At 31.0% G+C, this 60,948-nt stretch overlaps 6 protein-coding genes across 6 annotated transcripts; 3 read left to right on the plus strand and 3 right to left on the minus strand.

Moving 5' to 3' along the window:
* Positions 1–17,664: 17,664 nt before the first annotated feature.
* On the plus strand, positions 17,665–18,782 carry LOC108463294 (transcription factor bHLH149-like). Its single transcript, XM_017763242.2, has one exon. It carries the CDS (start codon positions 18,123–18,125, stop codon positions 18,612–18,614), a length of 492 nt encoding a protein of 163 aa, XP_017618731.1. The 5' UTR covers positions 17,665–18,122; the 3' UTR covers positions 18,615–18,782.
* A 6,507-nt stretch (positions 18,783–25,289) lies between these two features.
* On the minus strand, positions 25,290–27,398 carry LOC108461848 (uncharacterized). Its single transcript, XM_017761815.2, has 3 exons — positions 27,214–27,398; positions 26,511–26,659; positions 25,290–25,631 (listed from the first exon to the last, which is right to left on the minus strand). Exons 1-3 carry the CDS (start codon positions 27,308–27,310, stop codon positions 25,554–25,556), a joined length of 324 nt encoding a protein of 107 aa, XP_017617304.1. The 5' UTR covers positions 27,311–27,398; the 3' UTR covers positions 25,290–25,553.
* A 2,991-nt stretch (positions 27,399–30,389) lies between these two features.
* Positions 30,390–32,491, minus strand: LOC108463239 (probable glycerol-3-phosphate acyltransferase 3). Its single transcript, XM_017763180.2, has 2 exons — positions 31,614–32,491; positions 30,390–31,529 (listed from the first exon to the last, which is right to left on the minus strand). Exons 1-2 carry the CDS (start codon positions 32,334–32,336, stop codon positions 30,636–30,638), a joined length of 1,617 nt encoding a protein of 538 aa, XP_017618669.2. The 5' UTR covers positions 32,337–32,491; the 3' UTR covers positions 30,390–30,635.
* A 7,994-nt stretch (positions 32,492–40,485) lies between these two features.
* Positions 40,486–45,120, plus strand: LOC108464228 (importin subunit alpha-4). The gene is made up of 10 exons (XM_017764394.2): positions 40,486–40,901; positions 41,732–41,828; positions 41,921–42,012; positions 42,102–42,233; positions 42,477–42,662; positions 42,795–42,958; positions 43,180–43,258; positions 43,515–43,643; positions 43,921–44,048; positions 44,479–45,120. The coding sequence occupies exons 1-10, from the start codon at positions 40,680–40,682 to the stop codon at positions 44,861–44,863; spliced, it is 1,614 nt and encodes a 537-aa protein (XP_017619883.1). The 5' UTR covers positions 40,486–40,679; the 3' UTR covers positions 44,864–45,120.
* A 3,460-nt stretch (positions 45,121–48,580) lies between these two features.
* Positions 48,581–49,495, plus strand: LOC108461436 (uncharacterized). Its single transcript, XM_017761276.2, has one exon. The coding sequence runs from the start codon at positions 48,722–48,724 to the stop codon at positions 49,229–49,231; it is 510 nt and encodes a 169-aa protein (XP_017616765.1). The 5' UTR covers positions 48,581–48,721; the 3' UTR covers positions 49,232–49,495.
* A 1,980-nt stretch (positions 49,496–51,475) lies between these two features.
* Positions 51,476–52,244, minus strand: LOC108463552 (brefeldin A-inhibited guanine nucleotide-exchange protein 1-like). Its single transcript, XM_053031513.1, has 2 exons — positions 51,988–52,244; positions 51,476–51,765 (listed from the first exon to the last, which is right to left on the minus strand). The coding sequence occupies exons 1-2, from the start codon at positions 52,051–52,053 to the stop codon at positions 51,562–51,564; spliced, it is 270 nt and encodes an 89-aa protein (XP_052887473.1). The 5' UTR covers positions 52,054–52,244; the 3' UTR covers positions 51,476–51,561.
* Between the last annotated feature and the right edge of the window lie 8,704 nt (positions 52,245–60,948).

A 60,948-nucleotide genomic window follows, 5' to 3' on the forward strand; every position in this document is an offset into this window, starting at 1 on the left:
TTTTAAAAGATATGAGTGATATTTTGAAGTGATATTCGATTATTTTGAGCAAACACGAAATTGCAACCCAACACGTTAGGGCACGATTCCGCGAATTGCCAAATATCAAATCTCACCTTCATTTTAAAGAATTTTTGAATGAATGATTATAAAGCTAGCTTAAGACGTATTAATTCGATTTGAAATAAGACAAAATTAATCATAAAATTTGAGTTTTATAGAACCACATTTCACAAACCAATTGAAAAATGATGATATGCGGTAATAGGCACATAGGAGATACAATCAATTAACAAACTAATAATTAAATATAACTATCCTAAAAATGCAACCCAATTACAATAATACATGGAGAATAGTTGATATAATAATACCATGACGAAAATGATAACATAACAATCACACAAGCAAAACAATGCATATAATAATATGCCCCAGTAATGTACATAGCATGATATAGAGTAACCAATGCAAGATATAAAAACAACATAGCAGTTAGAAGCCAATGTGCTATAAAACGGTTTTAAAATAATAATGAATAAATGGACTCATATATATAGGTTGACAAATTTGTATGAAAACTAGGGATAGCTATAGGATTTTGAATAGATATTATAGAATAAAAATTTGAATCAAATTGCGTGTAAAATATTTTAGACACAAGTGCATTTAAAATTTGACAATGTACATGATAATTTAAATAATGTATATAATATGAAAGAATATAGAGATATATGACAAGATATAATGCACTAAATAGATTCACAAAATATATATGCATAAATAACTAAAATAATAATAATAATAATAATTTGTAAAAACATAGAAATACCTACAAGCTTAAATTAATTTTATAACAAATTGTATAATGGATTTAAAAACATGCTTATATATATAAAGAAGACTATATGCATGATGAATAAGAAATAAAATAATATATATATAAAATAGTCTTAAATAACAAGGAAATAATAAAACATATTTTCTAAAGAATAAACTATATATATGATAAATTTGAAAGGAAATACAAATAAATAGATTAAAATATATATATATATATATATATATATATGTGTGTGTGTAAAATAACATGGAACTAATAATGTGTATAAAGTAAAACTAATTTTGTCATAACTCATATATGTATTAATATAAGATTAATTTAAATATTATACAAAGTTTTAGAAACAATATGATATACAAGGTAATTTTAAAATAATAGCTTTATAATTAAATAATAATAACAAATCATTAAAGTAATTTAAAAATATAAAAAAAAAAAGATGAATGCCAAACGAAAAGAAAAGAAAAAGAATGAACTATGCCAAAAATAAAAAACTTAATTGAGATAAAAGCAAATTAAAAGAGATAATTAACAAATAGAATAAACCGTTGAAAGGACCAAAGCGTAAGGCGCTCAAATGGCCAAGGATTAAAAATGAAAATAGTCCCAATTCCAAAACGAAATGCTTAAGCGCTGACTAAATTGAAGTGGCGCGCAAAGTTCTGGGCAAAGATGAAAGACATGGGATAGGATTAAATTAAAAGTGGTACAAATGGGAGGGACTGTCCGCATAAATTACCCCTTTTAGATGGAAATGTGCAATTCCAGCTAATGAGCAGGTCAACACGCGGTTTCCAACTTCTTAATTGCACCACTTTAAAATTAATAGCTTTTATTATACATTTATATTTTAAAAGCTTATAAAACCATTTTCTTAAGCACAGACCTCCCAAATTCCTAACCCTCAACTAGGTTTCAGTCCATAAACTTACAGTAGCCGAACCACCACCAGATCCGGTGGCCGACAGCGCTGACGACGGCCTGAACCTACCAATGGTGGAGAACTTTTCAGCCTTGAGATCTCTTTTCAACTTCGATTTCAACGAAGCGAGAGGAACCTTTGGCATATCTGCAAGATAAGGCTCTCCTCGCTTTTTCTTTAAACAAAATTGATTTCTTTATATTTGATTCGCCCTCTCTTTTATTCGTTTTTCATGCGATAGATCAATCAAAAAAACATAAACTAAATCGGAAGAAAAAACCGAGAATCACCTTGTGGAGACCTTTTTTAGAAAAGCTTTTTTGTATTGATTTTCCTTTTGTGTTTGTGTTTGCTCTTTTTTATTGCCTGTTGTGTATTCGTGAAAAAAAATGCTTTCCTCTTCTTCTCCTCTCTTCCTTTACAAAGATTAAAAGCTGGGCTTTTATAGTCGAAAAAGGAAATAAATCGAAAAAATACAATATACTTGTTTCCATTCGCTGCTGTTTTTGTTTCCTTCTTGCAGGTACAGAGTCTGTTGGCATGCGTACGGGGTGCAGGCGTGGCGTACGAGGGCTGTGGAGGTATGGGACTGCTTCTTGGTTGTGGCACAAAACGAAAAGAGGGGGGGACCTAAGGTTTCTGGAGCTGTTAAGGGAATGGGCCTATTGGGCTTGTTTCGATTTGGGCTCATGATTGGTATCGGGCTAGGGTTAATGTATTTGGGCTGCTTTGTACCAAAGACCTGGATTGTGGTATACATATTTTTTTTTGTGATATTGTTTTTTGTATTTTCGTTTTGTTTCTTGTCTTTATATGGGCCGGGCAAATTTGGCCCATTACAATTATTATTTATTTACTTATAAATTTAAATATATACATATATATTACATTTTTATTTCTAAATAATTCTATACTACAATATAAGCATCTAAATAAAATTAATTTAAAAAAAAAATCTTGTAGTACTTACAACAAAAAGATTGAGATGATGTCTTCCTTCACTCCTTAGCCTTCTCTTTTCCTTTTTCTTCAATTAGGTCCTCTCCTTTCTTTTCTTTCTCTTCAATTTCATATAAAACATATAACATTTATATGTTAGAGAAAATAATTAAATGACTTTCCGATGCTATTAAAAAATAAACATGTATGATATAATAAATTCATATTTCTTACATTAACTTACATTTCAATTTATTCCATAACTAAATTATTTCCATTTCTATTACAATCTATACTTTATTTTTATTTAAATTCTACTTATAACTTAGTTTAACTCCCAAATTTTCACTAATAAACCCCAATTTCAAACTTCTTATAATTTATTCCTTATTGCAATCTATTTCACAATTCAATCTTTTTCTCAATTCTAATTTGAATTTTTCATAAGTTCAGTCTCTAATTTATCCATAAATTCAACATAAACTATAATCTACTAACTCTCAAAATTTCAATATATACCTAATAGTATTTTGTTCTATGACCATAAAAACTCAATAATTACAAGAAAATGAATTAAATTGACTTACCAAATTAAATTTGAATCCTTGAAATCCCAAATTTTCTTTTTCTTTCTCCCTTTTTCTCTATTTCGTCCCTGCTTTTCTGTTGTGTTTCTTCTTTTTATTCTGTTTCTTTACTTTACTTTACTTTATGTTTTATATATTATATTATATATAATATAATAATATAATATATTATATATCAAAAATATCTTAGATTTTTTTCTTTTAACATTAAGCCACCTCATTTTATAATAATGGCATATTTACCTATTTAGTCCTTTTATTTTCTTTAATCTATAATTAAACTTTCACACTTATTTCAATCTAATCCTTTTCATAATTACTTCTAATTAAGTCGAATTCACCTAATCAAAACCTAATTAGACACACAACTAACTTACTAAATATTTATAATAAATATTTACGAATCCAATTTATCGGAACGGAGTCCCGAGAATGCATTTTTTTCTTTCTTTTCTCTTTTTATCAATTTAACTATATAATCAATAAAATTTTCCTATCAAAATTTTCATGCAGTATTCCTATAGTAATATAGACTATGCCACAATATTAAAATAAATTTTCTTCTAGATTGGATTTGTGGTCACGAAACCATTATTCCGATCTTACTGAAAATGGGTCATTACAACTCTTCCCCCCTTAAGGATTTTCGTCCTCGAAAATCTTACCAGTAAAGAGATTTGGGTATTGTTTCCTCATTGCCTCCTTCGGTTCCCAGGTAGCCTCTTCAATTTCGTGTCGTTACGAAAGAACTTTCACCAGATCTATCTTTTTGTTTCTTAATTCTTTTGTCTCCCGTGCCAAAATTTTGACCGATTCTTCACCGTAAGTCATATCAGGTTGAATCTCAATCTCTTTCGGAGAAATAACATGTGAAGGATCTGACCGATATCGCCGTAACATAGACACATGGAAAACATTATGAATTCCATCAAGTTCCGGAGGCAAAGCTAACCGGTATGCAACAGGTCCGATTCATTTAGTAACCTCATATGTAACGCCCCCTTTACCCGAGACCATCGCCGGATTCGAGCACGAGGCATTACTAAACTTATTTGAGCACTTAAACAAATTCAAACAATTTATATCACACTTTCTAGACAAGCTGTCCAAATGCGTTATAGACGCAAAAAAAATCATATCTCGATTTACAAAACTCGAAATCTAAATCCGTAAATTTTCCATGAATCTAGGCTCATATATATACTTACTAGTTTTTTTCTAGAATTTTTGGTTGGGCCAATTAGTACAGTTCATTAGTTGAAGTCTCCCCTGTTTCAGGGTTTGGCTGCTCTAACCCACATGCACTCTGAACCAAATTTCTCCATGTACAGAATTCAAATAACCAAGCCGTTTGTTTCTCTTAAAATAGACTCAATAAGGAATCCATAAATATATAGTATGACTCATAATTAATTTTTTTACAATTTTTAATGATTTTTACAAATCAGAACAGGGGAGTTCAAAATCACTCGACCTTGTCTCACAAAAATTCAAATATCTCCGATATGAAAGCCTTTTGCTTACACTGTTTCTTCTATGTGAAACTAGATTCAATAAGATTTTATTTCATATTTTATTCAACCTCTAATTAGATTTTCATGATTTATGGTAAATTTTCAAACTCAAACTACTGCTACTAACCAAAAACTATTTTAGTACAAAATGTTGTTAACTAGTTTATAACATATTTACTTCATTTCATTTAAACTCTATACATGCCATATAAATCTTCAAACATAAAAAAAAAATCTACCGGAATTGATCTAGATTGTGTGCTTTGTTGTGTTGATCCGATCTACCCACTTCACTTCAAGTCAATCTACATAAAAATATTAAACACACACAAGTAAGCTTATTGAAGCTTAGTAAGTTCATAGGTTTAAAAGTAATGCTTACCAAACATAATATTTCCAAACAATACCAAAACATTTACTAAAGTTTCCTGCGATTCACAACCATTGTTATAATAATTCACATAATTGAGCTCAACAGTAACAACTACTCAATTTCTTTCATTTGGATCACTTCTCTTTTATTTCTTATAATCAAATTAGGAAACGGCTTACGAAATTGAGTACGTCGTTGCTCAATGCCACGATTCACAACTCAGTATGGTTTTCCTCATTGAAATACCATACCTACATTTTTCAACTCGGTATGGGAAATGCCATATCTACATTTCTTAACTCAGTATGGATTTGATAATACCATACCTACATTTCACAGCTCAGTATGGATAATACCATACCTACATTTCACAACTCAGTATGGATGATACCATACCTACATTTCACACTTTGTCATGGAACAACCATGGTCTTATCCGTCAATTCATCACACGTCACGATACTGAACGTACTCAATCTGTGTTTTCCTAATTTGCATTTCCACATTTATTCTTTCATTAACAAAATCTACACAATCCCACAACAAATTCGTATATAATAACACATTATATACTTCAATCATTCACAAATAAACATCTAAATTCAACCATATGAACTTACCGGCTAATTTGTAGAAGATATTGAAATTTAGGGACTATTCGCAACTTTTTCTTTTCCTCGTTCTTCTTTGGATTCTTGATCTATAATATAAAATATTTCTACTCATTAGCATTTATTTGATTTCTATTTCACTTCACAATTTATGCTGTTCAAATTTCGAAATTTCACTTTTACCCCAAAATTTCAGTTTTCACAATTTAGTCCTGCTCAATTCACCCATCAATTGAACTAATTTTTCTCAATTAACACTTTATTTTATCATTATAAACTATTTCAAAACCTTTTATATTCTTAATTTCAACAGCAACCTTCAATTCACAACTTTTTCACAATTAGGTCCTAAATATCATTTCCTATCAAAATCACTTAATAAAACCACCTTAATATGAAATTAGAACTTAAATTTCATAATAATTCAACATAAAATTCCTTATCCATCTAGGGTAACTTCCAATTTCACCCATAAAATCAAAAACTAATGAATTCTATAAGGGACCTAATTGTAAAAGTCATAAAACTATAAAATTATCAAGAAAAAGCAAGAATTAAACTCACATGATGTAAAAATATGAAAACCAGCTTTCTCCAGACCTTCTATGGTGTTTTGGCTGAGAAAATATGAAGAAATGTCTAGATTTTTCAATTACATCATTATTTAACTATTAACTTTTATGCTATTTCCAATTTTGCCCTTGTTCACATTGTTTTCTTGCTTATTTCATACCCAAACCGTCCAGCCAGTAACCTTTGGGTCTAATTGCTCTTTAAATCCATCTTTTAAATACTTAAGCTATTTACTCACAATTTAACAAATTTTGTGCTATTTTCAATTTAGTCCTTTTAATTAATTAGCCATCCAAACGTTAAAATTTTCTAACGAAACTTTAATACTAACTCAATGACACTCCATAAATATTTATAAAAATATTTATAGCTCGATTTTCAATTTTGAGGTCTCGATACCTCGTTTTTGACCCGTTGACCTAATAAATTCTTTTAATTCACTAATTTCACCATTTCACAAATTCTTCTAAATTCTTACTTGACTCATAAATATTAAATTACTATCTTGTTCAATCTTATTTGTCAAATTTAGTGATCTCAAATCACCATTTAAACACCACCGAAAATTAGTAGTTACATCATATGGCCCAATAAAACGTGGACTCAATTTACCTTCTGTTGAATCATTGACTCTTTTCCAAGGTGATACTTTCAAGAATACCTTGTCGCCGACCTGAAATTCTATCTCCTTCCTTTTAAGATCGGCATATGACTTTTGTCGATCAGAAGCTGCTTTCAACCTATCTCGGATCACCTTTACTTTCTCTTCGGTTTCCCGAATCAAATCAACTCCATGTATCTTTTTCTCACTCAGTTCAGTCCAACATAATGGTGTTTTACATTTTCGACCATACAAAGCTTCATACGGTGCCATTTTAATACTAAACTGATAACTATTGTTGTAGGCAAACTCAATCAAAGGTAAATACCTTTCCCAACTACCTTCAAACTCTAGTACACAACATCGAAGCATGTCTTCTAATACCTGAATTACACGTTCGGATTGGCCATCTGTCTGAGGATGAAAAGCAGTACTGAAATGGAACTGAGTCCCCAATGCTTCTTGCAACTTGTCCGAGAAACGAGACGTGAACCGAGGATCTCTATCCAAAATAATAGAGACTGGTACCCCATGTAACCTGACAATCTCATATACATATAATTCAGCCAACTTATCTAAAGAAAAATCCATATGTACCAGTATAAAGTGTGCCGACTTTGTCAACCGGTCAACAATTACCCAAATAGCATCTTTCTTATTCGGAGACAAAGGTAATCCCGACACAAAGTCCATTGTGATCCTTTCCCATTTCCATTCCGGTATCGTAATTGGCTGTAGTAATCTCGAAGGTACCTGATGTTCAGCTTTAACCTGTTGACATATCAAACATCTCGATACAAACTCAGAAATATCACGTTTCATCCCTGGCCACCAATACATCCTTTTTAGATCATTATACATTTTATTACTCCCCGGATGTATAGACATAATACCACTGTGAGCTTCGTGCAAAATCTTCTGTGTAAGCTCTAAATTCTTTGGTACACATACCCTGCCTCTAAACAGTAAACAACCATCAAATCTGATCTGAAATTTCGAATCAGTACCCGATTCACACTGCACCCGTTTAGCTTGTAATTCATTATCACTTTTTTAAGCTTCACAAATTTGCTGTAGAAACATTGGTTTAGCTTTCAGTTCAGCTATAAGTGTACCATCATCAGACAATGGCAACTGAGTATTCATAGCTCGTAAAGCAAATAGAGATTTTCAGCTCAAAGCATCAGCAACAATATTAGCCTTACCCGAATGATAGTCAATAACCAAATCATAATCCTTTAGCAACTCAAGCCACCTACGCTGTCGCAAATTCAAATCTTTCTGTGTCATCAAATACTTTAAACTTTTATGATCGGTATAGATATGATATTTTTTACCATACAAGTAATGGCGCCATATTTTCAATGCAAACACAATGGCTGCTAATTCAAGATCATGTACCGGGTAATTCTTTTCATGTGGTTTTAGTTGTCTTGAAGCATAGGCTATTACTTTACCTTCTTGCATTAAAACGCAACCTAAACCATTTAATGAAGCATCACTATAAATAATAAATTCCTTACCCGGTTCAGGTTGTACTAAAACATGTGCTTTCATCAATAGATCTTTCAATCTATCAAAACTCTGCTGACATTCATTAGTCCATTCGAACTTTACATCTTTCTGCAATAGACGTGTCGTCGGAGAAGCTATCATAGAAAATCCCTGTACAAATCTCCTATAATATCCAACTAATCCCAGGAAACTTCTAACTTCGGACACATTCTTCGGCGGATTCCAATTGACAATAGCTGAAATCTTACTTGGGTCTACCCTGATGCCTTCAGCAGATACAATATGTCCAAGAAACCCAATTTCCCGAAGCCAAAACTCACATTTACTAAATTTAGCATACAACCACTTTTCACGCAAAGTTTGCAGTACAATTCTTAAATGATCTGCATGCTCATTTTCATCTCAAGAATAAACCAGAATATCATCAATAAATACTACCACAAACCTGTCTAAGTACGGTCTGAATATTCTATTCATCAGGTCCATGAATACAGCAGGTGCATTTGTCAATCCAAACGGCATCACGAGGAACTCATAGTGCCCATACCTGGTTCTAAAAGCTGTCTTCGGTACATCAGACTCCTTTCCTCGTAACTGATAGTAACCCGATCGAAGATCAATCTTTGAAAATACAGTGGTACCCTTTAGTTGATCAAACAAGTCGTCAATCCGAGGCAATGGATACTTATTCTTTACTGTAACTTTATTGAGCTACCTGTAATCGATACATAGTCTCAAAGACTCGTCTTTCTTTTTCACAAACAAAACCGGAGCACCCCAAGGTGAATGACTAGGTTGAGCAAAACCCTTGCAACTGTGCTTTCAACTCTTTCAACTCGGTAGGAGCCATTCTATAAGGTGCTATAGAGATCGGAGTTGTTCCTGGAACTAAATCTATAGAAAATTCTACCTCTCTTTCCGGTGGTAACCCAAGTAATTCTTCTGGAAACACATCAGGAAATTCACATACAACCGGCACTGATTGAACTTTTGACTTAGATACTTTAGTGTCCAATACATAAGCAAGATATGCATTACACCCTTTTCTGACATACCTCAATGCTGTCATGACTGAAATCACATCAGGCAACTCATTTAATTCATCAGATTCAACCTGGAGCAATTCACAATTCTGACATTTTATTACAATGTACTTCTGTTTACAATTCACTACTACATAATGTTGAGTTAGCCAATCCATTCCCAAAATCACATCAAATTCATCAAAAGGCAATAGCATCAAGTCAGCTAGAAAACGATAACCCTTTACCATCAATGGACAATTTTTACAAATTTTATCCACTATAACATGTTGGCCAAGGGGATTTGAAACTTTAACCGCAAATCCAGTGATTTCAACAGGTAAATTTTTAATAGATGCTAACTTGGTACATATGTATGAATGTGTAGAACCAGGATCAATCAAAGTAATAATATTAGTATCAAGTAAAGAAAATGTACTAGTAATGACGTCTGGAGCAAAAGCATCTTCTCTGGCTCGAATGGCATACATCCTGGTAGGTGCCTGTACTTCAGATCTAACTGTTTCTCTCACCGATCTTGTACCACTATTAGTGCCACCAGCAATTCCAGGTCGTTTACCTCTTTGTGAAACCGAGCTACCTTTTTCAGACTGTTCTGCAACACTTTTTGACATTTTTGGACAATCTCTGATTAAATGATCTTTTGATCCACATCGAAAACAAGCTCGGGAATTTAGTCGACATTCTCCCCAATGATATCTCCCACAATACTCACATGATGAAAACATTGGTTTTCTTCTAAAACTCCCAGTATTAACCTTAGAGGTCGCATGCTGAATTTGTTTTGTCTGACTTCTGGATCTTTGCCCAACAGTAGTAGAAGTGTATTTAAAATCTTTAGAATCCCTCACTCTTTTTGAAGATGGTGGTGGTGCAGAACTAGTTGCTAATCTCTTTCCAAAACTCTTCTCTTTCGAACGAGCTAACCCTTCTTCCAGTCGCTGTGCTCTATCAACCAACATAGGAAATTCTTGTAGATGTAATGGTATGAGAGGAACATAAATTTCTTCATTTAATCCCCACTTAAATCTCCTGCACATATCTGCTTCACTTGTTACTAGTTCCTTAGCATATTTGCTTAATCTGATAAATTCACGTTCGTACTCAGCAATAGACATGTTATTGTGCTTCAAATCCAGAAATTCTCTTTTCTTCTTCTCAAGATAAAGTTGACTCATATATTTCTTTCTGAATTCAGACACAAAGAAATTCCAATTAATTTTCTCTGCAGGATGAATGTTCACGAAAGTGGTCCACCATTGGTAAGCCTCACCATTTAGTAAAGATACTGCACACTTCAACTTTTCATCCCCGGTACACTGCAATTCTTCAAATATTCTTTGACTATTCTCTAACCATTCTTCGGCCTCAGCTGGGTCATCATCTTTCTTTCCTTTAAACTCTTCAACTCTATATTTTCTTATTCTTTCCAAGGGAGATCGATGACTAGTTACAGATGGTTGTGGATGTGGAACAGCAAAAAGAGAAGATGGTGGTGCAACAAGTGGAGCATTATTAGTTCTTACAACTTGCTGCAACAACTGATTCATTGTCTGTAACAAGGCTACAATTGGAATTTCTTCTCTAAGCGGTATCGGCTCAGTTTCAGATTGAGTTCTTTCTTCAAATTCAAGCTCCCTATCATCTCATAAGTTTATCGATTCACTTCGAGCTTGGGTTCTATGTTGATCTCTTTCCCTATCAAAGTTTGGCGCCCTACTCTCCACTTCATTTTCCGACTCTTCATGAGATCTATTTGACATCTTTAAATTTCTACAATATTCACAAATTATACAATTAAATAATTAAATAAATAAACCTCATCTCATCTCATCACATCAATATATAAAATGGCATGTACGAATAGACTCATTCTTGGCCCAAGAATTCAGAAAACCTAGGCTCTGACACCAATAAATGTAACACCCTTTAACCCTAAATTGTCGTCGGATCAGGGTTACGGAGCATTATCGGACATATTGAACAACTTAGAAATAATTCATAAATAAATAACATTCATAGCATAGTTTAACTTTTAAGTCTTTATAAAAGACCCTCGAGACCCAAAATACGTATTAGGAGTGGAACAAAATTTTTTTTATTATATAAATGTAACATCCTTTAACCCTAAACCGTCGCCAGATCAGGGTTACGGAGCATTATCGGACATATTGAACAACTTAGAAATAATTCATAAATAAATAACATTCATAGCATAGTTTAACTTTTAAGTCTTTATAAAATACCCTCGAGGCCCAAAATACGTATTAAGAGTGGAACGTATTTTTTTTATCAATTTAACTAAATAATCAATAGAATTTTCCTATCAAAATTTTTATACAGTATTCCTATCGTAATATAGACTGTGCCACAATATTAAAATAAATTTTCTTCTAGATTGAATTTGTGGTCACGAAACCACTATTCCGATTTTACTGAAAATGGGCCATTACACTTTCAATTTAGTCCATGTTTCCATAAAATTTTATATTTTTCCATAATTTCACTTATTCAGTACTTTGTGTATTTTTCACTATCACATAACTCAACTATTATGCTTTTATAATAAATTCCTACTTCACATACTAAATTATTCCACTCTATATTTTACCTAATTACCACTTAGTTTATAAATTTCACATTTTTAATTCTTAAATAACAAGGAAGTTCATTGGTACTTGCCTCTTTTCTATCAAAATTTCTTGTTTTTCTCTTCTCCTACCCCTTGATTCACTTTCTCAACTTCTCTCTTCACCAACATGTCAAAAACACAATATTTTCTCATGAGAAATCTTTACTTTAACACCATATTTATGCTTTTCTATCACTACTAAACTTGAAAATAACATAAACCCTTAACATCCATACCTTGTTACCTTGAAACCAAACTTTAACTTGATTTTCTCTCTCCTCCAACTTCTATTTTCTTGAATCTAATTTGATATTCTAGCTCCTCATAGTTTCATTATCATTTTTTTCTCTGAGCGGTTATGGAAATTCTTTTAATTTTTAAGTGAAAATGATAGATTTTTGATAAAATAAACAAATTGTAAAGAAAATAAAATTTCTTTCTTTTTTCTTCTTCTCACGTTGGAAGAATGGAAAGATGAAGAAGAATCCTTCAATTTTCCTTCCTTTTATATTAATAATTTAATAATAAAATATTACTAAAATCTTAATAAAATATTATTTAAATAACATTTATCTAATTAATTAATTAAAATATCACCAACATCATCATTACTTTTCAAAATTATTTTTCTTACTAATGACCATTTTACCCTTATGATCCTCCAAATTTTTTTCATTGAATCATCACTCATTTTTGTAAAATTGCAATTTAACCCCTCATACTTTTTTTACTTATTTAATTTGGTCCTAATTTATCCATTTGCCTTAGTTTCTATATCCTTACACCCTTAAAATATTTAAACTATTCTCCCTTCAAATTTTTTATATTTACACTTTAACCCCTCAAATTATAAGTATTTACTCTTGAGCCACAAAATCTTTCTCGCATTTAAGATTTAGTCCTTACTTAAATCAATACATCATAATATGCTTCTTAATCAAATTTTTAATTGATAAGTTAATTTCTCCCCTTTGTTTTATCACTTTTATTTCATTATTTTTCCTTTATTTCACTTTATCGAGGGTAGGATCTCAATTTTTCACTTTGGGATGTTACATTAATGGTAAAATTTGATTAATAAAGTGAATTTAGCTATTATTTGAGCCAAATTTTGTGTTAAATTGTTGAAGTATGTTGATAATTTATGTGAAAAACCTTCACAACCATATTAATCAATCTTGGATAGTTCTCGGGTGTAGTTGGCACATTCTAGGATATGTAGAGTTTTTAAAGATTTTATTTATATGGGTTACCCTAATGCATCTATAATTTTTTTTTTCTAGCGCTTTGCACATTCTGTGGAACTATTAATTAAATCTTGTTTTACAAGCATTGGAGATTTGTTATTATGAACCTTAATGTTGCGCTTTATGCACTTCTCGAGGACTTGGATGGATATTCATGTATCTAGTTATGATTTCATATTTGGTTAATTGGGACAAATATACAAAATGATCTTTATTATGTATATTGATTTATCAAATCATTAATTTTAATTGTACGAGCCTATGTGGTATATGAAATGAATAAATATGTGTACATTTTTTGGTATGGAAGGTTTAAGATCATAAAATTATGATAAAAGCATGTTGATTTGATCTATTATGTGTTGTCATTGATTAAGTTAAATGTTTTTGAATTGTTTATATGAATGTTTATTGTCTTGTTGTTGGAACCTAAAGTTGTATCTAAATACCAGAACATTCACCTCTAAATTCTCCCTTTAAGAATTTAGACCGTAAACACAATATTGTTTACACTTAATTGCACTTACACAATAAATTTCTCAATGAACAAATAAAGTGCTCTCAACATACTCTCATGAATAACCTACACAATCTTCGCAATATATATGTTTCTAGACTTACTAACTTACTGGTGATTGAATACAATGCAACCCCTTAAAATCAGCAACTATAAAATAGTAAAATTAATATACTAATAAAATCTAGTAAAATGTTATCTGATGAAAATTCAAATTTCAAAGTAATACTCAATGCAATTTCAAAGGATCTTTCATAATCATGGGTTGTAATTATTCAATTCAATATACTCTTCACAACTAAACGAATTGATTTCCAACATTTAATTTATTTAACAATAGACTTCATCATTTATATTGTTCCAACAACAATTAGGTATAAATATAGTCAAATTTAAACATGCATAAAAAGATATATTTTCCTCAATAAAAACCATTTTCATTTAAAAATTTAAAGAAATCCTTACATATAGCATTACTGCAGATAATTTTTATAAAGTTTATATAATAAATCAATCAATTGATAGTTCAGGATAAATTTTCTTAATTTTTAACAAATTATTATATAAATAAGTCTACAGGAATGAATTGATTCTATAAACTACATTTAAATTACACAAAATTATTAAATACCAATTCAATGTTCATTAAAAGTAAAGCACAACTATGGCGTTTTCTTTTTAGAGTACTAATGATTTTGTTTTTTATATTATATAAAAAAAGAGCATGTTTATTCATTTTCTTTTCAACAAACGTTCATTATTTTTTTTTTCAAAATAGATCTTTAAATTTCTGAAGGACAGAAAAAGAAAGAAGTTCTCATCAATTTTGTTATTGTATGTTGAATACAAAAAACGTTTTACGTTGAAAAATGTTAGAAAATGAAACTTTTTTAAGAAAAAATAGGTTTTTTTTTTTTTTAAGTTTGTAAAATGTGGAATTAGGTAAATTATAAATTTTTGGGTGAGTCTTTGAATGATTTGAAGATGGATAGAAAATAAAAGAAACGTTGGGGTTGGTTGCCCTGAGAGCCAAGAGCCATATTGTTGCACACCTCCTACCTTCGTTGCCCTTCTGCATTCAGTCTCATTCCATTTTCCACACTACTCGACTCTTATTTTCTGCAGATAGCGTAGGCATGTGGTATCCCATTGCTAGCCCATAGATTCTAATCCATGGACCGCCATTATGTTGTCTTTTACTGATGCAAACTTAAAAAGGAAGAAATTAATTGTTGTTAACCTCCCTCTTTAGCCTCCATAGATCTTCAAAAGTCAATATCATTATACAGCCTCCGTATTAAACTTCCTTTCTGTGTGCCTACCACTCCTCTATCCTTGTTTCTCTGCCTCCGCCTTTCTCGTATTATATGTAAACGTAAATCTAATGGGGCACATCAAGTTGAATGCAGGGGCGAAGCCGGCTGCCATGGCCCTGGCCCCCTAAAATGTAAATTTATTCTTTTGGCCCTTAAAATGTTTTAAAAAATTTAAATTAGTAAAAGTAAAATTGTACTTTAGCCTCCCTAAAATTATAAAAATTTAATTTAATTTTTTACAAATTATAAAGATATAATCTATAAAAAATTAAAATTAATTTTATCCGTCCCTAAATATTTATTCTGACTTCGCTCCTGGTTGAATGGAAGATATTTTGTTTTGTTTTTTTTTTTTTAATTTCCTTTAAGCCTAACATTTTTCTTGCAAATAAAACCAGTTTTTGCATCAACTTAAATATTTAGAATACTTTAGTCATGCATTATCATCTGTTTGGTTTTGGAAAATATTTTCTATTTTCATTTTTAACTTTTAAAATTGAAAAGCTTGTTTAGTATATGTTTTTTTTAATAACAACATGAGATAAAATCTACAATTATATGAACTCAAATCAGGATATCGATTCATATTAGAAAAAACTGCTGAAAAAAAATTACTTTTGTGTTTACATGTATTTGAACTAAAGTCAATTCATTTAAAATTAAGTTTAAATATGCTAGAGGTCTATGTATTCTTTTAAAATTTAAAATTTAGACTTTATATTTTAATTTTGAAGTATTGAGTCATTGTACTTTTTTAGCTAAAAATCTTGATCTCTTCATCTAATTTTGTCGTTGAAGTTAATAGTGTCAAAGGTAAAACAACATTTCCAGCCTTCAAAATTTGACTTTGTCAATTTGATTCTTACCCTTTAAAAGTATATTAATTTTTTTGAAATTGTTTAAAATTATTTTTTTTATAATTTAAATAAAAACATAAAAAATTATAAGTTAAATAATTAAAAATTATGAAAAAAAACTTAAAAAACAAATGTTTTTAAAATTATAAAAAAATTTCAAAATTCATTGTTTTCTAAATCAAAGTAGTTGGATTGAGAATCGGCTGAGGTCTCATGGTGGGGGAGCGCAGTGCCGATTTGTGTTACCACTTGCCCATGACACTTAGATTCATTAAAGGGTTTTATCTCCAACTTGAACTTTGTAAACATTTCTGCAATTTTCGAAATTGGTATCTTCTTATCAGATTATAAAGGTAGATTACTAAAAAACTTGAGATTCATCAACATTAAACTAACATGCAAACGATGGATGAAAATACATGAAGGGATTGGTTGACTATCAACATGGATTATCATGGGACATTATGATGATTTAGATGTTGAGAATGTAAATATGAGATGGTTCAATGAACGAATGGTGCAATGGGATAATCATTTGGATTTGAGGCCTTCAACTTTGAATAACATTTCCTTGTTTCTATTGTGGTGTCTACACATAGTGAAGGATAATAATAAATTTTGGATTTTTTGTTTAAATTTAAAGAGTTTTAATTTTTTCATAAATTTTTTATATTTTAAAAATATAAATTTTATGTTTTTAATTAAAATATACAAAATTAATTTTTAAGAATTAAAAATTATGTTAAGGACCAAATCGATAAAAATTATAAATGTTTAGGGCTAAAAAATATTTTACCTTTGATATTATTAATTTTAATGAAAAATTAAAACAGAACGGATCAAGATTTTAAATAAAAAATATAGAGACTTAATGTCTCAAAATTTTGAATTTTAAAAGAGTATATTTAAATTAAATTAAAACCCTTATTTTGTTGGAATTTAAAAAAAAAAAAAAAAAGAGAAAAGAAAGAAAAGTCGTATATTTCAACCAAACATTTGACCACTTCAATGGTAAAAAGAATTGAGTCAAGATTGGTATTATTACAAGTCAACAGCTACGTAAAGAGGAAAGGAATGAAGAAAAAATACAATGCACCAACAATCTCATGTTTTTCGAATTAGTGTTGAGGGGTATGATATTTAATAAGTTGTCTTATGAATAGAATAAAAACAATATAGAGAGAGAGATTTAAGATTTAACTTTGAAAAAATTTCAAGGTAAAAGAAATAGAGAAGAGGGGAAAAAGTTTGGTAAGTCAATAATATGAAGTACGATAAATGGCTGCCAAAATCTAATCGGTACAAATATATAGTGGTAGGATTTGCTTTTATTTCAGATGAGGGAAATCCAAAAGATCTTGGTCTGGTTCATGAATTTGTCGTCCACTTGCGTTCGTAAATTCTCCACGGATCAATGTAATGTCCTTTTTTATTTCTTGACTCAGCTGGTGTCTTGAGATTATCATCCGACTTGTCTGAATAGCAACCGAAGGGTAAGACACGTGAGTAATGTGATGGAATATTTGTATTAGGTATAACATGAACATAAAAGAAGTTACAATAGATTGACATTTTAATTTTACAATTATGACTTTTTCTAAAATAGGATTACATTAATCTCCTAATATCTTTTATATGCTTTTTTTTATAATTAGTTTCACTAATTTATTTATAAAATAAATTTTATATTATTCGAAAATTATAAATTAAAAACTAATTAAGTTGGATTCAAAGACTTATTATTATTGTATGAATGGAATAAATGTGATTAAGGCATGCCGCGTGTTGATTCCCGTGAATCGCTTTTATTTATTTATTTAGGACAAAAAAGGTTTTTATTTATAATTATAAGAATCAGCCACCAAACCAAGAAAATTAGTATTGAAAGTTCTTTCTTTCTTTTCTCCCATTCCCTTTTCTGCAATTACTTTGCTTCTTTGATACCAAACCTCGAACCCAAGCCCTGTGTTTAAACGGAGGAAAACGGAAGGAGACCCAGTTTCTGTCCATCGAATCCAATCCAACCAAACAATGAAGCGATGGACAACAAAACGAGAGCATCAGATCTACTCCTCCAAGCTCTTCCAAGCTCTCTGTCGTTCTCGTCGGACCTCCTCATCCACTTCCGCCAAGGAACTCCATCAAACGGCCGACAGAGTTCTTGCCATAACAGCCAAGGGAACCACGCGTTGGAGCAGAGCGATTCTCGCCGCTCCACTCACTGCTGGTACCAATATGAAGAAACATAAGAAAGCCAAGGTCACCGTCCATACAAGGTTGAGGAAGCCGGTGGTTAACAGAGAGAAGAGAAAACTGCCGGTCGTTGAGAGGAAGTTGAGGGCTTTGAGACGTCTTGTTCCAGGTTGCCGGAAACTATCTTGCAACAACCTTCTAGAAGAAACGAGCGATTACATAGCGGCTTTAGAGATGCAAGTTCGAGCCATGACGGCTATCACCGAGTTTCTCTCCCGCGGTGAGGCTCAGGCGCCAACTGATCGACTCGGCTCTATTGGTAACATGTGAAAAGGTGTTTATTACAACAAATCTATTATGATTTTTAGTGGTGTAATTTTCTTCTTTTTATTTTGCTTTTGTCAAGCATCATTTATTTAATTGATTAAATCAATTAATTAAATATATGTAACAAAATTATAACAAGTATTTTTATATCACATTACAATTGAAATTCAACTGGATCGAATTTTCTATTATTTTTGTCACACAAAATTTTAATTTAATTCATACTATTTTTATACAACAATAAAAAAATTGTAAGTTCAAATATATTTAAAATTTTAATTTAAAAGTTTGAGAGTTTACCATGTAAATAAATATTAATAGTAATTGATATTAGATTTGTTTTGTTTTTGGATTTTAAGTATAATTATCAAATACGACTTTAATTTAATCTGTAATTTTAAATTTTCAATTAAATTTTGGATTTTATCAAATTCATGTTTTAATGCATTGAGATTTTTTAAAATTGTTTTTATTCTACTAAAATATTTTTCAATCTCTCTTAATTTTGATATTAATTAAATTAATTTTTTATAAATAAAGTAATTTAGTCTTTATACTTGAGAGTAAGTAAAGACAATTAATATTTTCTATCCATTGTATATAATTTTGATTGATGTAATAACAAATTAAATATGTTGTCATGTGTATAAAAAAACTAAACTTTAAAAATACATATAAAAATAGATAAAATGAGAACTTTAAAGGTTAAATTTTTCGTTATACCAATCATATTATGTAAAATTGATGAAAAATATTAATACTTGTGATTAATTATTTTAGATAACCACTTTCGAAATTTATAAAAATTAAATTACTTTGATTAAAAATTGAGAAATTTTAACCTTTTAATTCCGCATTTAGCTAATTCGTTTGGTTTTGCAAATTCATAACCATCGTAAGTTTATCAATATTTTAGCATGCAGTCTGAGGTGTGCGGATTTGTTTGGTTTTGTAAACCAGAGAAAGAATCAAGTAATTTTGAGGATATTCGATAATTTAAAATTTAAAATTTTAAGAGTTAAAAATTATGTTAAATTTTATAAACGTCAAATTTATATTAAAAATTGTTTGATAAATTAGTAGATTTAAGTATTGAATGTAATTATGTTATTTGATAAAAATAAATATTAATTTTAAAAGGTTATTTATTTTTAATTTTAATATTATTAATATAATATTTTATATTAAGTAATTTGAATATTTTCTACATGAAGTGAAAAGTAGCTACCTACTTACTATCTTATTCAATATATATATTTTTAAATATTTATATTAAAAAAATTAAAACTATTATCATACACACTCTAAGCCTTCCTAATTTAACTAATTAATTACATCTTTCATCAATTGTTTTTATTTGAAATTGAAAGAAACTAAAATATAATCAACTTGTCTCGCACAAGTATGATAAGGAAAATGTAAGAGAATGTATATCTTGATAATTTAATATTGTTTCAATAAATGTTAAGTGTAATAGTAATATACATTACATTTCAAGGGGAGAATATTGTTTTGAATTATGAAGATAATATTGTTGAGAATCATAAATCTTAAAAAATTAGTTTTCATAGACCGTAAAATAAGTATGAAAATTTGAAAAAATAAAACAGGAAAGGATTGAATTGAGGGGTGTTTATGAGCAAAACAGAGTCACAGAAGGTGCCCTCGATGAAGCAGCCCTTCTCACCACCATGTGCCTCCATGGCCCTACATTTTTCAAGTGCACCCACCTCTCAAATGCCTTGCATGTGCCCTCACACCAAAAAAAAAAAAAGAAAAAAAGTTTAAAACAAAATCTAGAAATAAACCCCTTGAAATTTAACTTTTCCCATTCTTTCCCAAAAGCTAGAAAAAAAGAAAGAAAGGAAAGGTTTGGCTTTTAGAATTGAAATTGAATTACATCCACAAACCACAATTAACGAGGTTTGAATTGAATGAAATAAAAAAGGGTTACCATACCCACCAATGGGGAAGAAGAAACAAAGATCAATCTTAGGAATCAATCACTTTTGTCCAAATCTAACTCTTACGGGCTAACACGTGTACTCACATGAACCAAGTTGTCTGATTTAGGGATTTGAGAAGTGGGATACCCAGGTGGCATCCCTATCATCAACACAAGTATTTGGCCTTTTGGAGGGTAGTCTCTCTATTTTTTTGCAATTTGGTCATATAGTAAGGTGACTAAAATTCAAGGACCACCATGCCTCTGTTCTTTTCTCAGATTTTTTGTCCTTCTATTTATATGCTTTCAGTTGGCTCTTGCTTTTTGCCTAATCACCATTGTTTTCAAATCCATCCATATGCCTTCATTAAACAACAATGTGAATTTTGAATGCAATCATGCCCCAATTTCATCAATCTTGTTTGGAAATAAACAAATAAGTTATACATTTTATGTTTGAATGTCAATTCTAAGACTATCTTATAGTTACAATTTTATTTTTATTTTTTTCCAACTTTCGCCATATCTTAATTAAACAATATAAAAATAAAACATAGATAGAATGTAGATACATATTTTTGTCTAGTAATATTTTATCTATTCTTAAATATAAAAATAGTTATTAGACTCAGAATAATTATCAATGTAATTATCTCTTTTGTTAATTATTCAAAACAACCTCTACTAAAAATACCGTAAAATGTACATTATTGAAAAACGAATTCAATAAGTGCTTTATATTGATATATTCTATTTTTCTTATTTACAATTCTCTCTCTATAAAAAAATCCTCTACATGAAGTAATAAGTTTATTATTCCTTGTGAATTCTTGTTGGGGTTGGACGTGGGACTGGGGAGTGCATGATTTCCAACTCTCTATTAACATCAAAATGGTCATATTTCAGTTTTAGTTCCTTTATCATACTTACATTTGAGATTATTCTGTACTTTAATTCATTCCTATATTTTTATAATATTGTTAGTTAATACAAATAATTAATATAGTTAACTATTTAAATTAAAAACTCAACATAATTTCTTTTTGATAAAAATACTATTCTAACAAAAAAATTCTATTTCAACATTATGAATTGAATTAAGTGTTTCAAAAGATTCATGTTAACTATCGAGTCATTTAAAATGTTAATTATTAAGATTAACTAATGGGATTATAATAATAAAGGAGCAAATTAGATCAAATAAAAATATATAAGTTAAATCATAAATTTAAGCATAATAGAGTGGTCAACACTATAATATGACTTCAGACAATCTATACCTAATAAAATAATTTTTATGTATGTAGTCATTGACTGTTTAATAGAAAATTAAATATTCAACACTTTTCTGTCTATTTTTTTACAGATATATATATATATATATATATATATTACATATTTGAATATTAGATTTATTATTTGGTAACATGAGGCAAAGAATATTTATTTAATTTCCTTTTAGTTCATTACTTATATTATTAACATATTCCTTAATTTTTAAAAGAAGAATATAAATTAATTTAAATCTTTTTATTATTAAATATAATAAACTATAAATTAAATATAAATATTTTTATTAGTACATACGTACAATCAATCCATGTATTGCACGGATAAAAAACTAATTTAATAATAAATTAATATTTTTTCTTAAAATTGTTTTAATTAACCTTTTAATAATTTAAAACTCTTTGAATGAAGTTGTATGATGACTATACTATAAATTGAGTTTAATTAATTGATACATAAAATTCATCTTCAAAAATAGCATGTATTCATCTTCAAAAATAGCATGTACATATATTAAATTTAAATTCTGATATTTTTAATTTTTTTTTTTTAATTAAAAAAAGTAAAACTCGAGTTTGTTGCTTATATATAATTTTCTGATATGACTTGTATAGTTGAAGGGTCATAAGTAAAATATAAATGTTAATGTTTATGGGGTCAAAATGAAATTTTACTATTGTACTAATTTGTATTTTTACAACAAAGGGGCTCTAAAGCAACTCTACCATTATTTTTTTTTGCAGCCTCCCCGTCCCCCTCTAGCTTTGCCACTGCTCAAAAATCCTCATCTTCTTAATTGAATCGCCAATGAGGCGTCACAGGATTTGTCTAATGGTGATCTCTATATAGTTGAAGCTGAAGCTGGTGAGAAGTTGGCAACGAAGTGGGGTTTTTCTTCTATAATGAATAATAATATTTTATTTGCGTACCTTGAGGATCCTGATAAATCCTTTGGATTACTAGTGAAAGACGTAGTATGAGAGAAATTATACGAGTTAGCTACTGAATTTGTGGGAGATGATGGTTGGGGACTTTGACACAGGCAAATTTTCCTTCTCAAATAAGGATATACAATGTGCAAAGAATCTCATTAAGTGCATCCATAAATGTGATCCAGTTAAAATACCGACAAAGAGACCGTATTACACATGGACAACCACTAGCCAAGCCTCTATTTGTTTCGACGGATAGTAATCACTCACCCTCAATACAAGGATGTTATCAATGAAGCTTGGAGTGCTCAGAATTAAGGCTCACCAACATTTGGGATCGTCACTTCCTAAACACCAACTTGAAGCAATATATGAAGACAGAGGACTATAATAGAGAAAAACTTACAACAGAGGAATTGAGAACCCTTGAGTAGTAAAAACATATACAAAATTCTGTGGAACATTGAGAGGGTTGCGATACAAAATTCTTTTCACATTGCCACTAGAAGGAAAAGGGAATGGAATAGGATCTAGAAGTTGTGCGACTCCAGCAATAACATAGATCAAACAAATATTTCTTCAGCATGTTCAAGATATTTATTGTAAGGAGGACTTTGCCAACATTGTTCTAATCAAGGATAGGCTCAACGTTCTTAACCTCCCCAGACTCTCTTAAGATTAGGTTGAGACCTTTATGTTGGAGTGAGGTGAAGAAAGATTCTGTTAGGCATTCCGGGACATTGTTGGTCTCTAACTATGGAGGCCTCGCTGTTCTTTTTTAACTCAGGACACCTGTTAAAGGAGCTAAACAAGACGATCATTTCACTTGTTTCAAAAGGGAATCCTCACATTAAGGCTGAAAACATTTGTCCCATTAGTCATTGTAGTGTTGCTTACAACATCATTTCCAACAAAAATTGGTCAATAGACTCAAGGAAGTCCTAAATGATATTATTTCTCCATTTCAAAATGCTTTTGTTCAAGGCAGGCTGATAACGAACAACATCCTGTTGGCGGGGAAACTACTAAAACCCATTAAAGGTAAGAAAAGAGGGTAGGGCTCTTTGGCAGCACTGAATATTGACCTCCCTTATCATGCAATGCATTTCGATGGTCTTTTATCATGTTTTGATTAATGGTAACCTAATAAAGCATTTAAAACCATGTCATGGATTAAGACTAGGAGATCGAATTTCTCTTAATTTGTTTGTTCTCTGTCGGAATGTCTTCGCTGCAATGCTTTCCAAAGCAGACAAGGATGGGACAATAAAAGGAATTAAGATCGCCAGAGTCGCTACATCCATTAATCACCTGCTATTTACGAATGAATATTTTCCTTGAATGTCCACTCTTCTCGAGCCATTAAAGTGATGGTGAATTTTTCTCTCTTTTCTGGTCGACTTGTTAATTATGAGAAGTCTGAACTGTTCCACGTTGCCTCATTTTGAGGCCTTGGATATTATAATTAATCAATTCTGTCCACCTCGGTTCCTTTCGTTACATAAATTAACATAGGTAAACTACAATAGAGGTCAACCAACTATGGGACTTTTTATTTTTGAGTCACCCAAATATGAAAAATTATAAAATAATTACTTAATTATTTAAAATTGTTTTTTATAGTCACTAACTAGCCAACGGAAAAATGGAAACACTTAAAAGTCCGAGATAATTGGGTAACCAAAAAAGATAAAATTGAATAATTGAATGACCACTTTTATAACTTTTTATAGCTAGGTGACTAAAAAAGAAAATAATCCATAATTGGTGATTGCTAATGTAGTTTACTCATTAACATATTACTCTATAGTTTGTGATAAACAAGGCTTTACCAGTTTCTTTTGATTGAGTCATGAGTAGCTTTCTTTCATCCATTGTCCTCACTTCAGGCTTTAATTTGTCTTCAAACACAATTTGCATGCTTTATCCAAATCCTTTGCTTAATATCGACTTAATCTTGGAAACAAGAAAGCAGCAAATGAATCGGTTCTGAGTTTGTCAAAAGGGACACAGGGTTGAGGCCCCTAAAACTTAGCTAAAGGATATTTATATACACATATATGTACACGTTAAAACAGTTTCTTGGCAGTTTGTCCACATGTGAAGTGAAATCTTTGGCCTCATTCTTGGCTTGGGGCCTAATTAAGATTCCTTGTCACAAAAGAGTTTGACCCGCAATTCTCAAAAATCTCTTGCATCTCTGTTGACGCGGACCTTTGGTGGCTTAAATTGCGGGTTGTGACCCTTAACGCTACATTTGGGAGCTAAAGAGCTAAATTCCTTGATTCGAAGGCATGCTATATTCAAGACGAGACAATGTTAGACAAGTGGATCGAGTTTCATAAAACGATTTGGTACGCTAACATAGATGAAAAATATGATTGAAGGAGAAGAGGATTTAGTCGTTGATATGGAAAATGGTGACACCAAGCAACGAAGATGATACCGATGGATTTCAAAATGAATCAGCAATGAGAGGTGAAGGGTTGAATATTAATACGATCAAGAAAATATGAAAACACTAATTGCGGGTGTATGGCATAAGAAGAGATAAAATGACTACACATCAAGAAAGTACATTTTGCTTCACTAAATTCAATGTGCCATCCATTGGATATCCTTTTTTCCCCCATTTTTTGAACCTAAACCACTAAATTCATGTCCATTGAAACAAGGAGTAAGGTGACCAATGATTGCAAATAGAGCCCTAAAACCATTCTTTGGTACAATAACATCACCATCTTAGCATAGCTCCCAAAGGATAAAACTTATTTATCACACCTTCACTGGTTCAGCTCTCGGCCTCCACAAACCCAGCCTATATTTGTGGGCATATTTCAGTATCAGCTTCCTCTGCCACACCAAAATCAAAAACCAATCAATGACTCACTCAGTCCTTGTAAAAACTAAATGATAATAGCAAAGGGTTTTACACCCAAAAAAACAAAGCTTCCATAATAAAATATGCTTAGTGAGGGTATCAAAGTTTAGTATGCAATATGAATGAAACTGACAAAATATGGCAATAAAATTGCACATGAAAATAAGATTATCTCACCAAATGTCAATGATATATGACAACATTCTGCTCTTGATGTAACAATGAGCAATCATAAGTATAGAACCTAACCTTTTCAAAGTTCATGATAAACCAGCACATTATCAAAAACTACCACTAAAAGCAACTTCTCTAAATCCCATTAAAAGGTTCCCCCCCACCCCCAACTCTTTTAAAACAAAGTAGGAAACTCAAATTTTATAATACAAAATTAAAAGAAATTGCTATCCGACAATGATTGCTGGAAGAGATGAGGATTTACTGATGCTAAACCAGTCTGACAACTTTATTTCCGTTCTATTCTATCCTAATATTTCAAACTATTCGTAAGAGTCTGTATCTTTCAGCATAAGCTTTGTTAGATCGTAAGGTGATGCATGCACACAAACTGCTCAAACTGGTTTGGCTAGCTGCAATGTAAGAACAGTATCATTAATAGTTTGGCTAGCTGCAATCTCCAGTTTGATAAGTGCCATGCAAGGATACTATAGTTTAGGAGATTGTCGGAGCAGTAACAGAAACATGTACATAAGCTATTATTCTATTAATGATACTGCATAACTGGATAATCAAATAATAACTGCATAAAGGTACAATGAATAGGGGCAGTTGCTTGAAATTGGCATGCTTATCAAAGAAAATTTGTGTTTAGAGTGCGAGTTGGGAATTATTACATGTTTGCAGGGAATTCCAATCTTCTTGAGCTTAAGAGTGCGGGTGACGAGCAGTTTCTGAAAGTCACCAATCTCAGATTCTAGCTTTGCTACGTGAGTTTCAACCCCATGCCCTACTCCATTCAGAAATTCTGGAATTCCAACTTTCACTGCAATATAATAAGATCACTTCTCAAATCCATTTTTCACCAATTTAGGATTACAAATATAAAAAATAAATGACAAGTAAAATAGAATTACTGTTGGCAAATTTTCCTTATAACATTAGGGAGCAAAAACCTTTGTAGAGTTGAAAATGGAAAAAGTTCAAATTAAGGTCTATGTAGTAGCTATTTTAAACTAACATAACTTGAGGATCCTAATGACAACCTAAAGAAAATGAATTAAAAGGCCCATATTCCTCTCTTTTATCTTTCTTTTCACGCATTTCCTTGACAGTAAAAGGATTAAAAAGAACAAACCAATTAAAATTAGCATCACTTAGCTATTCATCCAAGTTCGGTGAATCCTGAAAAATAAAAACTTCCTCTCAACAATTAAACAAGCAGCCAAATAAAAAACGCCAAGAGAAGCAAAACCCAAAAAACTAACAGGTTAAACACAGAAATTTATTATATAACTTTCTCAGGAAACAAACAGAAGCATAGGAATGTTTCATTGTTAATGTTCTTGCAAGGTTTACGATATAAAGAGAAGATCTTACCAATAAAAGGACTGGACTTGGAGAAGAATCTCGAGAATCCATATGGATTTGAAATAGGAATCGTTCTTGTGTGGTTCAGAAATTGCATCAATGCCATACTTAGGATTGATTTTGCAGACAAAAGGCTGAGCTGTTAGGTTTTCTGTCTAGCAGCGAACAAAATTGTTGGGGTATTAAGCTGTTAGGTTTTCTTAAGGCGAATTATAAAATTTAGGTTAAAATATGCTCCAAGTCCTTGTAATTTTTGTATATTTGGAATTGAATCTTTTACTTTTATTTTAATGAATTTAATTCTTCTATTTTTATTTTAAAATACAAATTCAATTGTGAATTTTTTTATGGATAAAATATGAGTATTTCTTTTATTTTAAAATATCAAATCAACAAACTTAATAGAATATTTTAGTTAGAGTAAATAGTTGGACATAAATTTTGAAATCAAAAGAAAACTAAATTTCTAGAAATAAAAGTAGAGGATTAAATTTCAAATTATGAAGATTATATGGACTTGGATCATATTTAACATAAAATTTAATTATTTAGAAAAAAACTACAAAATTTAAGAGTAAATTGCACCAGATATCCCCAAACTATAGATCACATTATAAATTAGTCTTTAAACTTTCTAACATTCCAATTACATTTCCAAACTTTGAAGGTTACATCAAAAGTCCTTTCTGTTCTAAAACCATTAATTTCACTACTAAGTGACACATATAGCATAATTTAAAATTAAAAAAAAATTAAACCTTAAAGTTAACCAAAAAAAAAACCTTAGAAGAAAAAAATAAAGGCAAAAAAGCAAAACTTTGGTGCAATTTACTAGATGAAAGTTTTTTTTCTTTTAACATTTCTTTTAAGGTTTTTTCTTTTCAATTTTAAATTATGCCAAATAAGATCTAAAGTGTCACTTAAGGTGAAATTAATTGTTTTAGTAATGTAAGAAATTAATTATATAACTTCAAAAATTAAGAAATTTAATTTGAATATTTTAAAATTTAGGAATCAATTTAAAATATAAGTCACGATTCAAGGAAGTTGAGTGAAGTTTGCTCCAAATTTATTTCAATTCAAAAATATAATTTAATTTTATTAATTTATTTTCTATGCATAGTTTTCATAGGGTTTTTTTTTTCAAATATAACATAAAAATTTGTCAATCTAACACTCCTTTTTTATTATTTGTCAACACTTAGATTTTGACCCTTTTAGATTATTTATCAAAACATAAGATTTTTGGTAGCGGAGAGAAATAAATTTATGAAAAATAGATTTAGTTTTTTTAAATAAAATAGTGAAACATATTTAATTAAATCGACTATGATTGAAGGCAACATGCAGTTTTGAAAGTTAGGAAAATGGCTAAATCAATTTTGCTATTTTTCTAATTTTCAATTGTGAAAACATCATATTAACTTAAATCACATCACGATTACTGATATCTCACTATCCTTTTAATACTACTAATAAATAATTTGAAAGACATATTAAATTGATAAATTTAAATTTTTTCTTATTTAAAAGTAAATCAGTTTTTCAAAATAATATGAAAAATAATTTATTTATCGAAATTTATTGGTTTGGGTTGAATGTACTCCTCGCTTTACCTCTCTTTTGCTTATTTTCTCGTTGATTGATTTATCGATTATTTTTCTAGAAAAATTTTTAAAACTTGCATCTTTCAATATGAAATTTTAAGGATTTAGCTCATTTCTTTCTTTCTTTTTTTTTTTTTTTTGATAAAAGAAGTAGATAGATGAGTGGAGATTTTTCTTTAATAATAGGGTGAATGCATTTTTATTATATTTTAAATGTGAAAGTATAAAAAATCTTTTTTGATTAGTCACATTCCAATTAAGTTTTTAATATGATAGTAAACAATTATTAATTTTATGATCATGTTTTGGTCAATGTAATCAGAATTGATCAAAACGAGTTGGTACAATTGGTAAGGACTGGAATTTTCACCATTGCGGAAAAGGGTGTTGGTTGTTTCGGTTTAGTACTAGAACAGTGCACACCAATTAGTGTGACCAAAATTTATTGAAATGAGCCAATGTGACCGTACAAATCAAAATTTTTACCAGTGCAAAAAGGGGTGTTGGTTATTTCGGTTTAGCATCGAAATGGTGCACACCGACATGTACGATTAGAGCCTGTGTAGAATCAACCACCATGAGTGAGAGGTCTAGTTTTTGAATACAAGAAGCAGGATTCTTCACTAGAATGTGTTAAAACTAGAATTACTGATTATATTGAGTTCAAATACAGTGGTTCATTCTCAATGAACTAAGCTCCACATATATAGTGAAACTGAACCGTATAAATAATTTTATTATTCCTCATTTTATTGTGGTTATTGTAGTTTTAACAGAATTGTCAAACTTTTGTTCATACCCTCTTTGGTGTACTTAACAACTGTTTAGGTCATCTATTCAACAAGCTTGATAATTTTAAAATCGAGATTGTAATCATTTAATTCTATCTCAATCGTATTTTAAAAACTTTGTTAGTTCATTAAATCCAAAGTCAATGTAGTGGTCAGGGGCGAAACGAGGGGGTTGGCATGGGCCCTAACCCCCCTAAAATGTAAAATTATTATTTTGGTCTTTAAATTTTTTTAAAAATTTTAAATTAGTAAAGGTAAAATTACACTTTAGCCCCATAAAATTATAAAAATTTAATTTAATTATTTACAAATTATAAAGATATAAATTATAAAAAATTAAAATTTCATCCAGAGCCCTAAAAAATTTTTTTAACTCCCCCACTGGTAGTGGTTGATTTTTTATTTTTATTTTGCTGCAACCTCTTCTTTTACAAACCTGTGTTGCTCAATCAACTCCTTCCCAGTCCCACCCGACATGATAAGATAGGAGATGGCATATTCTATGATATCCATAACCAACCCTACTAGCTTTGGAAGAGCATGTACATGGAAATGCAATTTATTCACCTTTTTATCAATCATTACACATTTAAAACTCATTTATGGAAGCTACTCAGATTGCATATGTTAAACTAATTTATCACTTTTTACAGCATATGTTAAAATTTGACATTAATTACCAAGTTCCTTTATAACCGACAAAAGTAATCTGAAACCTTCCACTAGGCCCATGACTCTTCCTCTTATCCATTTTGCAGTAGGCCAAACTGACACTAAAATCAACAAGTTCAATTCAATTCATGGTTTAGAATTTTTTATATTTATCACAATCATCTTTCCGTAATAGACACAAAACCAAATTACAGATCATCAGCTATCATTAAATTCCCCAACGACCCCAATGCTCCCATGTCTCTTCCCTACAATACTCAACACACACACACAAAAAAAAAAAAAACACTAATGAAGCAGCAAACTTTTGTTTTGAGTTTATGGTAATGGTATATTCATGGGCTGATCGTATATACTAGAGCTACACTATTCCTTCATTACCTGCCAATATCATGTACTTATCCTTTCTTGTTAAAGATGTACACTCAAAATTCAAGGCTTTCCCAATCAGTGCCTGCACATGATTGGCTACCTCAAACTTTGATTTCCCTCCTTTACATGTGTATGATTTTGGTAGCTTCTCTAGAATAGTAGCAGAGCAGTGAGATGTTGGGTTCATGAGCAAGAACACGGGGTCTAAGGATTTATACCCGCCGGCCGTTGTTCCGTAGAACATGCTCACGTGGAAATCTATGGCAACCGGAACTATGCGGTCGGTTTTCTCTGCGAATAAAGGACTAAACCTCAGTAAATATGGTTCCCTGCAAGTGGTTCCTTCAGGACAAATAACTATATCACCTTGTTGTAGTTGTTTTTCTATCATCTTTGAGTCTTTCTCCCTGTTTCTTGTTAATCGAACTGTCCTAATCGGCGCAAACAGCTCCGTAACCCGACTTAAACTGTATGTGACTGCAGCTAGGCTGAGACTCGGAGGTCGAACTTGAACAAGACCCATTGAAAGGTAGACCGGATCGAGCAGAGTTCTGTGGTTGCATACATAGAGCAGACCACCTTCTTTACTTAATTGTTTTAGCTCATTTGAGACACGGCCGTCGTCGGGGATAATTAAGGTACCTCTCAAACCTGTGAAGTGTAAGAATAGAATAGACAACTTGTATGGTAACAGGAAGAAGACTATGGCTCTAACAAGGAGTAGAAAAATCCCAAAGGGAATCCACATGAAGATGAACAAAGTAGCAATAGGTGTTGGCCTTAAAGATAGTCTTCCATCATGGAAAATCAATGGTCTTGGATATTTCTCCCTAGGAAGCGTTTGCCAATTCTTCTTGTCAGCTTCACTTACCATGTAAACAACCTGAATGATACCAACAATAACATAATTACTTTTTGTTGTTAGGAAAAAAAAAAGTAGCAAAAACAAGCAAAATTAATGGCAAACCTCACAACAAGAAAAGAGTTGGTGATGAAGAGAGTTATTGAAGCAACTTATGCCAATAACAGGTGAATCCATTTTCCCTTCCCTAGGAACCTTTTCAAGTTCCATGGAACCACTGCTTGTCTTTATGTCCTCCATCAAGCCTAAAAAATGCCCACAAACCACCTTCAACTCTCTGCCTACAACATACTCAATCCTCAGATAGTCTTTCAAGAAGCAATCCACCATAACTCTAGGCATATCGGTGACTGCTATTTTTGTGCCACCGCATTTCATCACCATATCAAAGCCTTCATTCCCAACATTCTCTAACAAGAACTTGGGCAACACCGTTCTCCCAACACTAAAACTTGCTTCCTTCAATCCCACAAAGCAAACAAACACCATAATCTTTAGCCCCCATTCTTTACCGACCAAACAAACGATAGGGTACAAAAGAAGCAGGGTGAAAGCTCTTAATGGCCCTCCAGCTTCAAAGGCTACGAGCAAGAAGTAAGGGAAGACTGAAGAAGATTTCAACAGTGCCCCCTCCATATGAAACATCAATGTTTTGTTTAAAAGTGTTCCTTGTCCTTTTCCAAGGAAAGGGTATTTGTTGAAATCGGGTTGGGATGCATGGGGGCTGCTGCTAGCTTTTCTCTGAATGTATATTTTATTCCAAGTTCTGGTGAACAGGACTTTTTGCATGAAGAGAAAAAATTTGAAGTTGTATGGTTTTCCGGCCATAGTTTTTGACAAAATTTTTCAACAATGAAGAGATCTTATACATACAAATGAGATTAGACTAGATTAATTTGAATGTAAAAGAGGCTCACAAGTGGCAATATCAGAAATGACACCAGGATTAGTCTAGATGATATTTCTCAATCAGATGTTAGAGACTTGGACCCTGTCCAAGTCTATAATTATGTCTAAACCCTCAATTAATTCCGACTACCAAAGACTTAAAGCTACAGTTCATCTTTCTTAATTTTGACATCAGCCATCAGCCATGCATGAAGCTAAAGCCACAGTTCATCTTTCTTAATTTTGACAGTTTTAATTATGGGATTTCCCTTTTTTACATATATCCATTTTCACATAAATCATTAAAGGATGGTTAAGCAATCAGCAAACAAAGATTGGATTTCATCAACAAAAGGCGTGCAGTACATGCATGTGAAAGGATTGTTGAAACATGAAAGGATGAGGTGGTCAAGGTATTTCGCATCTTAGTCAGTGTTTTTAGTTTTTATACGTAACTGCTCCCCCTTTCCTTTACCTACCCAATTACAGCACTTTTTTCTTTAGTCAAACTAGATTTTATTACCCGTGAACGAATTTTCTTTATATTTTGTTTTAATTTATATTAATTATTATATTATTTAATAAATAATAAAAATATATATTTTACTAAATTATTATAATTTTAAAATGATATTTTTATACAATATTAAGGTGGGGATGAGAGTTGAACACTGAAAAATTAAATTTATTACTTTTAGATATTAATAAATATAACTTTTATTAAATACAAATATTAAATTAAACAAAAAATAGCAGGAATATAAATTCAGATATCAAGCCTGTTAAATAAATAGCAATGTGGATGATTACCGATACACTGTTTTGCTGCTTTTGCATGAAATGGGAGATACCATTTGGTTCTCTTTCCTACTTATAAATTAGGGGTTGGATATTTTAATTAAAAGTGAATCATATATTTCAACTTGATAAATGCCGGGCATACTCATTATTGAAATTTTAATTTAATAAATTTAATAAAAAAGCAAAAAGAATAAGAGAATTTAAATAAATAAAATTTATTATATAACATAAGACATAAAATTGAAAGATATTTAACTATAATCAAGTTGATATAATAATTTTGATTACTTTAAAATATTTCAACCCACTATAATTATATAACATTCAGCAATAAATTCAGTGGGCTGGCAGTAGCTCGACTCTCCTTAAAATAAATTTTTTATTGAGGTGTCTTGTAGTTTATAAAATTTTAAATTAATAATGATAAAATTATACTTTGACCAATCTAAAATGATAAAAATTTGATTTAATCTTTTACAAATTATAAAAATATAAACTATAAAATGATAAAATTATATTTTTACAATTATAAAAATATATAATTTAATTTTGTCCTCCCAACAAATTTCCTAGTTTCATCCTTGGTAACATTATGCAATTGGGAAGAATGGAGGTATGAAAAATATATTGGCCTTTCAGCTAAGATCAAGGAACTACGAAGAAATAATATTAACACAAAATAAATAAATTTATGAAAATATACATAAAAAGCTACATATGTATGAAAAGTTTTAAAACATATAATTTATGAAATAATATTATTTATATGGTCTGAAATTATTTTAATATTAATTTTAAATTATTATTTTGATTTGGATGTATGACATATCTGATTTTTAATTTTAAATCATGAGAATTTTCATGTAAATTTTGTTAGAGAGGCATATCATATATCTTCCTTGATGAGAAAATTAAGCAATAAACTAGTTTAAAATTTGAATTTTAGAGTAGGTAATGCAAACGTTGTTGCTGGAGCAATATAATATCATTCGTGAATAAGTGTCTTTTTAGTACACAATTATTTAATTCAATAAGTTGTCTTAAGTTTTCTATGCTAGAATCATTTACTTAGAAGAAAATAAAATATAGATATTTATCTTTAGACTGATGAATCTAAATTGTAGAGACCAAAATACGAAGAGATGACAGTTTTCTTTTTATATTACATATAAGTTAATTAATACCTAAACACAAATAAAAATAATTAATTTTGTCCTAATAATTTATGTTGCTTATCATCTACATGGGAAAATAACTTTCCCACCAATTATTATGTGTCTATCAAAAACTTTGAAGTTAGAAAAGAAGTATTATGTACCTAAAACAAAGAAAAGTCATACATGTCTTAATTAGGTAATTAATAGGTTTTGGTGCGTGATTTATTTAGCCTTCAGCTTAGAAGAAAATCAAAATAAAATGGAGTATTTTTTATAATAATTAATGAATAAGCGATTATTTTGACCCAAGACAACTGGTGTCTATCTAATATGATGTAATGGAATTCAATCACCAATTAATTCTCGTAATTATGGATTTAGAAATTAGAAAATGAAACTATAGCTTTTTCAACCCAAATCCTTACACCCTATTTTCTTGTTCCACACGTTGAAAGATAAATTAATAAATAAAAGTTTTATTTTTATTTAAAAATTCAATCTAATTATTAAAATTTTTAAATATTTACTGTTAAAATTAATTAAAATAGAATTTTGATTAGACCGTCCTTAGAGGACGTGACATATGATTGATAAAAATAAACATGATAAAATTGATAAGTTTTTGACATAAATTATCAACAATGATAATGATTGGACTAGAATTTTGAAATGAAAATTAAGAGAATTGAATTTTTAACTTTTAAAGTACATGACTAAATCTCAATTTCTATACTAGTTCGAAACTAACAACATATTTTAATTTTTTTTCTTTTGTAGAAACAAAATTACAATTTTTTTTCATGGCATGAATAAATTAGTGTTGTATCAATATTGTTGGAATTAAATTGGATAAATCGATTCGACAGGTTGAATCAAGAATTGATAGGTGTATCTGTTCGAGCAATGACATTCAATTGAGTTTTGAGTGAACCACTTGGAATTACTATTGAAACATGAAATCAAACCGACTGAATTAAAATTGATTTTTGAACGAACCACTTAGAACTACTATTAAAACATGAAATCAAAACGATTGAACTAATTTAAAAAATCGATTGAATCAGTATGATATTTTTATTAGCCCAAACCTATAAAATATGGCCCAAATAGGTAATAGAAAAACCTCAAAAATGTAAATCTAAAACAAAATTCAAATAAAACCCAACATAAATAAAACGTAAAAATAGGGGTGAGCATTCGATAGAATCGAATCGAAAATTTTCTAGTTAATCAAATTTTCGAATCTTATTTTATCATCCTAACTTAATTTGAAGTTTTCTCAAATCGAGTCGAGTGAGATGAAATTCGAATCGAATATATTTGTTCGAGTTAAATTTTAAAAAAATGACTTTAGTGTTGTTTATTTTTATGTAATTTTTCAAAAAAATATTTTTTCATACAACAAAAAATTGAAGTAAATAAGTGAATAAATAAGTAAGTAAATAGGTAAAAATAATTAAGAAGAAGAAGGAATGAGGGTTTATTTTAGGCTTTTTTGAGAAAAATAGATTTTAGGGTTTGAATTGAATAGAAATGAAGAGAAAAGAAAAATAATTGGGGTTTGGAATTTGCTGGGGTTTTGATTTGAGGGAGGGATTGGGATTTAGGAAAATAAATCTTTGGGGCTTGGGCAGATGGGCTTGGGGAAATGGAAAATATAAAATGTTTGGGCTGGGGGAAATTGGGTTTAAGTAAAAGCTTAAAATTTAAAAAAAATTAAAAAATATAGTTTATATTCGGTTTATTCGAATTATTCGAATTATTCGAATTCAAAAATTCAACTCAACTTGAACTGGAAATTCGAAAAAAAATTTGAGTTGATTCGATTAACTCGATTCGAATATTTCAAAATTCGAAATTTTTTTCGACTTTTTCGAAACAAATTGAATTTTGCTCACCCTCACGTAAAAATTATTGAAAAAAAAACTTAATTTTTAATAAATTTTATTGAAAAATTATTGAGTCTAATTAATAAAAAATTAGTTAAAAATATTTTCAAATAAAAAATAAATATAAAGTTTTATAAAAAAATTCAATAAAATTTTATGTGACTTAAGAATTCATCTAAGAATTTCACAAATAATAAGACTTTTGTTTGAGCTATAGATTGAAAAGTTGCCAGTTTTCAATATAATCAAATGGATTATATGTGACAATAACATGGATATTAATAAAAAAATTGAATATTAACAATTTTAAGATTTATTAAGAAGGAATTTTAGTATAATACTTCTTAATTTATTTTTTCCATTTTATTTATTAATAATTTTAAATAAAGCATATGTTTAATTTTTATAATTTTAAAATTTTAAAATTTAAATAAAAAGATAATGCTTTTCATTTATTTATTTTAAATAGATTTTAAACTTGAATTATTTTACACATTTTTTGAAAAAACTCATTTGCATAATTTTAATTAGCATTGCAGAGGTAAAATTTTAAATTATAAATATGATATTAGTGTTTCTTTACGGAAATGAAAGTAATTTTGTTAAAAATAAATTTCTTAATATAGACATGTATCTAATAATTTTTTAATAATTTGAATATTCTTGCAACACATGTTACAAAAAAAAAAGTTTTCTAATTATTATTTAAAATTTAAATATTTCTAATTATTTGAAATTTAAATTTATTTTGATCATTAAATTAAATTTCTTTTAAATTATTTTAAACTAATTCAAAATGATATTATTTTTCTTATATTTTGATTAAACAATAATTTATCATTTTTATTTATATTAAATATATTGAATGTTAAAAGAAAAACATATTTAAATAAGCGAAAATCATTTTTAAAAGGTTTGTTGTAGTATTAAATATTTTGAAATGTTTATATAAATACCTAAAGTGTATCGCATGAGTATACAAATTAATATTATAATAAAATAAGGTAAAATAATAAAATAAGGTAAAGATGCATAATATTATGACAAGTGATATATTTTTATTTTTCTATTTAATTTTTCTATTTTTTTAAATTAATTTCTATAATTTTAGTTATTCATAAAGTGTTATTTAGATTATAACCCCAAAGTTTTACATTTGAAAATGTCAAGTTGTTTTAGGTTCAAAATTTATGATTGTCTATTAAAATTATTATTTATTTAATAATTTAAATGACATGTAGGATAAGAATTTTAAATTTAAAAATATTTTTATTAGAAAAAAGTATTTTAAAGAAAATTTAAATTATACAGTAAATTTTATGTTTTAAAACCACGATTCTTTTTTAACTTTTAAATACTTTCAATATATTTATTTTAATTTTACTTTTAAAAATTCGTATTTTGAATTTAAAATTAAATATATATATAAATTTTCATTTTAAAATAAAAACTCTTTATTTAAAGTTTGAATAAATTCAATTTCAATTTCAATTTTAAAATGTATTTTGAATTTAAAATTAAAAATTATATAAAAATCAAAATATACCTAACCAATTTTATTTCAAATTTTAAAATGATCATTTGATTTATTTAAAATAAAATCTCATCTCTTTATTTAACCTTTAAATTTTAATTTTAATTTTTAAAAATTATTTCAAATTTAAAATTAAAAAATTATCTTAAAACTTAAAATATACCTAGCCAATTTCATATCAAATTTTAAAGCTGTCTTTTACTTATTTAAAATTATAATATCAAATTTTAAAAACAAAGAAAAAGTAACTTTATTATGTTATAATTTGTACTAATTAGATTTTTTAATTTTAAGGATTTTTATACTAATTATATTTTATTATATTATTGATTGTTTATAGGTTTGAGTTTAAAAAAATTAAAAACTTTTTCTGAAACATTTAAAAATTTATTATAAATAAATTTCATAAGTATTAAATTAATGGATTCCATGAACATTTTTTTATTTATGTTTAATTTAGGAAATTGTATATTACAATATTATAACAATTTGAGACATTATTTTATCAAATAAAATATTGAATTAGCCTTATATTACTATAATAATATGAGATTATAGAGAGAAAAAAAACAGAGTTTATGTGGTACATTTTATATGCTGCCATTTGACGCATTAATACGATGCTAAAGATAATTAATAAATTTTATTAAAAAAAAACTCTTAATAGATTTCAATTTTGAAATAGAGTTTAGAGTTTCAAATTAACATTATTATCGGTACATATGAACGTGAACTTAAGTAATAATACTTCTCATTTAAATTAAATAAATGATTAACATGTTACACATTTTTTAACATAAAAATTAACATCAACAATGGATGTCTCATAATCTATTTAACATGAATTATTAACGTATTAAAAGGTATTTACATATTAGCCCACCACCATTGGATCACATGATCATCCATGAGGGTCCAATTCGATCATCACTTTGGGCTGGATTCGCGCAACAGGGATAAGAGGGATTGTCCGACCCACATGCGGCACAACCGAGTACCAAAAAAGGTCATAGTTCAGAAGGTTTGGGAGGCACATCCCTTGATGCCCGTGGAAGCTTTTGGAAGCACCTAGGAGAGTCCTTAACTTACATACTATACAGAAATCGCCTTAGACTAGATATTTTAGGCTAGGATCAACCTGGACCGCTTGATTAAGTGATGTAATGGGGAGCAAGTCACCCCACCCCACATTTGAGCACGAGCTTCAGCATTGTAATAAACCCTTTTAGCATTCTTAACGCTCTTGTCCTCTTACTAGTACTTTTCTTTTGCTGCAGCTTATGTTCTCACTCACGCTAAGCTTAGAGATCATTGGTTGTTTGACTCAATTTGAATTTGTAAGAGTATGATAGAGGTTTTTGTATTCGAAATTAGATTATATTCTATTTCATTTGCTATAAAAAAATTAAGTAAAATAATTCTCGTACATCAGATTAAAGAGTAAATTAATTTTTTCTATTAAAATTTCATCTATTTATATTGGTAAAAACTTGTATTGTTGATAGAATAACCTGAATAGTAACATGTAACGTGTTATATATATCTCATGTCAAGATATAGAGATAAATTTTAGTAATATAAATGGATAAATTTTTAATAAAATATCAATTTATTCTTTAATTTAATGTATTAGACAAATTTATCTATTTTTAATAAAAAATAAAGAGTACATAGAAAATTTTCCATAACTTTCAGGCATGTTGTAATTAGTGGTACAGAAATTATTAAGTTAGGGTTGGTGGGCGTGAAATTGTGAAGGTAAACATTAAACTTTGAAGCTTTTACGTACTCCATTTATTTTGGGCCGTCTTTCATAATTATGAACCCTAAACCTGGAGGTGTTTTTTTTTGTCATTTGGGCTAAATATATAGTATATTATTTTCCTTTGAAAAGAAAGTGAAAATATACTATAGCTCCTTATACTCTTAACAAATTTAGAATTTAATTTATATATTTTTATTCTCAAAAATTAGTTTTTCTACTTTTTATAATTCAAAGTTCATGTCCAATTGTTAATCCTCTTAATTTTTTTTGTTAAATTGGCTGGTGTAATATTTTAAAATAAAAAAGCACTCACTTGATAACAATTTGACTTGAAAAATGACGCTATAATGAGCTTAAATTTAACAAAATAATTTTAAAAGTGTTAATAGTTAGACTTAAATTTAAAATATAAAAATTAGAGGATTAAATTTCTATAAATACAAGTATAGGGATTAAATTCTAAATTTAAGAAGGGTACATGGACTTATGGAATATTTTAACTTAAAAGAATGGTCCATATCACTCCATAACAATTTTTAAAGGTTAAAATATGCTATAAGTCCTTATATTATTCAAAATTTAAAATTTAGTTCATGTACTTTTATTTTCAAGAATTTAGTACTCTACTTTTCAGATTTTAAAATTTAAGTCTAACTATTAACTTTGTTAATTTTTTGTTGAATTCATATTTATTACAATGTTACTTTTTTTAATTACATAGTAGTTAAATGAGTTTTTTTATTTCAAAATGTCACACCAAAAAAATTAATAAAATAAATAATAACGTTAACAATTGGACCTGAATTTCGAAATATGAAAACTAGAGAGACTAAATTCATGGAAATAAAAGTATAAAAACTAAATTATAATATTTTAAAAAGTACAGGGACTTATAAAAATTTTAACCTTTTTAAAGTTAGTATTTTGTTGGTCGACTCAGCTCAGTGAGTCGCTGAGTTTGTCAAAATGTAGTTAAGAGTATTAGAGCATAAAATGTAGTATATATAAAAAGGGAAAAGTAGCAATCGATTTTCTACTTCACATTCTGTGTCTACCCTCTGTACCTTCACCCACGAATCGATCCCCTTTTCATTTATTCTACAAACACATCAAGACAAGGATTCAGAAAAGAAGAGAATGTCGCTTCGACCAGGTAGCCGAACTGAGGTGCGGAAGAAGAGTTACAAGACGAGGGTGGACGCGGACGAAGCCAGGCGGAGGAGAGAGGACAATTTGGTTGAGATCAGGAAGAACAAGCGCGAAGACAATCTCCTTAAAAAGCGTAGAGAAGGCCTTCTTCTTCAGTCTCAGCAGCCTTTGCTTGATGCTGTCCAAAATGCTGCCGCTATTGAGAAAAGGGTACCCTTTTTCTTTTTCTTTTGGGTGTTTCGATTGATGGGTTTGGATTGGATTGGATTTGTTTATGGGGAATTGTGGGATCTTGATGCTACTGAGTTGTTGCTTGTTACTTAGCTTTTGTTATCATTGCTGTTATTATTCGATTGCAATTGTTTATTCTTACGATCGGAAAGGAAGGATATTCCATTATTAACTTATGTTAGAAAATGAAGAAGATTTCATCAAGATTTGGGTTCTTAAGTGAATGGAGATCTTTAAACTCACTTGATTTGTTTTTCTTCCTTCCTAATATTTTTCTGTGGTACAAGTATTTTGATAAAGGAAGGGGCTTTTTTATTTAAAATAAACCAAAAAAAAAAAAACTTCTTTTATGTCTGCTGCAAAATTTCCCTCTTGTTTCAAGTATTTGAGATTTAGTCTTTTGAGTGAAGGGTTTGATGAAATACATGTTTGTTTTAATTGACAGAAAAGGGAAAAGTGGAGGTTTAGGGTTGTTTATTTAGGATTACAATATTCTAATTTTCTATGATCTATTAGCTTTTCTATGGCAGGAGTGCTATGTTCCAATAACCGTTTGCTGATTGGTTTTGTTGGTTGATAAAATGAATGTGGTTGAGGGGAAATTTTAGTGTTTTCATGAGGCAGAGTTGAGATTTGGTAAAGGTTAAATGTGTTTTAACATACTGTTCTTGAGTTAGGTTATCTAACCATCGGGTCTGCCTGAATGTAGAGGAAGTGCGGGAGAGGATTTTGTTATGGTTTTGATCCTCCCAGTTTAGGCTTTTCATTATTTGGATCCTGAACGTATTACTTGTGATGATATCTAACAGTTGGAAAGTATCCCTTTGATGGTACAAGGGGTGTGGTCGGAAGATCCTGCCTCACAATTAGAAGCGACAACTCAGTTTAGGAAGCTGTTATCTATAGGTAATTTCCATTTTCTAATTCATTTCTTAACAGATCTTTTATTAAGTAATATGTCCATCTACGTTGTTGACTTTCTTCTGCTTTACTTGTAGAGCGCAGTCCTCCAATTGATGAAGTAATCAAAGCTGGAGTTGTCCCTCGATTTGTGGAGTTTCTTGGAAGACAAGATGTACCTCAATTGCAAGTATGATGTCTTGTGTGTCTTTTGTTTAAATTGAAATAATTTGTATAAGAGATCTTATCATTACTGAGACTACTTCCCTTTGATTTTAGTTTGAGGCTGCCTGGGCTTTGACCAATGTTGCCTCTGGTACATCTGAGCACACACGGGTTGTTATTGAACATGGTGCTGTTCCAATGTTTGTTCAGCTGCTTAGCTCTGCTAGTGATGATGTTCGCGAGCAGGTCCATTTTTTTTTCAATAACTCATTTTTATCTGCTCTACCTGTTAGAATAACAAAAATCTCATACATCCCAAGTAACTTATATCATTAATGTTTTGGTTTTAACTATTACATTTTCTGCATGTGCTTTACCTGCCAGAGCAGTATATTTTACCTTTGATCTATGTGCACATGTTCTGATAGTCATTTTTAGCTCCAGCAACTGATGTGTTTCCTATCCTCGTTTCCTATACATTCTGTTTAGGCTGTATGGGCTTTGGGTAATGTTGCTGGAGATTCACCAAGTTGTAGAGATCTAGTTCTTGGTAATGGTGCACTTATGCCATTGTTGGCTCAGTTAAATGAGCGCTCTAAATTATCCATGCTGAGGAATGCTACTTGGACATTATCTAATTTCTGCCGTGGCAAGCCACCGACACCATTTGAGCAGGTAAAGATTGTAGAGGCTTCTGTGGATATCATAATTATAGAAGTTTTCATTAGCTTATTATTGTTTTTAGCAATTTATCTTGGTAACTTATAGAGCTTATGGGTTATGACGACAATCTTGTGTTCTTTTCAGGTGAAGCCTGCTTTACCAGTTCTACGGGAACTTATTTACTTAAATGATGAAGAAGTTCTCACAGATGCTTGCTGGGCACTATCTTATCTTTCAGATGGCCCAAATGACAAAATCCAGGCTGTCATTGAAGCTGGGGTCTGCCCACGACTGGTGGAACTTCTTGGGTAAGCTTATGAGTACTCTAGAAATACTGGAATGTTAACAACCTTAGGTTGCTATCCTTTTCTAAGTACTTTTTTAGCGTGGATCTCATGCACCCTCTCCATTTCAGCTACCGCCAATAGTTTTCGCTTTTATCACAGGGTTTTTATCTCTGTATACTTTGTGGGTTATTCTTGTTCTAATATTTTGACTACTGGTGCTGACCAAAATTCAATCATGCCAGTCATCCATCGCCGACAGTTCTTATACCTGCTCTTCGCACTGTGGGAAACATTGTCACTGGTGATGACAATCAGACTCAGGTATAAAGTGCATTTATTCATGTTCACAGCAGTCTTGGCATCATTTATGTTGTTTACTGCGCTCACATTCTTGTTGCATTTGGATTGCCATCAATCAACTTTATTGTGAGTGTAAGGATATAGTAAACTAACTACATATTCTTCCAAATAGAATCAATTATTCAAAGCTCTCTTGTTGTATTATACAAAAGAATTGTTGTGAAGTTGTTTCTTTCTTTCCTTTAAAAGCTTCAATAACTCTAGGTATATTTTTCAGTTTGTGATTGACAACAAGGTGCTCCCTCATCTCTATCAACTTCTTGCACAAAATCACAAAAAAAGTATCAAGAAAGAAGCCTGCTGGACAATCTCCAATATAACAGCTGGGAATAGAGCTCAAATACAGGTATAGTTTCTCTATCTGCCCTCTTTTTATGAAGATTTATTGGCTCAATTTGTGCAGTGGCCTGAAAGGTATAATAATTCAATCATCTTGTTTGGCTGCCTAAGATGGCGTGTCATGTGTTGCTGATAATTCTGAGGTGTCAATAAATTTTAGTTGACAAGCAACTGAAGCTTTGCTTATTTTGACTGTGACTTAAGTTGATACTAGTTTCGGGGCATTGACATATTAGAGGCACTTGTGGTGTTATTGATACTTTTGTTGATTTTCTGTGGCACAGGCAGTTATTGAGGCCAATATTATTCTTCCTCTTGTACACCTTCTTCAACTTGCGGAGTTTGACATTAAGAAGGAGGCTGCATGGGCCATCTCGAATGCCACCTCTGGAGGATCTCATGAGCAGATTCAGTATGTCCTCTGCCTTTTCTGCTTACATTTCAGTTTTTCCTCTTTGGATCTGATAATCATGCATTGCAAACCTTCATGCATGGAATCACTTGAGAATATATGCTGTGATATTGTCCAAATGCAATATCAGCATCATGGTGCACACATGTACTCAGATATCAATTGGTACAGGCATTGTCAGCATACTCAACTAAATTAGTTAGTTTAACAGGGTAATGAATGCAGCCATTGTCTTTATTCTTTCTTCCAGTTTCTTCCATCATATATTAGGTTTTGGTCATGCTGTTGTGGCAATATGCACTGAAAATACGGTCCTCATTTGAGTAACCTTACATGATAATGGTTCTTAACTATATTGCTTGAATCATATGCATGTGAGACAGAATGTGCCTTGAATGCGGGGAACCTCATATGATGTGTTATTTTGCAGATTCCTTGTGAGCCAAGGTTGCATTAAGCCACTCTGTGACCTACTAATCTGTCCAGATCCACGAATTGTGACGGTGTGCCTGGAGGGGCTTGAGAACATTCTGAAGGTTGGTGAGGCTGATAAGGAAATGGGAATGAACGGTGGAATCAATCTATATGCACAAATGATAGATGAGTGCGATGGGTTGGATAAAATTGAAAACCTGCAAACTCATGACAACCATGAGATATACGAGAAGGCTGTGAAGATCTTGGAGAGATATTGGGCTGAAGAGGAAGAAGATGAACAGAATATCCAAGATGGTGGGAATGAAAATCAGCAAGGCTTTAATTTTGGGGTGAACCAGCAGCCAAGTGTTCCACCTGGTGGCTTCAAATTTGGTTGAAGTGTTTTTAGTTTGGGAATTGGGACCCTAGTTTTGTAGGTCTACTACATTGGTCGCAATGAAATTTTTGAAAGACTTGTTTTTTATGTTTTTGCAATTTGGTGGGTGGGTGCCAAGGGGTCAGGGTTTTTGTTCTGGCGCAAAGGCTTTTGCTGTGTCTGGTTTTGGTTTATTTTGGAATGTGTTGAAAGGGTTTAAACTTTGATTTGTATTTCTATATTTCCATAGGAAAAATATTCCTTGTGGTTGTGGTCAAATCTGGAAGTAGCGTTGATGGTTTTCTTATATACCAATGGCACTGAGGGGGCCAAGTCTATACTTGGAATGTAAAAGATATCCAATGTATATGATTCCTATTTATCTACCCTCAATAATCTATATTTTAAACAATAATTTTTATTTAAAATTATTTTAGAGGTCTTAAATAGATTTTATAGGTCAATTTATTTGGTAAGTTATGTATATAAAAAGTCATTTAAAAGCAATGGATATTTTTAATGAATCTAATATCTTTTATTGTTATTAGAATTTTCTTTCTTTTGGAATATCAATTTTATATCAGAGTGTCATGCCCCATTCTTATAAAGGAAATTTAAACTTTATATTCAAAACTTCATTCCCTTTTTATAGAAATATTCGGTATTAAGTATTTCACTTCATTTGTGGTCTCTCATTAACATATCTTACAAATAATTTAGTGGCCTTACAATATTCTTTTGAAAAGACAAAAGCGCATGTAAGAATGTTTTTAAAATTTAATTTTGATAAGTAAATAGATATTTCTGAATTTTTGTTCTTCATTACACAATAATAGTTCTATAAAAAGTTATTAATGTTTTTCTTTATAAATATGATTAATTTTGATGATGGTATGCAATAAGTCAATGCCCAATTAATTATATTCCATATATTACTCTAAAATTTTCAATTACTTATATTTTATACTCTAAATATTTACTTTCAAGTTTCAAAGTAAATCTCAAAATATAAGACTTAACGGTATAAAAAGCCCTCAAACTTTAAAAAAAAGCAATTAAGCCTTTCCTTTTTTTTTCACTCAATTGGGTACTTGAACTTTCAAAATGCATAAAAAGACCCTCAAAATTTTTCAAAAAGCAAATAAAGCCATACTCTTATTAAAAATTAAAAAAACTATAAAAATATTAAATTTTAATAAAAATATAAAAATTTAAATTTTATTAAAATTTTTTTATAAAAATCATAAAAAATAACACAACTTAGTTTTTTCAATTAAAGTCATCACGTGTCGCAACACAATGTGACATGTGGTGAAAAATGATGAAAAATAAAAATCAATAAAAGTTATAAAAAATTATAAAATACTTCTTTTGGTATGATAAATTTTATAAATTTTTTACTTAAAATTATATTTCTTTACATTTTATATATAAAAATTATAAAATTTTATAAAAATCATAAAAATTATAAAATAAATAGAAATATAAAAAATTATACAATTTTATAAAGTCGTAAGAAAATTATATAAAATGTAAAGAAATATAAATTTTATAAAATTATCATACCAAAAGAAGCATTTTATAATTTTTCTATGACTTTATAGAATTTTATATTTTATAAATTCTTTTACGATTTTTATAAAATTTTACAATTTTATATATATTTTTACTTAATTTTCTATTATTTTCTAAATTTTATTAAATTTTAATATTTTAATTTTTATTAAAATTTAAATAATATTTATATGTTTTATTGATTTTAATTTTTATAATTTTTTCTAATTTTTAATAAAAGCAGGAGCGTAATTGCTTTTTTTAAAAAGTTTGTGGATCTTTTGATGCATTTTGAAGTTTAAGTATCCAATTGAGTGTAAAAAAAGTAAAAGCTTAATTTCTTTTTTTGAAAAGGTTTGAAAGTTTTTTATATATTTTGAAAATGCACATATCAAATGAGTAAAAAAGTAGAAATTTAATTGATTTTTGAAAAAATATAATTAGAGTACATTTATTAATTATAATAAAACTTTCAGCGCCATTTATTAATTATATCAATTTTAATTATAAAAATTAAAATTTCAGCGCTGCCCAATATTACTAGGTTTTATATATTGGTAATCAAGTACCAAAATAGGCAACTAGTTCCACTTCTATTGGTAATCAAGGGAACCTAATTTTTTTAAGTCTTACATATTTTTATGAGAATTAAAATATAATTTCATTATATATATTTTCAATTTTTGGAATGATTAAATTAAAATTTTATCATTTTAAGAGAGTTAAATTTTAATTTTACCATTTATTAACATAAAATTTTATAAATTTTAGAGTTAAAAATATAGTTTTATATTTTAGGAGAGATAAGATCATTGTTTGCCCTATCTTCTTCCTGTTGGTAATAATAAGAAAAAAAAATTATGATGTCTCTTAAAATAAACTTTGAGATCAATTTTACAAAACATCCTCAAATCAAATTTTCATTATGAGTTACATATTTTTGCGGAGACCTATGGATAGGTCTAGTGGTGAGTAATGCATTTTTTCAGCAAATGTGTTATATAGATTTTTGTACTAAAAGTTAAATTATATTTTTATTCTTTTCTACTTAAAATGAGTAAATTAATTTTTATATATTGATGCAATAACCAGATAGGAACACATATCTGTATCACGTATACTGGCATACGGAGATCAAATTTTTAATAATAAAAATAGATCGTAACAATATCCGTTTCTTTTTTGATCTAATATAAAAAGATGAATTTTTACCCATTTTTTGAATAAAGAGGATAAAATACAATCTAACTCTTAATACAAGGTCATCTATGATGATTTTACCTTTTTTTTTTTTTTTTTTCTTATGGAATATGGGAACTACTGCTTCTTTCTTGACCAATGCCAAAAGAGATCAAGCATGATGAATCCTTTCCAAAACAGTTACAGCTGTGAAATGGGCCATAATATCAATATAAAAGCTGCAAACTCCGACCAGTTCATGACTGCAGGCTCAATGTAAAGGGAGGATAGGCCGTTTTTCATTTGGGTGAAGATGACATGGAAATACACTTGGGGGGATTTGGGTGAAGATGAAACCGACCCTACTCTTTGTATTCAATACAATGACCTGTTTTGTACAAAGCAAGGACAGGCAAAGGGGCCCTGGTGGACCTCCCATCTCTGGCCACCATGCATTGCATTCCCATAACTAGTAGGCTCTGACTCACAGTGGCAGATCAGCAAAATATTAAAGGCTGCTCCTTCCCCTAATTCAGAGGTAGTAAATTAGTTATAGAAACTAGCTACAGTGATCTGCTTTCAAGTGTTTGTAGGATGATGATATGTAGTCTCTCGTGTCATTTTTTACTTTTAGCAATCAGTACTGCACTATCTGTTTCAAGTATAAAAGAAGAAAAGAGAGTAAGAAACCAAGAATTGAGTTATGAAAGTATAAAAATCCCATCTGTTTGTGGTTCATCTGTTTATCACATCAATAAATGGATTCCCCCTCCCACCTAAACTACTGTCACAACGGCATTTTGTCAACACCCTTTTTCTTTTAAAACACCCCCACCGCTCCCTTACCCTTATCATCACCCTACAATAAACGTCCAACTGTATCATAAATGCTAATAAAGGTGGCTAGGTGCAATCTCATGCCCTCGTCTCTTCACCAAATTACTCGCCTAACTGTTGTGTTGTTACTTCACCTAAAAGGAGGCTGGCTACACCTAAACCCCAGCCTTGGTATGTGCATGTGCATGCTACAATGGCATTATGGAAATATTTCCCCTCCCACAAGGGTCGATAAATAGCTTCACTACTATATCATCGCCACTCTCCTTGGGCCTCAGCATCAATTACAAGTTTTAGAAAAAAAAAAAAGATGTCTCTAGTGACTGAAGAGATCAAAGCTAGCGCTTCAGAAATTTACCATGGAGATGAGATATGTCAAGAGAAATCAAAGTTTCTGCTGGAGGAAATGGGCATGCCCAGAGGACTTTTGCCCCTCAAAGGCATTGAAGAATGTGGGTATGTGAAGGACACTGGTTTCGTGTGGCTGAAACAAAAGAAGAGCATAACCCACAAGTTTGACAAGATTGGTAAGCTTGTTTCCTATGCAACTGAAGTCACAGCTGTGGTTGAGAAAAACAAGATCAAGAAGCTCACTGGGGTGAAGACCAAGGAGCTTCTGGTTTGGATCACACTCAGTGATATCTATGTTGATGATCCACCAACTGGGAATATCACTTTCAAGACACCTGCTGGGCTGTTCAGAACTTTCCCTGTATCAGCGTTTGAGATTGAAGGTGAAGTTAACGGTGCTGTTAAGGACAAGAAAGAAGAAAAGGATAATGTGAAGCCTGCTGCTGTGGAAGCAGTGAAAGAGGTCTAGAGCAGTGAAAGAGGATTTGTGGGGTTGTTTTTGGATTTGCTATCTTTTAACTAGCCTCTCCTATTAATATCATGAATAGCAGCAATCAATAAAAAATAACAGCATGTTAGTTTACATTCAGAACACTAATGTTGCATCGCATTGCAAGTCAAATTGCCCAAGGCTGAGATATCTATACTTGTATGTTGCAAAAACTAGTACTGTGTTTCCTCTTTTTGAGTTAAATCAAAGAGAATAAATAATTGACTACTACCATTGCTGCAACTCTTGGACTTCTTAAGATACTAACCTTTGCTATTGGAATCCATAAATCAAACAATGTGAGGCTCATGTAATATTATTTGGTGAAAGCGACAGCACCATGAAGGCATGAACAGGAAAGGCTAAAACGTGATACTCACTCACCGCCTTAAATGGATCCCTTAATTGCCTAACAAACATCAGCCCAGGCCAGAGATGAATATGCAGGTAGGGGCCTCAAGGCTCTGACTCCAACAACAATAGAACAGAATATTAAAGGTGATAATAACAATAATAAGATTTATATTTAATTCATTGTTAATGTATAGGAACAGTGCATTGCCAATTTTAGTTGAAGGGTTAGAGTTTAATTTCCTGTATTTTTTTGAGGGTTTTTAATGAATTGGTAGCATTTGATTGGTTATCACCATATAAATTGATACAATGACAAAGTATCAAATATAAATCCATAACAATACTCACTTATTCAGTTATTTGTATGATCGTAGATAGATAACTCTATTTTAATGCTTTCAACACCTAACTAAATGATTAATTTGAGTCCATTGCAATTTGCAACGATGGCTGCCATAAAAAGTAAATTTTCAACTAAATCATGGAACAAACATAATTGCGACACAAATTTGTATGAGAAAATCGTAAGTGATGTATCACTAATCCTTCACAGAAAAGTTTTTAGGCTAGTTAACTATTCTGGTAAATGTAGGGTCATCCATATTAATGATATTTTAGTAATGTTCTACTCAGTTCAAGTTGCTTATAAGGTAATTACAGTCGAAAAACACTGCCTATGATTACTTACCGAAGTAGTCACCAACACAAGTTGTAATACTAGCCAAAAAGCATAAAAAGAAACCCTCCAATGGTCACACACCTGCTTCATGCTTCGCAATGATCAACCACATTAGTATTACTGCGGCTACTCCACTTACAACCAATAAAAGACATAATTAAAATAGAACTCGGAAGATAACACATACAAGAACGAATCATGATCCAATTTCTTGCACTTTAAAACAAACCCAAAGAAACAATAGAGTTTACCTCTTGTACTTGCTCGGCTTCCTCCAATGGCGGTACTCAAGACCCATTAAGCCACTCTCTATGAAGCCTCAATTTATCTTCTCTAAACTCTAACTGCTCCTTTGACCTTTTATAGTAAACATGAAAGTTCCCTGTCACGTAACAGATCCGGAACAGTAAAAGAACAAGAAGGAAGAAGAAAAGGGAAAGATTGAGAGAGTAAGGAAGAAGAGAATACTGAAATTCTGATTCAAATTTCATAACTGTTTTGTTTTTAGTTACAGGTATATAAGCAAACCAAATAACCTACTAGCAAATAACAGTAACTATAGCCTAAACCAGACCGTTTCAATAAACAATATTTCTTGCAAAACGAATGATTTAAGCTAATATTAAGGTACGTTTGGTTCACTGTAATGGAATAAGGTTGTAATTAAATAAAGCTGTAATGGAATAAAGTTGTAATCAGTAATTCAATTGTTTGGTTGAATGAAATGAAATAAAGCTGTAATAGAATTCTTGTGTTTGGTTGAATAGAATAGCTGTTGTAATAGTATAAGAAAAAAGACTTAAATGACCAAAGTACCCTTAGCAGAGATTTGTTTAGGTAGATGATTATTGTTATTGTTATTAAATTTTAATAAAACTATTTTAAAATATATTTTAACCATATTTTAACATAATTATTACTAAATATAATTTAATAATATTTTTAATATAATTATTATTATATGAATTAAAAATCATAATATATAATACTATAAAAATAATATATAATCTACTTTATTATTTTTATACAGCAATACATATTTAATATGCTAAAATATCATTAGTGAAACAAATAATTTAATTATTCTACAATAAAAAACAAAATATTAAAAGTAATAAATAACTTTAGAATTATATTTCACATCCAAACATAATATTCATATATTAACAAAAATTACATGATTCCATTAGTTTATATGTTAAAATCCATATATTATAAAATTTTACAACATAAAAGTTACAACGTTGTAATAACATTCAATCATGTTATTATAACATCAAAAAGCTACATAAGTATGCATGACTCTCAAAGCAAATTCCTCCTTTTCACCCAAATAATCACCAATCACGATTTCACTAAGCCCAGCAGTGTTATTCTTCAGAAAAGCAGCCACTTCCTTCGAAGAGTTGCCAACATTTTTGGTATTTATAAGAAACTCGATGCCTTTGAAAGGCTTCCTGTTAAATAATGAGCCACCTTTCTGCATGTGACCCAGTAAAGTTGGTCAGTAAAACTAAGCTTGTAAAGAAAAGGAGAGCTACACATAAAATTAAGCTACATAAAAATACATGAAGAGAAAATAGTAATATGACAAATTATCATGATATATTTAGACAGCCTTCTGTGACAGTTTCAGTACTAGATAAGTAACTGCTACTTGAAGAACCACTCATACTTCTCCCAACATAAAGAGATTACTCACTTGGAGTTCAATCTTGTAAGCCCGGTGTTGCTCAAGCGTAGCAGTATCTGACAATTCAAAATTCATTTATGGATGCAACTCACAATCAGGGACAACTCCATCTTATACAATCGAGGTTGAAGGTCTCTCTAATGAAGTGTCACTCTCGAAGCTCCTAGGCAAGTCAAAATCACCTATCTTCAGCTGTTGATCCATCCAAGCTCCCATTGACTTAATGATGCTAACCAAGCACTGCACTAATTCATGTCGGAGAAAAATATCCTGGACTGTAGACAAAGTTGTGGTTGAACCAGATGGTGGCCTTAGAGAAGTCTTTAGGAGGCCATTGACAACCCTGCAAATATCTGATGGAATTATAAGAGTTTTAATACATTGTATAAAGTACGAAACATTAAGAAATAAAACATGAGAAATTAAAATATTTGTTTACATTAGAAAGAAGCTAAAGCAAGCTCTGGGAAAATCTCTAAAGACAGATGTTCGGATTAATTTTTATATTGGCCTTCATGATTTTTACAAAATTTGAGAGAAAGGTTCCATTTTCATATGAGATTTCACATACGGATTAATTATATGATTTCTAATTCATTTCACTATAGTGCAACAATTAGAAATAAATTAATTATTGTTTTTAAACAGGTATGATCACACGCACATATTAGAAAAAAGCTAAAGCATGCTCTGATAGCTCAATTGATAACTGGTACTTGAGTTAATTCCTATATTGACCAACATTCCTCTTTCAAATTTTGAATCAAACTCATAGAGGATTTTACATCTAATGAAGGATACTTCTATGAGAAATTTAACATGATAAACACATTAGAAGATTCCATTGAAACAAATTTTTTTACCTAGATCAAAGGCTTGATTGTGTCACGATTCAGAATAGATCTGTTTTCTTCCCATTGATCAAGAAGCACGTCCAAGAAATCACCATTCCTGGTGGTTGAGTCTAATGCTCTGGCCTTCATTCGTTTATCAATCATGTTGTCAAATATCTGATGCATCCTGTCATAATGTAGCCTTGCACGCTTTCTTACTCCCTGCAAATCAAAACTCTTCGACACTGGAAAATAATTTGATAAATTTGGTTTCCCTGCGCTCTCCACTGTCTTCTACACCAGATCCTTTAACTCTTGAGTTCGACCAAAATTCCGGTCAACAATTATTAGGAAATGAATACCTTTCCAATATGTTTGGTGAATCTACGTCACAATCATAGTTCACAAATATATAGATGATTATCTGTGAATTCCCACCAATCTTGTCCAACAAATTAAGGATAGTCATTTTCTGTAGAAAACTTGGTTGGAGAACATTCTCTAGAACTCGAAGGATAAGCATAGGAAAGAGTATTCCAATTTCAGCTTTCAACCTTGACCTAAATTTTGTTAACAAGCTCATAAAAAAGAACACTGAAGCTGGAAAACTGACATTACTGACTTGTAGATCCAACTAAAGTACTAGAATTTATAGTACAATAATAGGAAATCGGAGGCATCTTGTACTTGGAAGAGGATGCAGATACATCTATATCTATTTCCAACTCCATTTATACCTAAAGGAGTCGTCTATACTGCCCGCTAGTAGAACTTCTGGTTCCATTTGACCCTTTAGTGTCTGGACATCAATTTGTGTCTGCTCCAAAGCACTATAATATATATTTCTTAATAAATTTTCGTCTGTTGCACCATATCTCCAAATCTGAAATACTATAAAATACAATAATGAAAACTAATTTATTATCAGTAAGAAATTTGGGAATAAAACTCTGACTTAAACAATGACAAATATTGCAAAAGGGATATGCGTGAGTATTACAGACAATATAAATTCATCAAAATTTGAGTTATCTCCTCCATTAATTAGTTTATTTTATCGTCTCCAGCAGCAAAATTGAAATAATAAAACAAGGATTAAGAGGAAGAGATCGATATGATGATTACGATTGACTCCCTGCAATTAAATTCTAGTCCGTAGGTATCCCATAAGAGAAAACGAAACATCATCTCCCCCAAAAGACAAAGATTTGGGAGTTGAGTTGCAGCTTTTTTTTTTTTAGTAATTTTAAAGAAAACCGATCACCAAAACCCGTCTAAAACAAAACTTGATTATTGCAAGAATGGAAACCAAACGAAATTAAACTTGAAAAGAAAAATCTGCAAACCTGAAAGTGTATTGTTGTGATAAAAGAAGCAACTTTGAACGCAATTACAAAGAAAGTCTGAAAGAGATTTTAGGCAGAATTTTATTCATTTCTATTCGGCGATAGTCGGAATGGCCATTCAAAGCTTTCAACACTGAATCCCTATTACGCGTTTGAGGGAATAGAAGCGCTTTAAATAATACGACCGAATAAAGAAACGGTGAACCAAACAAAAACATTACTATTCGTCAAAGAATAATGAGGGAATGTAAGAGCCATTCCCTCTAACCAAACATGGTGCAAAAATGCACCATATAACTAGAATAAGAACAACAATAACAGAAATATGAAAATGAAAAGGGACCGTTGAAACAGGATCCTTGCCTTCAAGGATTAAAAGCAGGAAATCGACGTTGAAGATCGTGCAAATTTTCCCAAGTTGAATCCTCAGGAAATGTGTTAGCCCACTCGACGAGAACCTCCACAATAGCATGGTTACCTTGCTTGACCAAGCGTCTATTCAATACTTAAATCGGTGTCTTGAGAAGAGCCCCATCAAACCCCACTGGTGGAAAATTAGAGGCACTCACCGCAGAGCCAATATACTTCTTCAATTGAGAAACATAGAAGGTAGAATGGATGCAAGCAGAAGATGGTAGTAACAGCTTGTAAACAACCTGTACGACACGAGCCTCCACTGGAAAATGGACCAAAATACCTGGATGACAATTTCTGGTTCTTAAACTTGCGCAAAGAGTGTTGTCAATATGGTTGTAACTTCAAATATACCAAATCCCCCACCTGAAATTCTAGTTCCGATCACCTCTTGTCAGCCATTTGTTTCATCCGACCCTGAGCACAAGTGAGATGAAATTTCAAAACTTTGCACATGACTTCTTGGTGTTGCAAAGTACGGTCTACTATAGCCACCTGTGATAGAGGCAGACCCTCAATGAAATCCATGCTAATGATAGTCCAAGCTCGATCAGGTGTAGGTAGAGATTGCAAAAGCCCTGGTGAAGCAGAATTATCAGTTTTGCAACGTTGGCAAACAACACACTTCCACGCCCACCGCTTAACATCTTTAAAAAAGCCTTCTAATAGAGCAACGCAGAGATCCTATGCCAAGTAGCATGGATGCCAGAATGACCCCCAAGGAACTATCATGAAAAAGACCGAATATGTGTCTGAACATCATTCTCAACCACAATCTTGCCCAGTCTGCGAAGGAACATACCGTGCCAAGAATACTTGGGATGCAACTGGGCTTGCACTTGAACATCTTGACACAACTGGTGCAGCTTATTATCTGTCTCATATGAAGCAACAATGCGATCCCATACCTCAAACCAAGAAGAGTCAAGACTCCCCTCACATTGGAAGAATTGGTGTTTGTGTTCATGAGGTTTCCTGGACAAAACATCTGCAACTGTATTCTGAGCCCTTTTTTGATATGAAATCGAGAAATCGTACCCCAGCATATTAGCAACCCACTTCTACTAGTAAGATGTAATTGCTTGCTGTTCGGATAAAAACTTCAAGCTCTGGTGATCAGTTTTTATTAAAAAATGTCTTCCAACAAGATAAGTATGCCATTTATTGACTCCTAAAAGCATTGCTATCATTTCTTTGTCATAGATGGACAAAGCTTGATACTTGACGACTAAGGCTTTGCTGAAATATGCTACTGGCCTCTCGTTCTGCTGCAAAACTGCCCTGACCTCTTGGCCACTATCATTCATTTCCACACAAAAAGTCTCTTAAAAATTTGGCAAGGCTAGGACTAGAGTCTGACAAATAACTTCTTTGAGCTAATCAAAAGTAGTCTATTCCAACACTATCCATTACCAAGCAACATCTTTTTTAATAAAGTAGTGAGGGTTTAGAAATGAATACCTTTCCAATATGTTTGGTGAATCTACGTCACAATCATAGTTCACAAATATATAGATGATTATCTGTGAATTCCACCAATCTTGTCCAACAAATTAAGGATAGTCATTTTCTGTAGAAAACTTGGTTGGAGAACATTCTCTAGAACTCGAAGGATAAGCATAGGAAAGAGTATTCCAATTTCAGCTTTCAACCTTGACCTAAATTTTGTTAACAAGCTCATAAAAAGAACACTGAAGCTGGAAAACTGACATTACTGACTTGTAGATCCAACTAAAGTACTAGAATTTATAGTACAATAATAGGAAATCGGAGGCATCTTGTACTTGGAAGAGGATGCAGATACATCTATATCTATTTCCAACTCCATTTATACCTAAAGGAGTCGTCTATACTGCCCGCTAGTAGAACTTCTGGTTCCATTTGACCCTTTAGTGTCTGGACATCAATTTGTGTCTGCTCCAAAGCACTATAATATATATTTCTTAATAAATTTTCGTCTGTTGCACCATATCTCCAAATCTGAAATACTATAAAATACAATAATGAAAACTAATTTATTATCAGTAAGAAATTTGGGAATAAAACTCTGACTTAAACAATGACAAATATTGCAAAAGGGATATGCGTGAGTATTACAGACAATATAAATTCATCAAAATTTGAGTTATCTCCTCCATTAATTAGTTTATTTTTATCGTCTCCAGCAGCAAAATTGAAATAATAAAACAAGGATTAAGAGGAAGAGATCGATATGATGATTACGATTGACTCCCTGCAATTAAATTCTAGTCCGTAGGTATCCCATAAGAGAAAACGAAACATCATCTCCCCCAAAAGACAAAGATTTGGGAGTTGAGTTGCAGCTTTTTTTTTTTTAGTAATTTTAAAGAAAACCGATCACCAAAACCCGTCTAAAACAAAACTTGATTATTGCAAGAATGGAAACCAAACGAAATTAAACTTGAAAAGAAAAATCTGCAAACCTGAAAGTGTATTGTTGTGATAAAAGAAGCAACTTTGAACGCAATTACAAAGAAAGTCTGAAAGAGATTTTAGGCAGAATTTTATTCATTTCTATTCGGCGATAGTCGGAATGGCCATTCAAAGCTTTCAACACTGAATCCCTATTACGCGTTTGAGGGAATAGAAGCGCTTTAAATAATACGACCGAATAAAGAAACGGTGAACCAAACAAAAACATTACTATTCGTCAAAGAATAATGAGGGAATGTAAGAGCCATTCCCTCTAACCAAACATGGTGCAAAAATGCACCATATAACTAGAATAAGAACAACAATAACAGAAATATGAAAATGAAAAGGGACCGTTGAAACAGGATCCTTGCCTTCAAGGATTAAAAGCAGGAAATCGACGTTGAAGATCGTGCAAATTTTCCCAAGTTGAATCCTCAGGAAATGTGTTAGCCCACTCGACGAGAACCTCCACAATAGCATGGTTACCTTGCTTGACCAAGCGTCTATTCAATACTTAAATCGGTGTCTTGAGAAGAGCCCCATCAAACCCCACTGGTGGAAAATTAGAGGCACTCACCGCAGAGCCAATATACTTCTTCAATTGAGAAACATAGAAGGTAGAATGGATGCAAGCAGAAGATGGTAGTAACAGCTTGTAAACAACCTGTACGACACGAGCCTCCACTGGAAAATGGACCAAAATACCTGGATGACAATTTCTGGTTCTTAAACTTGCGCAAAGAGTGTTGTCAATATGGTTGTAACTTCAAATATACCAAATCCCCCACCTGAAATTCTAGTTCCGATCACCTCTTGTCAGCCATTTGTTTCATCCGACCCTGAGCACAAGTGAGATGAAATTTCAAAACTTTGCACATGACTTCTTGGTGTTGCAAAGTACGGTCTACTATAGCCACCTGTGATAGAGGCAGACCCTCAATGAAATCCATGCTAATGATAGTCCAAGCTCGATCAGGTGTAGGTAGAGATTGCAAAAGCCCTGGTGAAGCAGAATTATCAGTTTTGCAACGTTGGCAAACAACACACTTCCACGCCCACCGCTTAACATCTTTAAAAAAGCCTTCTAATAGAGCAACGCAGAGATCCTATGCCAAGTAGCATGGATGCCAGAATGACCCCCAAGGAACTATCATGAAAAAGACCGAATATGTGTCTGAACATCATTCTCAACCACAATCTTGCCCAGTCTGCGAAGGAACATACCGTGCCAAGAATACTTGGGATGCAACTGGGCTTGCACTTGAACATCTTGACACAACTGGTGCAGCTTATTATCTGTCTCATATGAAGCAACAATGCGATCCCATACCTCAAACCAAGAAGAGTCAAGACTCCCCTCACATTGGAAGAATTGGTGTTTGTGTTCATGAGGTTTCCTGGACAAAACATCTGCAACTGTATTCTGAGCCCTTTTTTGATATGAAATCGAGAAATCGTACCCCAGCATATTAGCAACCCACTTCTACTAGTAAGATGTAATTGCTTGCTGTTCGGATAAAAACTTCAAGCTCTGGTGATCAGTTTTATTAAAAATGTCTTCCAACAAGATAAGTATGCCATTTATTGACTCCTAAAAGCATTGCTATCATTTCTTTGTCATAGATGGACAAAGCTTGATACTTGACGACTAAGGCTTTGCTGAAATATGCTACTGGCCTCTCGTTCTGCTGCAAAACTGCCCTGACCTCTTGGCCACTATCATTCATTTCCACACAAAAAGTCTCTTAAAAATTTGGCAAGGCTAGGACTAGAGTCTGACAAATAACTTCTTTGAGCTAATCAAAAGTAGTCTATTCCAACACTATCCATTACCAAGCAACATCTTTTTTTAATAAAGTAGTGAGGGGTTTAGCCAGTAATCCATAAGATAAACCATAAAAGTAACATGTTTTAGTCCATGCTTGGCATGTTTTTTGATGATTTATTATGTGAATTAGTGAATTTAATGCTCCTAATCCTTTAAACTTATGTTTCTATACTTAGGTAAGCATAGGGAAGTGAAATGAGCGAATAACGGGCCAAAATCAGACAAAAAGAGCTATTTTCAGGAACCACACGGCCTGGGCATTTTCACACAGGTTGGGCACATGCCCGTGTGAGCCATATAGGCTACCCACAAGTCCATGTGCCAGACCGTGTCGATTTCGAACCCTGCTTCTTTTTTACACAAAAAAACCCAATTTTTAGGGTTTCTGAGCATTTTAAAGTTTATAAATACACATTAGAAGAGGACTAAAGGGAGGATGCAGAGTAGAACGAAGAAATTACTCGAAGAACACTGTCGGAATTAACTTAGAAGCAAATCTCCTTTAAGTTGAAGATCTCCAGTCAAATTTCTTTTGAAGTTTTATTGTGTTTCTTATGTCTTATTGTTATTCTAATTTTGAGATGTTTCCCTTCCAAATTATAAACTAAATTCCCTAGATACCTAAGATGAAACCTATGATGGATCTTATTATTTGATTTTCTGAATTATATGATAAATACTTGATTCTTGTTCTCAATTATGTATGCTATTTCTTACTTTAATATTTTTAGGATATTAATTCAAGTATGATGTGCTTATTTCACTGGGGCAAAAGTCCTTATTTAAGAGTAGATATGGCATAATTGAGTGGAGTTGCATACAATCCTAGAAAAAGGAAGACATAAATCTACCGGATTAGAGTCAAATCTAATAGGAGAATCTATAGATCTAGTTATGCAACAATAGGGGTTTTAATTAGAAAGAGATTTCAATTAATCAACCTAGAGTCAGTTGTTCTTACTCTCGAAAGAGATATTAACATAATTTAGAGATTTCTACGGATCAAGGCACAAGTGAATAAATCGTTTAATTCAGATTCAGAATAATAAGTGAAGTCTAGGTGAATTCTTTCCTGGGTATTGTCTTTCTCTTTGGTTATATTCAAGTATTTTCTCATTCTATTCTCTGTCACATTCTTAGTAATTAGTTTAGTTAATTTTAAATTAAAAACAAATCCTCAATTTATCGGCTAGATAATAAAAAGATAATACTTACTAGTACTTTTAGTCCTCGTGGATACAATATTCCCGACTCACCATAGCTACACTACTATTTGATAGGTGCGTTTGCCTATCTTGATTTTAGTTAGTTTAGTGACTCATCACCATACCCCTTGATGAACCGCTTGTAATACCCAGACAATCCAAGGAAGCCTCGCAACTCATTGACAGACCTTGGAGAAGACCAATCAAGAATACCCGCCACCTTAATTCGATCCATACTGACAACCCATTGAGAAATAACATGTCCAAGATACTCCACCTGAGTAGCTCCAAAAATACACTTAGATCTCTTAGCATAAAACTGATTAGACCTCAATACTTGTGGCACCTCTTGCAAATGAATCAAGTGATCATGCCACTTCTGAGAGTAAGCTGAGTATATCATTAAAAAAAACCAAGAATCAATCTCCGCAAGAAGGATCTAAAGACTGAATTCATCAATGATTGGAAGCTAGAAGGAGCATTGGTCAAGCCAAATGGCATGACCAAAAACTCATAATGGCCAGCATAAGTTTTAAAAGCTGTTTTGTACACATCCTTCTCCCACATTCGAATCTGATGATATCTCGAACGCAAATCCAATTTAGATAAAAAATTTGCTTGTCCCAATTCATCAAGAAGTTCTTCAATGACAGGTATAGGGAACCTGTCTTTGATGGTCAGTTGGTTAAGCTGTCTGTAGTCAATACACAGCCTCCAATTGCCATCTTTTTTCTTCACCATCACCACAGAAGATGCAAAAGGGCTATTGCTATCTCTGATTATCCTAGCTTGCAACATTTCCTGTATCAGTTTCTCTATTTCAGTTTTCTATAATGCAGCATACCTGTAAGGCCTCATCTTAACTACCTTAGATTCATCAATCAAGGGAATCCTATGATCTTGTAATC

This window comes from Gossypium arboreum, chromosome 8, assembly GCF_025698485.1.
Source record: "Gossypium arboreum isolate Shixiya-1 chromosome 8, ASM2569848v2, whole genome shotgun sequence".
NCBI classification, from domain to species: domain Eukaryota; kingdom Viridiplantae; phylum Streptophyta; class Magnoliopsida; order Malvales; family Malvaceae; genus Gossypium; species Gossypium arboreum.

Bases quoted from the DNA above. Each gene is read 5' to 3' on its own strand.
- LOC108463294 (XM_017763242.2), top strand. From the start codon at position 18,123: ATGAAGCGATGGACAACAAAACGAGAGCATCAGATCTACTCCTCCAAG.
- LOC108461848 (XM_017761815.2), bottom strand. From the start codon at position 27,310: ATGGCATTGATGCAATTTCTGAACCACACAAGAACGATTCCTATTTCA. The intron at 26,660-27,213 runs GTAAGATCTTCT...ATTATATTGCAG, and splicing joins CAAGTCCAGTCCTTTTATTG to TGAAAGTTGGAATTCCAGAA. The intron at 25,632-26,510 runs GTAATAATTCCC...TTGGTGTGGCAG, and splicing joins TTGGAATTCCCTGCAAACAT to AGGAAGCTGATACTGAAATA.
- LOC108463239 (XM_017763180.2), bottom strand. From the start codon at position 32,336: ATGGCCGGAAAACCATACAACTTCAAATTTTTTCTCTTCATGCAAAAA. The intron at 31,530-31,613 runs GTTTGCCATTAA...GGTATCATTCAG, and splicing joins AACTCTTTTCTTGTTGTGAG to GTTGTTTACATGGTAAGTGA.
- LOC108464228 (XM_017764394.2), top strand. From the start codon at position 40,680: ATGTCGCTTCGACCAGGTAGCCGAACTGAGGTGCGGAAGAAGAGTTAC. The intron at 42,013-42,101 runs GTATGATGTCTT...CTTTGATTTTAG, and splicing joins AAGATGTACCTCAATTGCAA to TTTGAGGCTGCCTGGGCTTT. The intron at 43,259-43,514 runs GTATAAAGTGCA...TATATTTTTCAG, and splicing joins GTGATGACAATCAGACTCAG to TTTGTGATTGACAACAAGGT.
- LOC108461436 (XM_017761276.2), top strand. From the start codon at position 48,722: ATGTCTCTAGTGACTGAAGAGATCAAAGCTAGCGCTTCAGAAATTTAC.
- LOC108463552 (XM_053031513.1), bottom strand. From the start codon at position 52,053: ATGAATTTTGAATTGTCAGATACTGCTACGCTTGAGCAACACCGGGCT. The intron at 51,766-51,987 runs GTGAGTAATCTC...GGTCACATGCAG, and splicing joins CTTACAAGATTGAACTCCAA to AAAGGTGGCTCATTATTTAA.